Source organism: Pelecanus crispus, chromosome 11, assembly GCF_030463565.1.
Source record: "Pelecanus crispus isolate bPelCri1 chromosome 11, bPelCri1.pri, whole genome shotgun sequence".
Lineage (NCBI taxonomy): Eukaryota > Metazoa > Chordata > Aves > Pelecaniformes > Pelecanidae > Pelecanus > Pelecanus crispus.
Genome location: NC_134653.1, coordinates 14602728 through 14674816, shown reverse-complemented (window position 1 = coordinate 14674816; position 72089 = coordinate 14602728).

Below are 72089 nucleotides of genomic sequence, written 5' to 3'. Positions count from 1 at the left end.
ACAGAATTGGATTATAAGGGGTTTTTTTGGACAATGAACTGTTTAGCATCCCAGAATTCAGAAAATGAACTGGCAAGGCATTCAGTATCTTTTCTAAATGATAGTGTATGACCAAATACACTGTGTAGTGTTTTGACATATATTTTAGCATAGTTCTGTATGACACGTAATTCCCCTTTTATTGTTGCTTAAATTAAGCCATGTAATGTGTATTAAATGCATTCCTAGAAAGAAAAAAAAATTGCAAGATTTAGTAAGAATGAAAAAGTAGGGCATCCATTTCTACACTGTTACCCAATGAATTGGGAGACCTATCTATAAGAAACAGGATTAAGATACATGGTGGTAAGGCTAGGGGTTTTTTTCCATACAACATGGATAGATCATCATATTCTCATCTTGAGAAGAATGAAACTGTGATCATTTTGAGTACTGGGGAAATTCAGTCCTCTATAACTTCAGTGAATAATGTTTTCAGCAGTTAATTCTGGTCTTACATCTGATATAACCACTGTTGGAATTTGATGGGGATGTTTGATGGGAATGCAATTAAACCAAACTGATTGCTTCTGAAAATCCCAAACTTAGAAAGTCTTAGAAAATATTTAAATAAATCAGACCAAAGTAATACACTGTGTCTCTCAAAAATGAAATAGCTGTGTATAGGGAGCAAATTTCAGTTGTCCACAGTTATTGTCATTGTTTGTCTGGAATATGATAGCGTCTTGGAATCAAGCCATAGACCAGTTTTCCACTGTGCTACTGCAGTGCAAACACAGAAAAAAAGAAATAAAGAAAGAAAACCCTGTTTGAAGTAAGTGGCTGCTATTTGTGGCAAGACTTGATTTAAAGGAAAATAAAGCATAGAGAAAATTTCAAGATGAAAATAAGACCTGATGTTAATTAAATGAGTGACAATGAAAATAATCAACTTATTGTTACCCTACTGACAGGACAGAGGTTGTGTACTGTAGAAGCAGTAAGAACCAATAATGCTGAGTACAATGGAGAAATGCACATCCAAGCTGACTCTTACAAAGAAAAGAACAAAGTTGGCAACGATCAAACTGATCATGTTCCCAGTTTAATGTTTTAATAACTGTCACTGTCAGTCAGAAAGGACTGCTTCTTCAAAGATACTAAGCCTTTCTGTGAGTAGCAAGATGAATATTCATCTTGCTTAGCACAGAAAGAAAAAATAATGACTGAAGAACTTTGGAAAGACAATGTGAAGCTGATGAAAAATGCACCCGCAGTCAGCACAAGTTTTAGAACTGTAAAGCAGAATGGTGTGAGGCAAGGGAGTTGTTTATCATGTTGGAAGTAAAACTGCACAAAACCTTTGGGGTTTGCTTGATGTATACTGTACAGGACACTTGGAGGCTTTTGGAACACTCCATTAACTTTGCATCCTAAAATTTCCTTGGGAGCATATTTTCTCCTGATCACAAACTAATTTTAATCTAGTGAAGGACAACAAATGTGACCAGCATGGCCATTTAGAAAAAAACTCATGGAAAAAAACATAAAAATAAAACGCAATCATGACAGATGACTAAGCATTTCACTTGCTGAAAACCAGAAAAATTTAAGCTCCTGCAAAACAAAACAATGAAATCTCAGTCCCATTGCAAATGAGAACTTTGTGAAGCTTAATGGGAATGGGACCTCTTTCTCTGATTTTGTTGGAATGCAGTGAAGGTAGCTTGAGATTTTCTAAGGTCTACATAGGGTGCATCTGTTAACACTGGTGAAATCTGAACCCAATTAAAAAGACCATATCTACGTAATGACAAGCTCAGTACCACTGTCAACAAAGGGCATCTGGCTAGAACCAGAAGTCAGAATTATTTTTTCTTTTCTTTTATAAATTATAATTCCTCATGACCCCAAATAATGTTGTGTTCAGAGTACTTATTACAGTGATGAGTGTTTGGGGGAACAAAGTATTTCTTAGCTTAGCTGCTCACATTACTTTTTTTTTCTTCCCTGATCTAAATCCATAAGCTAAGGGTGTAGTCCTGCTCCCATACCATAAACCCCTGCATTCTGCAAGCTCTAACTATGGCAAAAATGTAGCAACAAGGCCCGCTTTCTGTGGTTTATAAAGTCTCTTAGTTTTGAGACTCATCTTTGCTTGACAGGTCCTCCTCTGCGTGTTAGAGCATCTACAGACTTCTCCACCAAATGCTTGTGACTTCCATGGGATTATTTGCAGTATAGGGCCTGGAAACTGCAAAGAAATATCTTAAAAAAGAATCCACTGTTGTTGAGCTAATTTCTTCTTCGAGGATTCCTTTTAACTGGAGAAATCCAACTGTAAGGTGGTTTATGCTGATCGGGCATGACATTTTCACTTTCTTGAATATAAAGAACCGTATTTGGTTTGTAGAAAGACCAGGAAGACCCAAAAGATAAAATTGTGCCCCACAGAAGTTTACTAGATCTAGAATTGCATTTATTTGGGATTGAATGCATTAAATTTTGTTTATCTTGTGTTAAAACCCCCACATCCTTATCCATGCAAGAGCTGTCAAAATATGCTACTGTAAAAGAAAATTTTGAAGGTGGTTAGGAATTCTACACGAAAGTCTGTTTTAAAATATTTTTAAACACACTGAGATAATTATCTTGCAGAGGAGAAAGAGTCTCAAAATCATTCTACAATTAACATATTCAGCCTTGCATATAAACGATTTACTTAAGTGTCAACCTGCAGACTAATATAGATATATTTCAGTCAAGAAGAAGGGCAGGGAGTCTTTATCACAGTGCTACGAATCTGGACCCTGAAAGAGTTTGGAAAAACAGACAGCAATTAATTTTGGCCTTCAAGGATTATCAGAAGACTTCACATAAATTAAGAGGAATGCTGTGGAAGTTAAGAAGGTAGGCAACTGTGCAGTGCTGGAATACCAATGACTGTCCTTGTTTATTATAAAATAAAAGGCTCATTTACAAGAGGGGAACAATGAATTTCTATAAGCATATGAAGCTAAGCATTTGCCATTACTCTTAATTTGCTCATCATAGAAGCAGACAAGATCTTCCTTTGTCTTTTGAAAAGAAATATTTTAATATGGACAATAACTTGTTTGTTGGTCAACAGCAAAAATGCAGTGCTCTGGTACAAAAAACACTAGCACAGCACTGCATTTTCAGGCATCTGATAATTCAGGAGGGAAAAAGGAAGAAATATACAGCTTTAAATAACATCAACTCCATTTTTCAGGAATATTCCAGAAAAATACCACTGAAATATTTTTTGTTACAATTGAATAGAGAGATCCAGACCTGAGCATACTAATATTGAGAACAAACTCTAATTTTGAGTGCATGCACAATTTGTATTGATTCTGTTATTGTCCATGTCTTCATACAAGAGAGACTTGACTCTAAGATGAACCTTAGGATAATTCTGATACTATTACTTGCCCAATTAGTGTGTTGGGAAATATATGACAAGAAGTCACAGCTGGGACAAGTATGAATTCGATCTTCTAGATTCTCTATTCCTGTTTTGTCTTGATCAGACTTACTTCAAATAGTGAAAACAGGCATTACTGCACAGAAAGAAAAATGAAAGAACTGGGTGAAGACCAATTAGGTACCCTCTGGATGTCAGTTATCTGATTTTATGTGATCTCTTAGGAGCCACTAAATTATCATCCAGATTTTGTCTTAAAATTACTATTAACAATAACATCTTTCCATTGTGGAGTTGAACTATCAGTCTAAAGAACTATTTTTTGTTTGGATTATTTATTTAAGTCTGAAGCTTATATTCTCACAACACTACATTCCCCTTGGGGTATTGTTATTTTTGCTAAATGAAGAAGAAACAACATTTCCAATAAGAACATTTCATGACAATAAAGTTCTTTCTTTATGGTGAGTTAAACTGCTAAGTGTTCATTTTATGTTCTGAACTCAACGTTACAGAGCAGCACAATTCCAAAAGTTAAGGAGCCGAGCTGTGTAGTTTTCGTACATCATGCTGCTACTAAAAATAATAAAATGTCTAAATCTTTTTCCAGTAGAGCAATGACCACCCAATTCAGCCTCCTATTACAAACACAGAACCCCATTGATTTCAGTGCTGTAAGCAAGAAGAGAACTCAGTGCTCCATTCTAGCCCTGACTGCTATAACCAGCACATTGAACAGATGCACAGGTAGAGCGGTAAAGGTGAAGGAGCCGTCAGATCTTGCTGTCATCACTCTTGGAGTCAGATTCATTCCTGCTACAATTGAAAATGCTGTCAGAAAGTTTCATATTCTTCTCTAGTGAATAAGTTCTCAGTAAAACATACACCACTGAATCCTTATAGAATTGGCCATGGGAGGGCAGGCTGGAAATTGAGCAGCTTGTAGAAACCAAAGCTCAGTCTCAGAGGAAGAGTCAGAAATAAGGCAAATACTGCCTGGAATATTCTCCCAGTTATTTCTGGCTCAATGTTTTCCTTTGTGTTTATAATTTGTTGTGGTTTTTTCTTCCATTAATTTCTCTAGCTGATTTTTGAACCCATATAAAGAATCACCAACCCAGAATTTTTACATATTCTGTAAAGTACCTCCTTTTGCTTCTCTTAAACTTGCCTTATCTTTTTGTTATTGTTGCCCCCTCCGTCTTGCAGTGGAAGAGAGATGGAGCAGCTGTTAGCTTCCTTCGTTAGCACTTTCTCTGTACTAGTTATGGTTTTATAGACTTCTATCATACCCCTTCACTGACCTCTTTTGCAAGCTCATCTGACTCTTAGTCTGTGTAGCAGTTCCTTGTGTGGAAGCTGTCAGTATTGAAATTCATTTGCCTTTCAGTGTCATGAGAACCTCCTGCATATCTTCACAGCTGGCTTTCAACTTTACTGGACAAAAAGTTTTACCTTGAAAAACTTGGTATCCTGAGAAAATTTTGTCAGCTCACTGTTCATGCCCTTCGCTAGATCAGTTTTGGACATGCTTAGTTTGGCTACCTGGGGTAATCCTCTGGTGACATACAGCAGCTGTGAAAACTGCCCCACTTTTGTCTCCTATCTTTCAACCACCTCTTTATCTGTGAGAGAACATTCCCTTGCGTCCCCTGACAGCACAGTTTCTTTAAAAGTCTTTGATGAGGGACCTTGTGAAATATCTTTTGGAAATACAAATAGACTGTATCAGCTCAAACTGCCTCACCCCCATGCTTGTTGTTTTCTTCAAAGAACTCTTAGCCAGAAGCTTTGAGTAGCAATTGCTTTGAGAGTCATGACAAAAGCTGTGTTGACTTTTCCACAAAATAGCATATTCATTCATGTATACAGTAATCCTGTTCTTTATTATAATTTATGCCCATTTGTCCAAGAAGATGGCTATTTTCTCTTTTTTTTTTTTTAATTTTACATTTTACTTTAATTTTAGTTACTGAATTTGGCATCTGTCTCAGATTACCACGAGTAATTTTTAGATGAAACAGTGCATGCAGTGAAAATAAATCCTCAGTAATCTGCACTGAATTAGAGAGACAAAAAGGAGTCATACCTGGAAAGACATAGTGGTGTATGTGTAATCAGAGGGGCCCAAAGATAGGAGCAGATTTTGAAACTTTGACTAAAACAGGGCAAGGCTTTGGCATAAACTCTTTGTGTTGCTTTTGCATATGCATGTCACATGTATAAGCCATCCTCCTCCCTCTCCTCTTCTCCTCTCTATGGGTGGGAAAGAAGTGACATAAACAATAACCTGCAAGACGTAAGTAGGACAAACTGTAATCCTTTTAAATAATGACAAAATAGAATAATTGCAGACCTGGGAGTAGACATTCGTATCCATGCAAGTGTAGCTACACTGGCTATGCAGTAGTGCCATACAGGTTACCTTTCTGCTGCATCTGCCATAGGGATCTGTAGTTGTGTAACTGCACATGTGGGTCAATGACTTTTTTTAAAGACCTTGATCTTTTCCTGCTTTATAGTAAGTGCATCAGTATAAAACCATGTGAGTCTACATCATGTTCATGCTTACTAGATATTAAGAATAAGAATAGGTGGTATTGTAAGATAAGGCAAGTAAAGAATCAATCCCAGTGACTGCACTGTGGACAGTAAGACATTGGAAATCAGAGTGGTTCTTTCTTTGGAAGGAAGATCTCAGATGCAGTAATTCTGCAACAGCAGAGTTGAGAAATACAGATATTCAGGTTTGCTAAGAACAATTTTATCTTTATAGAAACTATAGTGTGTTTTTGTCTTCATAAAAGACAGTTTTTAAAGTCATTTAATACATCCAATTAAAGTTTAGATGTGGAAATTAGCTTATCAGCATTCAAAAAGTAGAGAACTACATAAGAAGCAGGGTGATACAGAGTCTGTCCCTGAGGCTGTCTTACCTGCCTATTAAACCATTGAAATAGTGAAATTACACTTGAAGCTTCTGAAAGAGTATTTGAAACTTATGATTACAGTTATCATAGAATCATAGAATCATAGAATCGTTTAGGTTGGAAAAGACCTTTAAGATCATCCAGTCCAACTGTTAACCTAACATTACCAAGTCCATCACGAAACCAATTAAGGGTAGAGTAGCAATTTCATGTTTCCTGGGTTGGTGGCTGGATCATTTACAATGAAAGTGAAAACTAGGAATCGTTAAGGTTGGAAAGGACCTCTAAGATCATCAGTCCAATCATCAACCCAACACCACCATGCCCACTAAACCATGTCCCAGAGTGCCACGTCTACCCATTTTTTGAACTCTTCCAGGGATGGTGACTCCACCACCTGTCTGGGCAGCCTGTTCCAATGCTTCACTACCCTTTCCATGAAGAAATTTTTCCTAATATCCAATCTAAACCTCCCCTGGTGCAGCTTGAGCCCATTTCCTCTTGTCCTATCGCTAGCTATGTGGGAGAAGAGACCAACACCCACCTCACTACAACCTCCTTTCAGGTAGTTGTAGAGAGCAATAAGGTCTCCCCTCAGCCTCCTCTTCTCCAGGCTAAACAACCCCAGTTCCCTCAGCCACTCCTCATAAGACCTGTGATCTAGACCCTTCACCAGCTTCGTTACCCTTCTCTGAACATGCTCCAGCACCTCAATGTCTTTCTTGTATTGAGGAGCCTAAAACTGGACACAGTATTCCAGGTGCAGCCTCACCAGTGCTGAGTACAGGGGGACAATCACCTCCCTGCTCCTGCTGGCCACACTATTCCTGACACAAGCCAGGATGCTGTTGGCCTTCTTGGCCACCTGGGCACACTGCTGGCTCATGTTCAGCCGGCTGTCAACCAACACCCCCAGGTCCTTTTCAGCCAGGCAGCTTTCCAGCCACTCTTCCCCAAGCCTGTAGGGTTGCATGGGGATCAAAGTTGTGATCAAAGTGCAGGACCCGGCACTTGGTCTTGTTAAACCTCACATTTGGCCTCGGCCCATCGGTCCAGCCTGTCCAGATCCCTCTGCAGGGCCATCCTACCCTCAAGCAGATCGACACTCCCACCCAACTTGGTGTCATCTGCAAACTTACTGAGGGTTCACTCAATCCCCTCATCCAGATCGTTGATAAAGATATTAAACAAGACTGGCCCCAAAACAGAGCCCTGGGGAACACCGCTCATGACTGGCTGCCAACTGAACTTAACTCCATTTACCACTACTCTCTGGGCTCAGCCACCCAACCAGTTTTTTACCCAGCAAAGCGTACGCCCGTCCAAGCCATGAGCTGCCAGCTTCCCAAGGAGAATGCTATGGGAGACTGTGTCAAAGGCTTTGCTGAAGTCCAGGTAGATGACATCCTCAGCCTTTCCTTCATCCACCAGGCAGGTCACCAGGTCATAGAAGGAGATCAGGTTGGTCAAGCAGGACCTGCCTTTCACGAAACCCATGCTTGGCTGGGCCCAATCCCCTGGCTGACCTGCACATGCCTGTTGAGCTCACTCAATATGAACTGCTCCATAATCTTTCCCGACACCGAGGTCAGGCTGACAGACCTGTAGTTTCCCAGGTCCTTCTTCCGTCCCTTCTTGTAGATGGGTGTCACATTGGCAAGCGTCCAGTCATCAGGGACCTCCCCTGTTAACCAGGACTGCTGATAGATGATGGAAAGTGGCTTGGCAAGCTCCTCTGCCAGGTCCCTCAATACTCTTGGTTGGATTCCATCCAGCCCCATAGACTTGTGAGTGTCCAGGTGGCATAGCAGGTCATTAACTGCGTTCTCCTGGACTATGGGGGCTCCATTCTGCTCCCTGTCCCTGTCTTCCGGCTCAGGGGGCTGAGTACCCTGGGGATGACTGGTCTGGCTATTAAAGACAGAGGCAAAGCTTTTCTTCATCCTTGGTGACAATGTTCCCCCCCACATCCAGCAAAGAATAAGTATCACTTATAAGGATACTTATCAATAAGTATCACCAGAATGCACCATTTCCCATGGCAGCTCAGTACTCCCCACTGAAATCCCCACTCCCATTCCATCAGCCCACAGGGAGCTTTGGTCTTTCAAATCAGCCTCAGCTGATTTAGCTCCTCCTAATACAAGGTTGTTTCCCTAAATTCATTCCTCCTTCCCAAGCTTCCTGACATGCATTTCTGCAAGTGGTTCTCTAGACCCTTCAAGCCAAGCCACTGCAGTCCTAGAGCAGCCGTTTGGCAGTGAGCAGATTTAGCTCCCCTTTTGTGTTTTCCAGCTAAGAAATACCTTTTCCTTTTTCATTTTTTTGAACTGGCAAATCCTCTTGTGCTGCATAAATATCAGAGAATAAAACCTACTTTTTTTTTCTTCTGGAAGTACAAACTACAATGATGGTTTCCATGTTTAAAATGTAATCCAGCAGTTTGCACCACAGCTCCAGCTCTGTGTGTGTGTGTGTGTGTGTGTGTGTTAGCAAACATGTTGCTGTTTTTTTTCTATGGTCTTTGATAAGACTGCAGGGGTTGTTTTGCTTTCTTTTAAGCCTTAAAAACTATTTCCTAGCAAGAGATGTAACTTGAATTGGTACTTTGTCCTTCTCCCGTGCCTTTTGTGAGTGTGTGTGTTTTGGATCAATATGTTTGTAAGCCCTCACTTACACTCTTGGTCCAACTCAAACAGAAACAGAACTCCCCCACTCACATCAAAGCCAGGTGACTGAATCAGTACGGTGGTGCCTAGCAGCAGCAATGAGTGCTACGCACTGGAATTAAAAGGTTGCTCATCGTGACTACTAATGCATCAAGTTGTATCTGCCACAGCTATTCTCTGTATGATACATGCATCAGTTAAATATTCAAACCTGCCGTTTGCATCCTGATGAGAAGGCAGAGCTGTTCACAAAGTCCATCAGCATCATTCAAATCCTCCCAGAGTAGAAGGGGAATGCAGGCTGCTAAAGCATATATTTATAATACAGGGAAACTAAAATTTGTGGGAAATCTTGCATGCACAGATGCAAGGGTTGCCGCTAGGCCATTGAAAGCAGGAAACATGTGAAAATCACTAGATAATACCTCTGCTATTTCTTTGACCTTAGGAGAATTTTAAAACAGATACACTTGTAATATGTAACCTTGAGGGTTATCTGACTGTTTGTTGGTTATAGTAAGTTGTTTCTATTTCTTGTATATTCTGCAGTGACGTGGGATAACAGCAATGAATAACATCCATTAGATCAGGGGAATTTACCAAGAACCCTATCTAGGTCTTTAAAGAAAGTACTGGTTTAGAACCCATAGTGTGTATACAAAAGATTTCTGTGGTTGAAATCAGCTTTGAGTGAATTAGTTAATCATAATAGTCTGTGCACCTCTGAGGGTTACTACAACCTCCACCCATAGTGTAAGACGTATGATTACTTCTAGCTATTTGTTTGCAAGATTTAAGCTTACTATACGAGTGACTCTGGTTCTCTGTTCACTGGACCAGTACTCCCACGTATCATGGTCTCCAAGGGACATATAGGCATATGCTTCTGCTTAAACACTTGAGCAGATCTACTGAGCCCTCCAGGCTTATGCATTACCTTTGGCTTCAGGCAGCGTGGCTCAACATCTGGAGATCCCAGCAGGGATGAGTTCACTGGGATTAGCTATTTGCATAAATAGTTTGCTGAAGTGGGACCTACAGAACCAGTTGAGTCCCTTGAAGTCCATGGAATTGCCCTGGTATTGAAATGGAGCAAGAGACTACCATCTTTGGAAAGCTCTAGGAAAAATGTTTATTATGTATGATGTAGTTTTCACATCCCTAATCTAGGGATCATAATCCAGTACGGAGCCCTGAGGGACTCCACTTGTCACTGGTCTCCATGTGGACATTGAGCCATTGACCACTACCCTCTGGATGTGACCATCCAGCCAATTCCTTATCTACTGAACAGTCCACCTATCAAATCCATATCTCCCCAATTTAGAGAGAAGAATGTTGTGGGAGACCGTGTCGAAGGCTTTAGTCCAGATAGATGACATCTGTTGCTTTTCCCTTGTCCACTGATGCAGTCACTCCTTCATAGAAAGCCAGTAGGTTGGTCAGGCAGGACTTGCCCTTGGTGAATCCGTGTTGGCTCTCTCAAATCACCTCCCTGTCCTCTACGTGTTCTAGCAGAGCTTCTAGGAGGACCTGTTCCATGATCTTCTGTCACGAATCCAAGTTTGTGAATCCTGCTGATTATGTCAATTTACTATGAATGAGTGACTTTACACAGTTTGATTTAGTAACAGTTAGAATTTACTTGTAACAAATCACAGAATTTGATTACAATATTTTTAATAGCACTGAATCATCAATGATTAATAAAGTGATTAGACAAAATTGATCAAAACAGTGACTTAGTTACAGATTTGAAGATGGCAACTTTCACTCTATTACTACATGGAAGCACATAAAGGAAAATTAAATTACACTGAGTTGGAATGATTCATAAAGGGATTGCGTATATAGGGGATAAGGAGGACCCTCCCGTTGAGTCACGAGGTTTAGAATAGATCCCTTTGCTTTCTAAACTCCTTCTCAGAGAGGAATCTAGGTGCGGCTAGGTCTAATCTTCGTCTCAGACTTGGTCAACAGTTTATATGAATAGGGATAATATATATGTATATATGTATATCTAGTACATCGAAGAAGTGTATAAAGGAAATTGGGTTACGAGAGAGAGAGAGAGAGAGAGAGAGAAATCGTATGTAGGGGATAGGGGAACCCTCCCGTTGAGTCACGAGGTTCAGAATAGACCCCCTTGTTTTCTAAACTCCTTCTCAGAGAAGAGTCTAGGTGCAGCTGGGCCCACTCTTAGTCTCAGACTTGGTCAACGGTTTATGAGAGTAATGCTATAAGAATAATGCAGCACTATAAGACTCCCTTTGAAATTAAATCATACATCTACAGACTACTTAAATTGATTCACACACACGAACATGAATACATATATGAAAATGATATAATTGTTAAAAATTCCCCTCGAGTTTAGTGAAATACTCACGTCTAATGCCTTGGCATTTCTCAAAGGGCGAGGGTTGAGCCTCGAGGAGTGAAGAATTTCAGCCCAGATTTCGTTGTCGATCTTCAGCAATGGAGTTCTGGTCGCAGCAGACTTTTGGAGTCTGATAGTTTTCGCTGACTCTGAGAGGCGTTTCGCTCAGAGGGAGGTGCTGGTGCAGCCCATGGCAGTCCAGGAGAGCTCGAAGGGCCTCACTTAGGACTGCTGTTTATAGGATTGTGAGATGATTGACTTTAATCACCAGTAAATTTCCACCACAGCCACAGTTCGGATCGGTAGTTGCTGGAATTCCAGTAACAATGATACCACTCCATTTCAAGGCTGTCAGGGGTAGCTGTTTGTTCTTGCTCCCCTCGTTAGCCATAATACGAAGATTTTTATAAGGACAGGGCCACTCTCTGCTTCAGCCATGTAGGATTTTCTAGTACAATTAAGGGGCACTTAATTGACTAACTCGCTACACAAAAGCGGCGGCCTGGAATTCCTGAGATCATAAAGCCGTTGAAGAAAAAGAGGAATGGGGCTGTTGGGGGGGTGATGCACGACCACATCTTCCCAGGCACAGAGGTGAGGCTGACAGGTTGGTAGTTCCCAGGATCCTCCTTTATTCCCTTTTTAAAAATGAGCACAACGTTTCCCTTCTTCCAGTCGCCAGGGACTTCACCTGACTGCTAGGACTTTTCAAATATCATGGAGAGTGGCTTGCAAGTACATCAGCCAATTCCCTCAGGACTCTGGGATGCATCTCATGAGGTCCCATAGACTTGTGTACATTCAGGTTCCTCAGCTGGTCTCGAACGTGATCTTCCCTTACAGTGGGAGGGGCTTTACCCCCCTGGTTCCCAACTTGCGGTCCATCGACTCAGGAGGGGCAAGGAGGGAGGTTGCTGGTGAAGGCTGAGGCAGAAAAGTCATTGAGTACCTCAGCCTTCTCCTTGTCTGTTGATACTAGGTCTCCATTCTTGTTCATTGGGGGGGGTACGCTTTCTTTAACCTTCCTTTTCTGGTTGACATACCTGTAGAAGCTCTTCTTGTTATTCTTTACATCCCTTGCCAAATTCAGCTCCAGCCATGCCTTGGCCTTCCTGACCCCATCCCTACACAACCGGGCAGCTTCCCTGTGCTCTTCCCAGGACACCTGTCCCTGCTTCCACTGCCTGTGCAGTTCCCTCTTGCTCTTTAGTTTGACCAGCATGTCTTGACTCAGCCATGCTGGTCTCTTCCCTTCCTTGCCTGATTTCTTACACTTGGGGACTGAGAGCTCTTGTGCTCTGTGGAAGGTGTCCTTAAATATCTGCCAGCTCTGTTCCATTCCCCTGTCCCTGAGGACAGTTTCCCAGGGGGTCCTTCTGGCTAAATCCTTGAAGAGCTGGAAGTTTGCTTTCCTAAGATTTAGGGTCCTGACTATGCTCCTTGCTTTTCCCATATCCCTCAGGAGTGTGAACTCCACCAATGTGTTATCACTGCAGCCCAGGCTGCCTCCAGTCTTGATGTCACCGATGGGCTCACTTGCATTGGTGACCATCAGGTCCAGTATTGCATCCCCTCAGGTAGGGGTGTCTATTACCCGATTTAGGAAGTAATCCTCAATGCATTCTAGGAATCTCCCGGATTGCCTACAGCTTGCCAGTCCTCGGTGACCTTTCATGAACTTGGCTGTGTGATCCCTCCAAGGCACAAGCAAATATATACAATTTCCCTTTTGCACATGGAATAGAAGTTAGATATTGAAAGGTGTAAGAAGTGTTGATATCACTGGCTCTCAGCCTGTGTTGTTGTGAGCCTCAGCTCTGGTATCATTCCTCAACCCACTTTGGGAGTGGATATGCAGCAAATCTCTAGTGAAAGCCTTATACAATGGGCTCGGCTGCTAGGATATCATCTTAATGCTGGTCACCCTTGCATGTTTACTCCTCTGGTTTCATTTAACATCATCCAGATCATCAGTCTGACCAGGCTGGATTTAGGTTTGGTTTGTTTTCTTTTTCCTTTCCATTAATTTTTATGACAGTAGCTTTCATGCATTCTCCCCCTAGGGGAAAAAGGGAAATAAAGATTTGATGGAACTAAGGAGAGCCCATGTATGCTTTAAACAAGAAAAGACTATATCTCAGAAAGAAAATATCTTCAGTAAAAGGAGTATCATTGCCTAAGAGTACTTAAATTACACTGGTGTTCTAAGGGCCCTGTGTGTGTAACAGGCCTATGTCTGTATATTTATATGCATGTGCAGATTTTCTCTGTATAAAAAATAGGAAGCCAAACTCTAGTATTTGTATGTGTGCATCTGTTGCACGTATTTTATGCATAGCGTAGATAATATAAGACATTTATTTACACATGCAGACATAGATTTGGGCTGTAAGCCTTCTTCATCTATAGAATCATGTAATACAAAGGCAAATTAGCAGATTTATAAAATAAAATATAACAAGATTGATCTTGCAGGAAATTCCTCCAGGAAATTCCCACTGGCATGAATGAGAAGCCTAGCCTAGAGGACTTATCCAGCTCTTGGGCAGGAACTGCAGCTCACATTGACCTTGTTGTGGCACAACTACAATGCTAGCTAACTAATTTAAACACAGTCACAGGTGGGCAGTTCAGATTTAGCATCAACAAACATGGATCAGAGCACTTACAAATGTGAGAGCTCTTCCAGCAGAATTTATACTCCTCGTCTTTCCACGAGCTGAAGCTTGTGCAGGGGGTGCTATCATCTTTGCATTTATTTTTTGTGCTGGTTGCATACCTTCAAAGCACAAGTAGTTCTGTATGACAGAGGTATACATTTGTGTCATGAGCTGAAGAGTCTGATGAAACTGAAGCGATCCTCTACACAAGCAGGGAAAATTGAGGGAGCTTCTCGTAGTTTTCTGAGTTATATTTGGTTCTTTCTAATAAAAACCAAAGTTAGATGCTTGCTTCTAAAGTTAACATTTCTGTGTCTGCTTAATCTGCTCTCTCATCTTCCCTTCCTTAACATGATTGATTGCTGTCTTCTGAAAACAGCAACAGAGGTCTTTGGCAGCTTGAGATTTTGAATTGTGCTGTAGTGGCAGGAACAGTTGGCAAGGGTTTCTGAAAGGTTAATCCACTGACGATTTATGGGTTTGTGTTAGAGAGAGCAAGCAAACATTATTTGTGTTGTCATGCTATAAAACTATAATCTGACATTGATGGTTATTTTGATTTTGCTTATATTTCAATGCATGGGAATTACATAATAGCAGCTTTCCTGTGCAGATCTTAAAGTGGCTTAGAAAATACAATGAAACCCTTTCTGCCAGGGGTAAGGAGGCAGAGAGGCTCTCAAGGTCAAACAGCAAGCAGAGGGTGGAACCTGTGTGCCAGGTTTCAGCGTCCATTGCGCTGCTCTCTGATCTGATGCACACTTCCAACTTTCTGTTCCCCCTCTCCGAAGCCATTAAATATTATTTCACCTAGCCAGAACCAGGAAAAACAATTCAAATACATTTTCTTCCTTTGGTCTATATATGTTTATTAACATGGCTTCATTCAGATATCCTATTCTTAAAAGGCCTGGCATGTTTTGCAGGGTACATATTAGTTCCTTTATTTAAATCCCACATCTTCTGTTGCAGACCTCAAGCTTCAGGGAAGTGAGGGTTAAAGTCAGGAGATTTTTCAGCAGGTGATGCGATACTAAAAAACAAACAAAGAAACAAACAAGCACCTTAGTACAAGGGAATTGCTTTCCACATTATTATCACTTAAAGGAATTGTTTGCAATAGGGCATCACCAGTGCCAAGAGCATGAGAGAACATAGAATTGGACATTTAGATAAATATCAAGAATGTACAGAGTAAACATAACTTCAAAGAAATTTAAATGTCCAGGGTGTTGTGGACAATGCTAACCAATGAGCCAGGAAGCTTCTAACCATATATCACAAATATTATATTTTTAACACATTACTGAACAAAGTAGATGGGTGTTCTGCCCACAATGTGTCAGACAAAAAAGGGTTCAAAAAAATAAGTGAGAGGTCAGAGATGTCAAGGAAAAGAGAGAAAAAGAGAGAGATGGGCAGAAATTAATTTTCTTTGATAATAAAGAAGTCCCCTTCAAACTTGGTCTGAAGTCTGGGCTAGTTCTTACTTAGTTTGAACCAGTTTTCTTATCTCTAATGAGGAACATTACTTGGCCATGAGGCTAGTGGGGATGTTTTTGCAATCTGTGCTTGAAATTTAAGTTGAATAGCTTACCTCTGGGAAGAAGGAGGGCAAATACAAAACTCAGCGAACCTAATGTGACAGATAATAAAGGCAACATGCAAGGTAACAGTATTAAAATAGTAAGAAGTTTCTGGTAATTTTGTAGGAAAGCAAATGTTAAAAGTTCAGCTTCTGATCATGGCTTCCCATGTTCGGCCTGTACGGGACTAATTCACATCTGTGCAGCATAACGGTGGGGAACCTATAAGAGCACTCATTCAGATTTCAGTGCAGTTACCACCTCTTGAAAAGCAAATATCTATGAACGTAGACACACCTGTCAGAGACTGGCTTCCTTCAGTCTTCCCTGCAAGGCCACAAGGCAATACTGCATTCAGCTATATATTTTTGTCGCTGGTCACATTTCTTTCTAACTCAAACTCTCAGAACAGTGATTTTCAAATTAGCTGTGATACTAGAATACTAATATTAGTATGTTAAAGTTTAATATATGTGATCTGGAGCTGTGAATTGGATAGTATTCCAGATGTTTCACCTCTACAAGTCTAAACACTATAACATTCTACTTTCGGCTGGGAAATATTGGACACTTGCTTTACTTTTGACATAATATACTGTCTTTCATGGCAAAACAAGTCTTCTAGGTCTCATTTGTTCATCATATACTATCACTTGAATATCAGGCAGAGTACACGTTGATTTCTTCCCCCATACTTCAGAAGCAAAATGTCTATTGTCTTGTTAAAAGATGTGAAAAGGAACTGCTACAAAGGTGAAAGATGATAAGAACTATTGTATCATTGACCCTGCAAAGAAAATAGAAGACAATTTTTCTGAAAACCAGTGGGGGGCTGAGGAAGAGCTGGGCAATGAGTCCATTTCCTTCTTGGCTCCGAGAAAGAAGTTAAAATAACAATATTTGGAGAACAGTCAGTATTAGCATTTGGATATTTGACGGTTACCACAGAAATGCCATATTCTAAGCATATGGAACAATTGCAGCCTACTGGGTTGATATGTTGGCAAACATTGACTTCTTAATGGCAACTGCTGTGCAAGTGACAAAAATGCTTCTGTGCCTTCTGGTGTGAGGAAACTGTTTAAGCAACAGACTCTTGGCATGGCTCAGGGTGTCTATAGGAGCTACTCCTGCACTTGGCAGCAATGAAGGTGGCTGGGGAGCAAAAAACATCTGCCACCTGGGGTGAAAATCATGGTTTCCTCAGCAGGGAATGATATGACCTCAGCCTGTTGCGGAGTTATGGACTCCAGGTCCATAGCTCTGACTGTAATCCATATAAAACAAACACAGTAAGCGTAACCCCACACCTACCTGTTTCATTGTGCTGAGTGTGGCATCTAGTGTGTCATTGATTTACAAGTGCTAAAGTGGTGTCAATTAGCATTCCAGTGTTGAAACCATCAACTGTTACTTTATTTCTGAGACATATCTGTTCCTCAAGCTCTTTTGATCTTTGTCTTACCTTTCTGTCCAACCTGTTTGTCTCAGGAGCTTTAGATTTCATAGGACTTCTAACAACATAGTGTTTTCCTTGACTTCTGTAGGTTTATCTTCACCCTGTCCTCCCAGGGAGAGAAATGACAAGTGATATTCTCATTTTTCAGATGGAGAACAGAAGCATAGAAAGACCTAATAGTCTTGTCAAAGCTCAGGGAGAAAAACCATGGAAAAGTAGGTTGAAGTTTCACAAGCTCGTAGCTATTCCAGGATTCTAGTTTTCCTTCAGTGTTTGTCAGAAGTGCTTCCTTTCACCTTCATCTCCTTCTCACTTTCTTTACACTCAGCTGATGCTCCAGATGATATTTGCTCTGGTCCATCCAGCTATATCAAACCAAAGGTTATTGTGGATTGCAAAATGTTACTTTCCATTTTCCAGCTAACCTCAGAAAACTGTTCTAGAACCTAGATATGACTTTACATTTTTCATACCTGAAAATCATATGACCTGCACAATTCCGTCAAATAATAAAGCTGCTTATACCCTTAATTCTTAATTTATTTATATAAAAATTTGAAAGAATCTAAATGTGTAAAAGGAAAAGATGGGTATCTTTTGGAAAGTGATGGTATCTCAAGTTGATTTAATTAGTCCCAAAGGAGTCATTTCATATCTGTAAACAGAAAGGACCATGCTAGTTGTCTTAAAATAGGTTTGAATGTTCATAAAGAGTAGCTTGAACTTTCTAGTTTGATTATAAGATACACAATGCCCTCTAGTTCTTATTCATGGTAGTATCGTCACTTTAAAAGTTAAATTCTAACAAGTACAGCTATGGTAAAATCTGTAGAGTCCAATAATATTATTGGATAGCAGTTATTTAGAGGTCATTTATTTTTATTTGGTTGAAATTATTTTGAGAGGCTGGATGCATCAATTAAAAACTGGAAGCTACAGTACTCCTCCTTGAGATTTAAAACTCAGGTAGACTGAACTCTTGACCTCATTGTTTCATGCTTCTACACAGCTAAGAGATGCTTGCAACTTAAATTGAAATTGCCCTTCTACGTAATTAACTTCTGCCTGCAAAAATTTTGCACCTTTGTAGGGAAGTTCAGCAGTGTTGCTTTAATGTTATGTTGTGGTTTAATCTCAGAGAAGCAATTACTGTTGCTTGGTTACTAGTGCCATTGTTAGCTCATTTTTAAACCAAAACTCAAGCTAATAGCACATAGTTTTAGATTTAAGCCTTAATAGAAGGTGCAGGTGAGGCTTAAGTCTGATTTATGTCTTTGAACATTTTTATCTGAGTCTTGGTGTTTTTCTGTTTCTGTACAGGTACAGGAAATATTTTTCAGGGGGCTGCAGTTTGGTATTTTTTTCTGATATATTATTGTAACTTCCAGGGGATTTTTGTCAGTAGGATGAAGTGCTGATAACTACGAGGGTTCCAGAGCTGACCAGAAGCCTGATAGCTCTCAATTCAAACAAAAATGAAACTTAAAGGTTATGAAAACATAAGAAACAAAGTTCATGGAAAAGACAGCTGATAACCTTGTGAGCAGAAACTGGTGGTTTCAACATCCTGTCCTGCCAGTGGTAACTGACTCCTTTTTGGCAGACAAATGAAAGATTTCAAAATCTTAGTAATGTAGATTTCAGCAACAGGGACAGAGGATCTGCTGGGTTGGATTGGAACAAAGGAAGCATCCCATTGATTTCATTGGAAATGTTGGCTAAGAATTATATGCTAAATGCTGTAATAGTTAGTGTTAATGAAGGTAATGGTAATTTCTTGGTTTGAAGGGCCACCTTAAAAGATTCAGATTTGTTCTTGCATTAATAAGAAGGACATTGAGATAGCCAGTGTATATTTGACTCAAATGTTATTTTGTGTAGACACCTGTCCTGGTTTCAGCTGGGATAGAGTTAATTTTCTTTCTAGTAGCAGGCATGGTGCTGTGTTTTGGATTTAGGATGAGAAGAATGTTGATAACATGCTGATGTTTTTAGTTGTTGCTGAGTACTGCTTATGCTAGTCAAGGACTTTTCAGCTTCCCATGCTCTGCCAGGTGCACAAGAAAACTGGGAGGGGACACAGCCAGAACAATTGATCCAAACTGCCCAAAGGGCTATTCCATACCGTATGACGTCATGCTCAGTATAGAAACTGGGGAGGTTGGCCAGGGAGCAGTGATTGCTGCTCGGGAACTGGCTGGGTATCGGTCAGTGGGTGGTGAGCAATTGCATTGTGCATCACTTGCTTTGTATATTATTATTATTATATTGTTATTATTATCATTACTATTTTACTTTATTTCAATTATTAAACTGTTCTTATCTCAACACAGGAGTGTTTCTCACTCTTACTCCTCCGATTCTCTCCCCCATCCCATGGGAGCAGGGGGAGTGAGCGAGCGGCTGCGCGGTGCTTAGTTGCTGGCTGGGGCTAAACCACGACAACACCCTTCCTTTCAAATAGAAATATTCAGTAGTTCAAATCTTGAACTGAAACTTGATCAGTGAATAGATATACTGGGAAACTTATACTGCTGTTTTTGAGTGGAGCATGAAATTGAGGTAGACAACCACAGTTATTCTAAGCCACTCTCATTAATTCATCTTCAACACATATTTCATGTGCAGTAGTGCTCTCCCTGTTGTATACTTGTCAGTCTTCCCTTATGTAAGTGAATATGCTAACTGGGCCTTTGCTGTTTTGCTGGTTGTAAGTCTCCCTGTCTTTAGGTAGGAAACTCATGAATGCTGCAGATTTATAACTGACGTTATTCCAGTATTCTGAAATGGTAAATTATGCCTCACTTCACAACCTCTCCCCTTTCACAGAAGACAATTTTAATACAAAGGGAATAAAGTGTTTCTCACATGAATAAGGATATAATAAGACCATCAGGAAACTAAGGAAAAACACAAGCTCTGAGCATGGTGCATATGATGAACAAGGCTTGAAAAGAGAGCAAATTCAGGCTTATTGCTGAAATTGAAGATGAATGACATCTTTACCCTTACCATTGTAAAAAGAACTTTAAACTTCTCTTAAAGCTGAAATGCTAACAATGATATTTTCCCCTGCTATAGATTTTCTTTTTTTTTTTTTTTTTTTCATTTCCCAGCTGCAGTTATCAGGATATTTAAACTCTTGCATGGATTTGCAGATCCTTGCAAACAGAAAGTACTTGTGCACTTTCATTTTGCTTAATGCTTTAAGGTTATACTTTTTATTTGTTTTCTGATTCCTTCAAGGGCTGGATTTGAGAGTTTAAAGCTGTGACCCCAGTATTGTACCAGAGATATACATGCATTGCTGGTATCCATGTGATGATCAGAAGTTTCTTGCGTACAGTATTACATGTATCCAAGTGCTGCAAATTTATATTTTAGATTAAAAAGATGGGCTTATAAGACAATTTCACTGCAAACTTCTCTGCAGAAACTTTGTACATACAGTTGACTATCTTTATTGTCCAGAAATACCCTGTTTTTAAAAAGCACTGCATTGAAAATACAACAAAACCCAGAATAGTTTGGAAAATGGGAGGACATAAGATTGAGTAACTGGCCTGGAGCTCTTCTTTAGGAGGCATGCCTATCTCAGGATATGGTTTGTATTTGTCCAGAGTAATGATCGTTTTCATTAGTGTTTTTCTGTTATCCATACAAATGAGCTTTAGCTCAGGTCTGTGCAATTCAGGGAAAAAAAAAAAAAAAAAAAAAAAAGAGATCTGTTCTCATGATGGCTAAACACTCAAGAGTTATGGCTTTAAAAAGAAACTTAGATCTGCAAAAAGCAGCTGGAAAGCCTTTTAGAGAAAGTTAGCTGCAAGGGTGTTGCTCTGGCCCCATCCCCTCACCATTGGGCAGCCATTTAGAGAGCCAGCAGCATGCAGTTGCAGCACATGGTTGATACTGCAGATGCCCACCCATCCCAGTGCTGGCAATGTAAAATTTACTCCTTTTTTTGCCCCTCCCCCCCCACCAGCTGATTGATGATTTCAAGTTGGCATGTGAAGCACCCAGATGTCCAGCTCCAGGAGGAGTCTCTTCAGTAGAATCATCTCCTTGACAACTCATTTTTCTTTGTCTGTTTCTTGGCTTTGTAGCAGGGACCTGCCTGTGTGTCTGGTGCAGGGTTTGACTGCTGCAACTCTGCTTGATCCTCCTTGATGTATTTTATTTTCTCTTTAGCTTATTACAGGTGCTATTGCCTACAGTATATAGGTCTTGGGGAAGAAGGAGTGAGTTATGAATCATGTACCTGAAGAGAAGAGAAAGACTTTCTCCTTTCTATAATTAATTTTGGGTTTTTTTTAAATGTGAATATCTATAGAAGCACCTATACTGCCATGCGTGAAGTAGGTGAAAAGTGGCAAAGTAACCTTGTTATCCCTCTGTATATAAAATACAGGAGTTTTATTACACTGCAACACCAAGTACCTGCCAGTAACAGATTCATCCACGTGAGCAGAGAGTCCAGTTATACTGTCCTGCACAGGAGGACCCAGGGGTAGTGATGTGGAGTCAGGCAAATCAAAGTGGAGGTACCTCCAGATGCCTTTGCTCTCTAAGGTGGGTGCTTGGTACTTTCCAAAGCAATATAGTAGTTGCATTTTGTCTCAAAATGTTCACCTGAAGCTACTAATTGCATTTAGAGATTGTGCCATCCCATGTGCCATTTGTACTGACTGTTGACAAATTATCTCTCTCTCTAAAACAATCATTGTACTTTCCTCAGTCAGTAGCTGTGCTTTTAATCTTCATTCTTTATTACGGATGGCCAGAACATGATCTGCATAGTTATCCCTCCCATGTACTCAACTTTGTGTGACAGTCCTACCTTACTCTACCTACCTCTGGGTGAAAGCACTTTGGGTTCAATGGCATCAAAGGGATATTGCATTCATTTATGTGTTGCAGTGATAATTTGTATTTTGGTGCTAATAGGAATTTATGTAGATGTGCTTAAAATGGTAGATTCCAATGACAGTGGCAACCTTTTTAATGATAGAAAATATATTCCTTCAAAGGCACACCATTCCATATTTAAGAAAATAGGACGGCACACTGAAAGCCTAGTTGTATGCTTTCTATCCTAAGCTTAACCCTTTCATCTGTACCCAAGAAAGCCAGTTCTTTTGGGTGGGAAGGTCAGGCTGCCCTTCAGGTCATGATATGCCTCTGCCTTAGTGCCTTATTGCCTTCTTTGATCTCTCATCTTTCTCTGATGCTCTTTAGGCATCTCTTAAAGATGCACTTGGTACACTTAAGTGTCAGGATGGCCTGTTTAGACAGAAGGTAACCTAACAAGGGAGTTCTCTCATATATTATTCTTTGTCAACATAGACACTGAGAACAAGATTATTTACAAATTTGCAGTGTACAATTATGATACATCCAACCTGTGATGGATTGTGCCAGTCAGACTGGTATGCTGTGTCCTTGAGCCTGAACCATCTCCTTGCCTTGCTAATCATTTTGACTGCTTGTCTCTAAGCTGAACTGATTCGGATTCAGGTGTTTTTTGAATCAGACAGCTAAATCCTCAGAAACAGTGGAGAGCATAAAAGTCCTGTAATGTCAAAGTGATCTAGTTTCCACACTTCTAAATTTCATTGGAAATATATGTCCCATTGGTAAAGCTGCACACTAGCTCTTCTCTCTAGGCAGTCTTTTAAGCCTTCACCTTCTCTCCTTACACTCTCATGCTTTCAGTAGGACTTCAGGAGTGTGGGGTTCCTACTTAATATTTAGACTACTTATAGTATTCTTGCATCACCTACAACAGACTTACCACTTTTCGTTGCTATGCCATGATGTGTAGTTGTGTGAGTAAGCTGGTAAACACTCCTGAAGTCTCTCCTGTGCCTTCTCAGGGAGGTACCCATGCTGAAGCACAGCTCACACAGGCGTGTTGCATGTTTTCTGCTGTGCTTTGTGCAGCTATGGGGGGCACAAGGCAATTCTCTTTTGGGAAGTGCAATTCTGCGGGGACCTGAGGAGTTACACAGTCCTGTAGAAACAAATGTATTTCTCCTGGCACCAGCAGAAAGCAGATGTTAACCTGATCAATTATCGATGAGGCAGAAGGACAATATGCAAATTGTAATAGACTACAAGCAGCATCTTGTATGTGGTGAAAAATAGAAAAGGAGAGGGAGCTTTGGTATATGAAAAAGAAATAAAAACTCTACAGGCATATGAAGCTCTCTATATTTCAGCATGTATTTCTGCAAAACAGCAAATGAGCCACAATTCATGATTAAAACTGAAATGCATTTTGCTGGCTTTACTCAGCCCACTAATTGCCCATGAAAATTCAGGTCTGGTATTTGACACATTAATTACTCAAAAAACATTTACGCTAGGGTTTGAAGAAAGGAACAAAGGGAAAATGTAACGGAGAGAATAAAAAGCTGGTAAGCGAGGGGAGGAGGATTTTAAGACAAGTCTTTTGATGCATTAATCACATGATATTTTCTGGGGCCAAAAGCTGACACATTGTGGAAGGTAGCAAATGCCCTTTATCTAGACCAAAACAGAGTGAGGAATGGCAGCTACCCAGCAGGCATGGTCACTCATGCACCCACCCACACCACATGTGCTCAACTTTTTGTTAGATGTAGAGATGAAAACATCTTGGGCAGGGGGAGACCTTCAGGAAGTTTCCACTCAGCCACTGCATTTATCTAGGGATGCAAGGAATAACTGATGTCACGGAATGTTCCCACCTCTGCATGATCATTTGGTGTCCCTGACTGTTTCTTGGTAATACTGAGGTTTTTTTAATGAGATCGCTGGTATCAATGAATTGCCTACAACAGACTTATCACATCCTAACTCTTCTGAGGTCACAGACACCGGGTGGAGAAACTGGGTGGTAAATCTAAAAGAGAGGAAGAGAACATGAACGACGTGTTGGTGATTACACCTCATCACCGAACCAATGCCATTTACCTAGGAGTAAATAAGAGGTTTGGGGAAATTTGGTATTTATGAAGCCTCTGAGGAATAAAAATTATCTTTTTTTTCTCCCAGATTCTATTGATTGTTGTGTAAAGAGTATTTACATTGTGTGCCAGAAAGGAGGGAGGGAAGTTGTTTGCTGTGAGGAGAATTAAGGCATGAGTTACTATTGAAATTAGTACTCTTTATCGACTCAATCCAGTCATCTCCAATCATTACAGTTTTACAGAAATGTTAAACTACTTTAAAACTTTCATTTCCCCTTTAAAACTAAATTACTTTTGTGTTTTCTCTAGCAGTAGTGCCACCCTAAGGCAAGCAAGTTACAGTAGAGCAAACATATAAACAACAATCAAGGCATAATTACTAAATGGGAAAAACACTTTCTAATGCTGCTTCTCCCAACCCAGCTCTGTGTGTACTGTAATGGAAACTCTCTCCTGCTATTTGCAATCGAGTTCTTCAAGCAGATGTCAGATATGCTTGAGCAGTTTGGGATTGTCTGGTTCACTGATTATGCAGTTCAATCCAAAGCTCTTTTATTCTTTCTCTTAAATTAAGAAAAATCCTTTTTAGGGATAGATAGGAAACTCTGAATAAAATAATAAAACACATAAATATTCCTTCTATTATCTGTAGCTTTTACTGAAAATTGAAATCTTATTTTGGATTCCAAGATTCACTTCCCTCATTTTCCTACTATTACCTAATGTTTCTGTCTCAGTCATGAGCATTAATCTAAATTATGATATGCTTTCTATGGAATGACACAACCAAATTCATCTTGGGCAAGAAAGACTATGGTCCCCTAAACTCTGCTTTTTTAATTTTGATTCAGTTTCAGATAGCTTTTCAAAATCTGTGGTGCGTATCCCATTAGAGCACAGGTTTTGAAGTTTTTGAGACTTATTCATCACAAATCACCCTGTTCCTGTTCATCTTTTGATATTTGTCCTTAGCAAGAATTCACACTGTGCAAGTTTGGAAAAACTCAGAAAGCTACAGTAAAGGCTCACAAATCATGTGAGCTTTCAGGTACGTCTAGATACCATAAGCTTACAGAGATTCTCTCTAGACATATATTGGGTTAAACTCTTATTGCTGAATTCAAAAACTATCATTGCTATAAAACATTGAACTGCATACTTTTAGTCTCATTTATTTCTATTTTTATAGTAGCTTAAAGCCCTAACCAAACACCAGCATAACATTTGGCAAGACATTGTACAATAGCAGGGGAAAAAAATGTTCCTGTTCTCAAAGAACTTCATATTTGCATTTTAAGGGAGAAATAGAGGAGAGCAAGAAAAAAATCTAAGCTGTAAGATATGTGCAGCAGTATCAAGGCACCAGCAGGCTACAGTGGGATTTATTTTGTTTGTGTCTTTTTTTTTAGTTCTAAGAGATATTTGGAAATACTTTTAAGAGGCAAATTTGTGAATGTTTGGAAGGCAACAGAACTGGTGATAAACTTTCTTGGGTAGGAGCTGACATGTTAAGAAATAACAGATTAGATATTGGAGACAGCTACTAGCTACTAGCATCACCAATGACACCTTTCCAGACTTTGTTAGATGGAATAATGTTAATCCAGAGGTGACCTAGTTTGGCCAAATTTCCAATACCTGTACTCAATTGTAGAGGATTACATGGTTTAATAAGAGGTTAGTTTTCAGAGACTGAGTTTCCTAAGCCTACCTAAGCAGTCTGTGGGACTGGTTCTTGGTTTGTGTGTCTTGTACCAGGAATGGACTAAAGATGGAGCGGGGGTGGAGAATTGGGTTTGCTGCTCCTGCTGCCACTGCAGGATGCGAAAGAAGGGGTCAGTGACTGCTCTGTTGCAAGCCAGTGGTCCTAAACCCTGTCACAGCATGTACGATACACTGGGCTTCTCTGCTGGGGGCTCAGAATTTCCAGGGCTCTTACCTGGGAAAAATAAGCAAATTAACCATGTCTATTTTGCCACTTCATCATTCTGCTGCCCTCCACAATGGCCTGCTCTGCCTACAACAAGCACTGACCTGCCAGCTGGAAGCTGCCATGGTCAGGAGTTGTAGTGCAGGTCTGGCATCTGCAGTGCCTGTGTGGTGTCAGCTCAGTGGGTGGAGGACAGTATTCAAAACACTGGGAAAACCAGTGTTTTGTTGACTGCCTTTCCAGATGGGTCAAAAACTTTGCTGTTCTCAGCTGCCATTGCCTGTTATTCTGGATCTGGTATGCAGATGTGGGACTGGGGAAAGGGACCATTTATTTCCTGATCAATATTTTTCTGTGGATGAAAAAATAACTTCCATTTTCTGGGATTGCAATCACAGACTAAAAATTCACTTTAAAAAAATCAGCTAAACATTGTGATCAGTTGAGCCCAAAGTTTTCAAATGCTGGATTTCACCTTGTAAAGGCAGATGAAAGGAGCTGAATATCTTGGTTCTTCAGTTTGTTCTTAAATTTCCATCCCAATTGCAGTCAGATATAATCATGACACCAATACTGGTAATTTATCATTAAAGTCACAAATAACCATCTGACATTGATAGAGAAAAAGAGTGTCAGAGCCCATCAATGTGCCACGCAAGAGTCCTTATGCAAAGAGTTGGTGCAGAGGCGTTACTTGATTAGGCATTGCGGTGGAGTCACTCTGACTTGACTTTCTTGCGCTTGTAGTCAGAAGCACTTTCTGTGAGTGAGAGTAGAAATGTACACCTGGTGTGCGCTGTATCTGTGACAGGAATGCTTCAAGCAGTGCTACACAGAGAGTTTCAAAATAAATTAACACTCACAGAAATCGAGAACTGTAGAAAGGCATCAAATCCACCCAGAAATGTGAAGGTATGCTCTGTTCAGAGATCATCCTCCCAGCCTCTGTTTGTCCTTTATAGAAAGTTATTTAAAAGCCCTAACAAGACCTTTGGAAATACTTGGGCATAGCCCATGACAAAATAATTTTACCTTTTTTTACTTTTGCAACTTCCAGAAAATATTCTGGTTAAAAGTGAGCTTTATTTCACTGCTGGGAGTGAAGTGGTTGCTTCATAAGCTCTCATCTAACAGTACTTTATGCAACAAATTAAACCGAGGCATGTTCAAGGACAGTAGAGGAACCCAAGCAAATGTGCAGCTGGACATTGTGAGATGTAGAGGGAGACTGCCTATAATTTATTTTGCAGTGTAATTGCTGTCTGATAGTCTCTAAGGATCTATGTGTACTTTAATCTCTACAGAGTTATTTGAGAGCCAAACCTAATGCTGCACGTATATATGCAAATAGTTATAAACTGTAATGTTCAGGGCATTGTGTCATTCACAAAATATAATGAGGCAAATTATCCTTTTCTTATAGTGTGAGGCCAAAATTCAGCAAAGCATAGCAGCACATGCTTAACTTTCATTCTGAAGGCAATGACACTTAGATACATGCTTAAAAGCTTTGCTGAATCAGACTGGACTTAAGCATTTGCTTACACTGAGATGTGCACTGAAGAGAGTTGTTTATTTGGAACTTAAAAAAATGTTCTTTTCAGACTAATGGAAACTACAGTATTTCTTTCTGTCTGAAAAAGAAGTATTGGGGAGGGCGGGAAATCTAGTTTGTTGCTCAGGGAAGCCCATTTTACAAAACATCGAAATGGACTTTGCAACCCTATAAAGTGCCACTTTTTAGAGGTTTCAGACACAGGGAACGGCAAGCCAATCTTGGATGTAAGGAGCAGTGAGCCAGTCATTTGAGCTGCAATGATCATGAACTTGCTTTCCTTTTTGACAACAGCAGTTCTTTTTAATTAAGCTACAATTTTGTCAAAGGGCCTAAGGGACAAGCAGGACACATGGCAGCGGTGTGCTCTTGCAGCAGAGAAGGCCGACAGCATCCTGGGCTGTGTTAGCAGGAGTGTAGCCAGCAGGTCGAGAGAAGTGACCCTTCCCCTCTGTTTGGCACTAGCGAGAGTGCATCTGGAGCCGTGTGTGCTGTTGTGGGTACAAAAAAGACATTGACAAAATGGAACAAGCCCAGTGGAGGGTTACTGAGGTGGCCAGGAGCTGCAGCGCACGAGGCGCAAGGAGAGGCTGAGAGAGGCCTTTGTTCAGCCCAGAGAAGAGGAGGGTCAGGGAGCGCTTTACTGTGGTCTGCAGCTGCCTAATGGGAGGATATGGAGAAGATGGGAGCAGGCTCCTCTCAGAGGTGCCTAGTGGAAGGTCAAGAGGCAACAAGAACCTGTGTAGGTGATCAACGAGAAGTCCAGGGAGGCCGTGGCCTCTCCATCCTTGGAGATATCCCAAACTGGACTGAACACAGCCCTGAACAATCTGCTCTACCTGCACCTGCTTTGAGCAGGAGGTTGGACTGGAGACCTCCAGCAGTCCCTTCTGACCAAAATTATTCTGTGGAGAAACATTTTTTTCTAAAAAGCACCCCTATAGTCTCACATTTCTTTTATCTTCTTTAGCAATGTTAAATCTGCTTGAGTTGCACACATTTACCACAAGTCAGCATTTTCATCACTGTCTTTCTGTTTAAATGAAGTCTTCGACCTGGAGCGATTTGGTGAGAGAGGAAAAGTAATTATGCACCAAGATCTTGTCGACTGCAGATTTCCCGCTCATTTTTATGTACCTAGTCATAATCTAACTCTCATAAAATTTAAGCACTGCTGCATTGCTAGCATTTCCATTTTGCTTGGTGAATTTTTTTTTGTTAATACTGTGCTACCAATTTACTTAAAGGGAAGCCAGGGTCTCTTTTTATGGATAATATGTCTAAATTTTTTTTTTAAGATAACATATCTAAATTTTGTTTTGATACTCCCAGAAACAGTAAATTGGGTGAAAAAGTCACTGGATTTTCTTTTATTGTATTGCTCCCAAAGCAATCAGTTGGATTATTATTCATCTGCTGACTTAAAAGTAATGTCAACCCCTGAAACTCCTTGTTCAGGCAAACTGAATTATTTCTGACAAGGATTCATCTGTGCAAGTACTGTGCATTGAGCAGTCATTGAAAGAGTATGAAGATTTAGCCACTTCTTTTAACATAGGTGGGGTCATGAAAGCCCATCTCACCTGTGCACCTCAGAAATTCATGAGTAATTAAGGTAACCAGCCTTGATTTGTATTTGGAAAAGCTGAGTGCTCGTGTGTGGTACTCAGAGAAATGATCTGTAAATGAATGAATACAGCTACATTGGTATTCAGCATTATTTGCTGCCATGGAGCGAAACGAAGGAGAAAACAAAAATATGGAAATGAGAAGATGAGGTAATGTGAGAGACGTGAGAAGGATAAAATCCTTCTGAGCCGCGTAAGAGCAAGGACATTTTCTTTCTATTGTTTTCTTCCCTCTGCAATAGAACAGTCGCTATTCTCCATTGGGCTACACACATTAAAATAGCCTCAGTGAAGACCAATTCACTTTTTAATTAAAACTCATGTATATCTAAAAATTTGGAAATTTTATCAAATGCTATCTGGAAGGCTTTTTTCATGAGATTTCCAAATCAAATCTGTAAGCTAAAGAAATGGGGATGACTATACAAAATTGCTCAGCCACTTTGAACCCAGTCTCATCCTTCTTCTTCTCTTCTAATATAAGGCTGAGGCATGCTTAACAATAAATTTTCCCTCTGTATCAGATTGCCATTTTATTAATTCAGGTTTAGGACTGTATTTTTTGTGTGTTTGTACAATACTTACCACATTTAGATACCATTAAAAAGAAATCTGTTGTTGTGATATAAGCAATTTCTTTAGAACTACAGTGAAAATAGCCAGTTCTCATATAATGCCTGGCACAAGAGGTCAACATTGTTACTGCTGGTTTACAGAGCAAAGGAGGAAACTAAGTCCAACAGAGAAATGACTTGGCTGCCCACCAGACAAGTTAAGAACAAAACCTAAGGATGCGCCTATGCAGGCACATCCAAGGTTTTTCAAGTTCACTTCTAATTTTAACCACATTTGTACCTATACAGTTTGTTGAGCTGTATGTCTGTCTTCTGCCTTACAGCTTCTTACTGCTAACATCAACTTTGTTAATATACTCACTGCTAAACTCAGTCCAACTGATGGCTAATGGGGTAATAAAGAAACCTCCACTACTTTTAACTCTGCTTTCCTAGACAGTTAAAGCAACTAGCCTAGAGGACTTCATAACTTAGTTCATATAAGACACCTAGCTTCCTCCTATTTCTATATTGTTATATACATTAGATTACTTTTTATGTTGTATCCTCAGAAACCACTGGTACTTACCAGTACTCCTGTGCATCTGAGAGAGCAGCAAGGCTGGGGACTCTGCAGTCCCCCAGCAGCTGTAGCTGTGCCAGGGTTGTGGTTAATGAGCTGCATTTGTCCACCCCAACACTGAGGGCAGCTACGGAGGGAGGTTCTGAAAACCCAATAGCTTTTATATTTTGTTTAGACAGATGAGAAAAATGTGGTGCTTGTAAAGATAAAGAAGGAAACAGCAGAAAGAATCTGCAGGGTTTAGGAAAATCTCTGAAAGTTAAGCTAGAGAATCAAATTAATTTGTAAGGTTGGATGCAATGTGAGAGAGGATCAGTTGACATCATTTTTGACACCATGAGTTTGTGTCATTAGAGGAGGAGAGGGCGTCTGCATGAGTAAGCTGCTCAGGTTGTGTTCTATAAATGGAAAGCGCCAGGGTCTGGTCTCTTTTGCTGGCATACTATTTTGAGTTTTTTAGACCAGTTATGTTAACATGTGGGTGATGGGTATGACGAGTCAGTCTGGGGAACCTGTGAGTACACAAAGCTCTCAAAGTGCTCATAGTCTCAGGTTTGGTCCCAAGTGCTGTCCGTGACAAACCTCTGCCCTCCCATACGCATTCATAAATTTTCTTTCAAAGCTATTAGCTCCAAAAACAGTCAGGGATAGGAAACTTACATGCCATTTTCTTAAAAGTAAGAAAATTTCTCATGAAGGGCATAGAAAATCTATGTATTTGCCAGCCTTTTAGTCTTTCTGGGGCAGTTTCAAACTGTCCCCTTGGGACACAATTTAATAACCTAAAAATCTGTGTAAAACATTCACCTATTCCTCCAGGACAGCCTGTAACTTTTGGTGTCCTTTTCATTAAGGTGTCTGATGTATGATTATTTTACAAATGTCAAATATTTACAATGGGTCAAGTATTATTTGGGCATTTAAAAATACCTCTCCCTTCCCTTCACACTTCTTCTGCAGAAGTAAATTGCTGTGGTAGGAAAGAGGGCTGCTTAGACATAAAGGTCTCCTGGGTAGCCAAATTGTGCCAAAGCATATCCAAAATAATCACCACCATGGCATAAAGTGATAAGCTCTTTCCTTCATGCAAAACGAACTGCCTGCCATTTGGCAATTTCAAGCAATGTGACCCCCTACTATAGCTATCTTTCCTTGTTCTTTTCAGTTTTTAGTTATTAATACAGACACTTTTAGTTATCAAAGATTTGACAGGAATGAGGAATTGACCTCCTGTGATTGAAGATGCAGACAATCTCAGCTTGTTAAAATAATAAATGGGTACCTGTCAAACAGACACTCAGAGCAAATGTGGACCCTGTAGATATCTCTATTGTAGATTTTTTAAAACTCCTTCTGCTTCCTCGTATGGATATTAATTAATAATAATATTTTCTTTCATTGAGATAGATGGAACTGCTAATTACTCTTTCCCCATGAAGCTCTCACTAGTACCATTTATCCTGTAATAATTAAACATCTCAAGGCAAAAAATGGTTGGTTAGAAGTAGTTAGTAGTGATTTAAGTGCTGGTAAAGAATTGGCACATAAATTACTACAAAGAAGGATGTGGTTGTTTGTAGGTTCTATCTCTAAAGCAATCAGAAATAACAATGAAGGACCAGGAATTTTGTTGGGTACCACTCTTCATCTTCTTTGCTCTGAACAGAGCAAAAGAACTGCCTGGTGCTGGAAACACAGCACGCTATAAAACCCCCAAAGCTGTATAAACCCTTCCGAAGCCAGCGTACAGCCTCAGGAGGCAGGAGCAGGTCTCATGGGTGCAGCAGGGCTCCCTGATGCTACCATCTCAGCTGGCTCTGTACCAGCACCCAGGCGGCCCTGAGCTCAGTAACCACAGCGCAGGAGCTAAGAAAATGCAAAAGACCCCAGCTGGTCCTTGATGACATATGATGCTTTATCCACAGAGAGTCACATGAAACAGCAACACAAGCTTTTGGCATGCTTTTCTTTTCTAGACCGAGTCTCATTAAACTCCATCATCCTGAAACATCTGCTGGTACTCGCTGCATCTATTTCAGCAGTGTGTGTTGCTGTCAGTGATAGCACCAAACCAGGGGCAGCTTTTGGTACAAACATCTGATAAGTTCAGTTGTGAACTTACCACACACAATGTCTTACCCCACCAGTTTTTGTTGTGTTGTGTAACAGTGCCCAGGATACCTGTACTTCAGCCAGATTATTCTAGTTTTACTGTGGTGCAAGTAAGATCAGTAATAAGCCCTTAATACCTTTGAACTGTGGCAAATCTTCCTCCCTCAAGTGTTCAGAAACATTGGTGTTACTGGAATATAAGACTGCTTAAAAAGGAAAAATACACCTGTGTTTCCTTAGTCTGTGGTTGGGCAGAGATACTTTTATTGAGAAACATTTCTGGTGACTACCTTGCTCTATTGTAAAGATCCTAGTACTACATGAAAGAGAGGCAATAAGTCATTTTGCAAGGAAGTAAAGCAGCTCCCGAAGAAAGGAAACCTGCACTTCTCTACAGAGAGTGATTGAATATATGCATATGGTCTTCCATAATAAATTGTTAAAGAACATTAGTTTTGGACATTCAAAGCATGCTGAGTTGGTGTGGAGAGAGATAATGAAATAAGCAGGTATTAAGAAATGGCCATCAGAATCTCCACTGGAAGCAAATCTAATACTTCCAGGTATTTTTAGGGTAATTATTTTAAGCTATGGGTAAAAGTGATATTTGTTACACTGGGTCTATGTGGAGGGAAGAATATTTTCATTCATTTAATTTTTTTTTTAATTAAAAAAAAAAAAAGAACAATAGACAGTCTGGATGGTGTGTTGAATTTTCCTCGTTTCACTTTCTCCGTGCAAGAAATTGAGCACTAAATGTCATCTTCCAAAAGAAGGGCAAAAAAGGAGCAAAGGCTAGTGTCTTAGATTATTTTTTTTTTTAGTAAATATTTAGGCTTGTTTTTTTAATATAAACCTCCTGTGTTTGGATGGCATCACACAAGTATTATGAATTATCACCCTTATCCTTTTGTGCAGACGGTATCCTACTGGCATTGTTTGTAATCACTGCTCTATACAAGTCTCTGAAAGTTATATCCAACAGTCTCGAAACAGAACACATGAGCTTTCTAAAACTTTACAGCTCAGATTTAAATATCCAAAACTGATGCTTGCAATTCAGTTAGAATCCCACATCATAATGGTTTTGAAAAACAATTCCTCAAATAATAAAAAATACAGAAACTAGTTTGGGAAAGTTGTGATCTGTTGGTAAACTAATTGTCACATAATATTTGTGACTGGAGAAAGTGGTGAGTATAATTCTTTGTATTCTTTTTTTACTCTACATTACATTCTTTGGCTACTACATTCATTATTTCAAGTCTTCTGTGAAGCAGTATCCTTGGTTGGAAGCCCACAGGGAGAATTAACACATCATCATTTATGGTCCTGTTCTGAAATACCCTGCAAAGGAGAGGATCTCCATCCAGTCTGAGAGACGCAACCAATGAACAGAGCCTTTGTGGAAAGCAATTCATTTTGTAAATAACAAATGACCTTCAAGTAAAGGGCTTGAGTCACAGTGACTAAGAAGTTACCATTTCCTTTGCTTTAAAGTACTGCTCTTCCAATGAATTTCAGTGACTAATGATGTACCAGCACCCACTCCTTTAACATAAAGTAAAGTAGGTTCACGTAGATCACTTTCAGTGGCTTATGTTGAGTTTGAGGAGGCTGAGGATAGCAATTTTCCTCTCTTCAATGTTGTCATTTCCTATAAGTCCCAGCCCCTGTCTGAGTTCCAGAAGATAGAATCACAAAACAGGAAAATGATGCATACTCAGCTTTAGCAAAAACAGGCTGAATGATGCTATGATAATGAAACTTCAGCAATTTATTCATTTGTGTTCTATGTACACGAATACCTCTTAAGACAGAATAAGAAAGAAAACATTAGTGGAATTCTCTCAGGAATCAATGTGGTGGCAAAAATCAGACCATTAACTTTGAAATACTGAGAGTAGCATGTGACTTAACTTTTGTAACCCACTGAGGGCAAAGGAACTGACTCCAGTGTCAGTTCTAGCCACTAAAATGGTATCACTGTACCAGAGTCTTACTAAGATTGACAGAGATTGAGGCACAAATTTCATTTTTGTCTATGGCTAATGAAAAAACATTTACCACTTTCCAGCCACTGCAATAACTTTGGAACTAAAACTAGACTTGGAACTCACTCAGTAAGTATATCATGATCTTCAAGAAATAGCTAAAGCTCTTCATTTATCAAAGCATTTTGAAAAGTTTCCAAGACAGAAAGGTTTAAAACAGCCTTGTGAATATCACGTGTCTTGGGGAAAGAAGGAAGAAAAGTTCCAATATTCTCAGTATGTAGTTTTAGACTTGGGTTCTGTACTGAGACCCATATAGGCATATTTTGCACTAATGTACTTGCTTATAAAAGTTTTGGAAAAAAATGAATTATTTACCCTGGTTTCAAAGCAAGCTCATAGAGGCCCTGACAGTTTTGGTTAGGAATGTGGTCCTGCGTGTTGTGCTGTGGGGAGTGTTGTTCTGGGAACAGCACTAGAATTTTCTGGAGGGTGTCCTTTACAACATGTTATTCACTAGACTGGTGTTGGTAACACTCAATTAATCTATTTTATGCATCTAATCATAGGCTGTAATTATTTTAATACTCAGCCTAGCTGTACATGAAAAGAATAATAATATTTTTGCAACAGTATTGTAAATTAAATTTGCCATCAACTGCCTTAGATTGTTTGGAGTCTACATGTCAAACATAGGGGCCAATGTTTTGAACTAACCATCATGGTGACTTCATTTCTTGGAGCCCAATTGCATCTATATTAAAGTGCCTAACATGCATGGGTGCTCAAGCCACACGCTCAAGAAGGAAGTAGATTTCTTCTCCAACAGGAAGAAGTTAGGCTTCTAAATACAGTTCCTGGCTTTTGTTAGATTTACTACCATGCTTTGTTCTCTCTTTCGCCAGAGACTTCAGCCAGGCAATTTTGCTTTTTCAGCAGCTGTTCTTAGCAAACTGTATAAGGTATAAAATGTAAAGATGCATGTCGTATCCATAAGGTCAAAGAGCATATAACAAATGAATGGCACATTGTATTCCACAAGGGTAATGAAGAACCTGTACTTGCACCAGAGATGCACAGTTCATTGGTAACAATGAGGGACTCGCTGCTCAACAAAAGGATTCAGTTTGCTTTCTGACAGGGCTGCAAGGAGAACACCTTGCAGGTTGAGTGCAGCTGCATTTTTTTCTTCTTGCTGCCTTAGGTTATTATTTTTATGGACCTTGGCACTGTTCTGAAAGCTAGAACACAATGAAAATAAATATATATGGAGCAGCTGTATGTTTCCTGTTTCATCTTCAGAGAATGGATATTGTCACAGATAAGGAGGAGAATATAAATCATAAAATCATTCAAGTGTGTTGCCTTGCCAGTACCATCTCTTTGCTACTACAGTGTCTTCCATGACACTGATTCCCTTGGTCTGGAGGAAAGCAGCAATTTCTGCTTCTCACTTCATCAACTGTCTAACCAGGCAAGATTTTAAACCCTAAAACACTGTACTTGAAATTCTAGATCTGCTGAACACAATGCAGAACTGCCATAGCCTTCCCTGGACCCAAAATTTCATATTTTGAACCATAAATCTGGAGCTTCTGAATTGCTTTTTTTTTTCTTGTAGCTTTCTTGTAACATTCATTTTTAATATAATGGCTCTAAAAAGCCTCCATTGAGATCCCACTCCGTACTGACAGAAGTTGCACCATCTCTCAGTATCAAAATAGGACCTACCTGAAAGACCTTTCAGACAGGCAACACAGACTGACAAGCAGTATTAGAAAAGTAGCGCTGTTACTATTTTCAAGTTCCTGCTACTTAGTGTCTTCTCAGTGGCACAGTTTTCCAATGACTTAATCGTTAAGCCAAAACTGTCTAAGTATGGATGAAAAAGTTTCATTTGAAATTATGAGTCAACTCCTCAGCATACAGGGCATAATTTCTTTAATATCAGTGGACTAACAATTAATAAATTTAGCTGAGAACCTATATAACTTTTCATTTTATGGTGAAACTGCTCAGATACTGTTGTTTATCCCTTCATTAGCAGGTGTGTGTGGCATTACAGGGGAATGCTCTCCCTCATGGCGTTGGAACAGATGGTGCACATCAAAAGGAAGGCTGCCTGCAAAGCAGAACTTGCTCAAATGTGCATCCAGTGTTCTCATATCAAGCACTGGAAGTAAGCACTTCTGTCCCCAAAGTAAAGCTTACCACATCCCTTAAACTACCACAGGAGGATGAGTGCACAAAAAGAAATTCTGTTTGATGGCAAGAGGATCCTGTGAAGTCTTCTGCTGTTTGAAGCATCAGGTGTGGAAGTAGTCCATGTTTGCAGTGATCTACTCATCTTCTTTCTCTGTGACTCAGAGAAGAAACACTCAGAGGTGGTTCCTAAAGTAGGACTTGGAACACAGGAGATTCCCCGATATGTTAAAAGTGCTATTTAAAGTCTCACATTGCAGCACTATGATGTCTGAGTATCTTTTTTCTTTTCTTTCTTCTCTCGCAAGTATTGGTGGCCCAAGTCCTTTCTTTGTCACTAAGACCAGATGGAGTTTCTCTACTCTTGCCTTGTCTACTTAGCCAGGATCTGGCAAGGCTCATCTAAAATGCTGAGAAAATAATCAGAACCTCCAAGGTCTATTTAGCCCTTGGTTTCTCTTGCATACTGGAGCCACTGAAGTCTTTTTGCTCTGAAGCCATAACCCTTCAGAAGCTATACCTTAGGTCACTAAACCTTTTCAAAAAGTGCCACACAAAAAGAAAAAAAAAAAAAAACCTCATCTGATGAACTTATAAACTGAACTATTTCATATTGTTCTGAGGGCAGAAGTAGCAGGGCTGCTGTTACATTACTAGCTGCATTTGGCTAGTGAGCAGTTAGTGAAAAGCAAGCCATGTAGCCATTCACCTTGTTTTATGGGTGGAAATCTTGCATTGAGCTATGGAGGGTTCTGAATGCTTTCATCTTTATGTGGGTTGTTAATCTAAGGGCAAAGGTTGCATATCCTTACCTTTAGTATTGATGAAAAGAATTGACTAAAAACCAGTTGTTCTGAAGTGTTTTTAAGTGTCACCCATTTTTCATTCCACCTCTTTTTCCTGTAGAAATTCTGAAATCTATTCAGATCGTATAAAGTACAAACAAAGAGAAGCCAAGTGTTTTAGTGCAGGGACCAGCATGCCTTGCAGATGGGTTATAATAAGATGAGAGCTGTCTTTGTCAGAACTGAATCCATACTTTTCATGTACAACCTTTACAAATTGTGCCCATGTGGCAGAGTTTGAATTACTTTTTTTACAGCTTTAGAAAACAAATGCAAAAATCTTTCAAGTGCATTCAAAGTCATTACGATACTTTGCTGAACTGAATCAATTGTCGTAACCTCTGTGGGTGTGTAAAATATGAAATTACTATCACTCTCGTGGTCTTTCTGAGTTTGTAAATTAGAAGGAATTGATTATAGGTGCTTTTGGAAAGGACTCTGGTGTATTAAAAGTGTCTTGATGACAAACAACAATATATTATTTGTAAGATCTTGCTTGATGAAACTGTCTTGTCCACTAATGGCTGTTTGTCTTTGTTATTGTTCTGACTTGCCTTCTAACAAATTGATGTGTGGGCTGAGATTTATCATGTGATGACTTGAGGAAACAAGAGACTTTGCCTATTAAAGTGGTTGTAATACATGTTTTATTTGATAATTTAAGATATTTTAAAGTTAGTTAATGTCAATATTTTCCAGTTTAGTCACTCTTTCCCCAAGAGCCAATTTTTATATATAGTTGCTGTTAAATTTATTTTAAAATGAAGAAAATTGTCTGGTTTTCTGACTACCTGTTTCACTGTTCACATGTTTTATTCACTTCAGAGGTTCTATGAGTTATGTTGTAGCATTTTTCTTTATATGTTAGAACTATTTCATAGCTTGCTGCTTTCTTATCTCTTTTTTGTTCTTGTTCTCTGAACTTTAGTTAATAGCAATATGTGAACCTCAAAACATATAGAGCTTCATCTTTACTCAGATTACTATCCAAATTCAGCTAAAAGTCTGTGACAGTTTAATCATCAGTATCAAAATAGCCTCTTCCAAAGTATTTGTCTCTGTTTTCAAAAAACAATAGATCAAAGGAACGTAAAAATATGTCATATTTTGAAAAATCTTAATATATATGTAGTTGAAAACCATTCTTCAATTTCTGCTTGGTAATGTTTTAATTCTTAATCTTCAGCTTCTTATTAAGCAGAACATGTTCTGCTCAATTTTCTTAGAACTGAATTGCTGTTTGTTCGTTTTCCAGTGCAGAAATGGCATCTCACATTTTCATTTAGGCATGGCATACATGAAAAAGAGGAAGATGATAAATAAGACAGTTGAAATAATGCACGTTGACATAGTCTATAGGCCATTATGATTTGATTTAAAGGTTGCGTTTGTCTGGATTTTGAAGGGTTGGAAGCTGATAATACTTTAACTATGGCAAGAGAGGCAATACTTATAGGTGAAGACCTATGTCTCTCTCTGTCTTTCTCTGAAAACCCACTACAGGCCACCAACAAAGACACAATGTCAGCTTTGACAGGCTGGCCAATTATGGCACTTCTTTATGGGCTGTTATCCCAAATAGGTTCAAAGAAATGCCTTAGGCTATAGCTACACTGGTACAACAGAAACGTATTTTAGAAATAATTAGACAGTTAAATACATATTTTCCATGTTCTTCGTTGTGATGCAGTAGGACCTTATATGTAGCTGTGGAATTTTGATTTACATCATGTAAAAGAAAATCTTAGAAACTTCGGAGCTACACATTATATTGTTGTACTTAAATATGTCCTGCAAATCACCATAGCAGAAGATATAATACTGTCAACAGGGAAATTTTAAGTTGGACATCATGGGATTTTTCAGGGTTAGAATCAAGTTTCATGCATCACATCATTGGGAATCAGCCCTGTTGAAAATTCCCAGTAGTAACACCAATGGGTATGATGGGAAAGGTTGAGCAGCGATACGTGGAAGGGACAGAGGGAAATCTGCTCTGTGGCATATGGGAAGTTTAAGATGTGTCAGGTTGTTAAAGATGTTATTCCCACATTTTTCATTGAAGCTATTAGACGTATATGTAATGGAAATAGATGGAGAGAGAAGCATATTGTTCATCAGGTAGGTTTCCTCTGTGTTGCATCGCTTATGTGTGTGTATCAAATGACTGCATATGTGTTGTACGAAAAAAGTTACCTGTTATGCTGCTATTCAATACCCATCACATTTATTTTTTCACAGACTGAAAAATAGCAGTTAAACTGAAATGAGGGGTTAAATAAGACAGGAATATCTCAGTCTTAAAAGAGTACAGTGTATGTTTGAATTTGACAGAGAAGGGCTTAAAGACTGTTACAACAGCAACAAAGGCAGGAGCTCTTCAGAGACCTTTAACACTTCCTTAACATTGTAAGCTGACTAGGCAGTGAAAATGGTGACAGGTGGAGCTTTTACAGCTCTACTAGTATTTTTGCCAGAATTCAGACAAGCTGTAGTTCAAATGGCAGCTTGCATCCTCAGATGACAAATTATACCTGGTCAGCACAAGAATGGAAAACAAGAAAGACAACACTTTTTCTACCTCTGGGTTCTTTATGAAACTAAAATACTGCTTTCCTAGAGCTTGCTTAAAAAAAAAAAAAAAAAAAAAAAAATACTGCAACAGTGATAAATGTCCAGGCCAGTAAGTCCAACTGACCAGTTCAGAGAGGTCATCCAGGTGTTCTTGTCAAGGAACAAATAGATGATGCTTCCCTGCATGATCCTTAGTTACTCCACGCAGTGCCTCACTGAAACATTTCAGCATCTAATAGCTGTCACTCCTTTCAAAACTGTAAGCCTGTGATGTCTTTATATAGCTTCAGAAACAGTACAGCAGTTCACTGTGGCAAGCTTTATGGTTTTGACAATATATGCCCTTGCTCTTCTTTAAAACAAAAAGGGTATTGTTGAAGTCCCTGTGGCTTTATTACATACAAGTGGCAAGCTCTTTACTTTTTCAGTAATCCACATCTGTCAGCCACTGCTTAGGAGATAGCCCAGGGGTTATCTGCCCTCTGTTATTGCTTTGATTCCTTTCATTTGTTTGCTTGCCCAATTTAATAACAAGGAGAGATCCAGTTTCTTGATGATTTTGTTGGCATAACACCAAGCTCATCGGCACTTAACTCCAAGGCGGTGCTGTGGTTGCAGCTCTACGCATTGAAAGCTGCTATATTGGGTCAGCATCTTTGCCTAAGCATCCTGCTGTTTGGTTTATTCTTTGTTCTTCCTCTGTTGCTCAATAGTTGTTGTGCAGCAGCCATGTGGGCTTACTTTATCATCTCAGAGAAATGTTTGGTAAAGCAACAAGATTTCCTTTGAGTGTAATGAACCATTCTGTTATGTGAATTTTGGGGTTTTGTCTGTCTAAATGTTTTAAATATGAGGGGATACCACTGCTGTAGTTCCTTGTTGTCTACCAGCATGCAGGAAAGCTGTGACACATAAATAACAGATGCAGAAGAGAACAGAGCAGAAAATTGCCAAGTAAAGAACATTGTATAACATCTTCTCCATCTGGGGCACCCACAGGGTTTGAACCCAGAACGTGCAGTGCTGCAAGCACCGCGAAGCTGTAAGCCCTTTCTGCAGCAGCCCTCGGAGAGAGGTGCACAATAAACCCATTCTCACTTGTGCTACTTTCCTACTGGAGATGAGGAAGGAGGAGTTTCTCACTTAAGTAGCACCATGCAATAAAAATTTGGCTACTTTGTTTTCTAGTGCAGTCAAAGCAAAAGATCTCTCCAGACAATCACTTCCTGCAATTTAGCAGGGATTTTTTTTTTTTTTCCTTTCCACAGGTGCAACCATAGTAACTATTTTTTTTTAAAGTGTTGATGTATATTGAGTTGATGATGTGTGAATGTTTCCCACCTTCCTCCAGGTGCTGTTGCTCACCTTCATGAATGTTTTCAGCTTGGCTGATGCGTACCTCCTCCTTTCTTGCTGCACTGTTAAATAGCCATCACCAGGCTTCCTAATAACGAACAGCTGCTTCCCTCCGAGTATGGAGGAAGAAGGGGAGTGTGAAAAGCATTGCCCTTCCTCCCACATGGTGCAGTCCTGTCTGTAGTGCTCTACAGAGATTGTCATCTTACAGAGGGAAATTTACTCTAGTCATTGGTGCTGGGGATTTCTCTGATTCCACAAAAAATGATCTGGACAATGCTATAACTTCTGGTAATGTTTATAGACAAAAACTAGGTCACCCGCCAGTTTCGTTCCAAGAAGAGAAGCAGTCATGGGTACTGAAAAACAAATACACTTCAAACTGCCTGTTTCTTATTCAGAGAATCTGCCAGGAAGTAGCACATGAGCTTTGCTGCCCGTGCTTCCCGCGGCCCTGTTTCACAGGCAAGCGTATCCTATCAGATAACCCTCAAATCATCTCCTCATGACAGAATTGCCCTTGAGTGCTTGAGTAGGTCTCAGTGTGTGGCATAGCTTGCTATGCTAAGTGTGGGGGCGATGCTTTCATCAGGTAAAGCAGCAGGTTTCTGACACATCAGTGGGGAGCGGTTCCCACAAATCCCAGTGTCAGGTTGAATACGAGGATAACTTGGCGCTTGTATGCCAGCAGAGGTGTTAGCCTTCGTTGTCAGCTTTCAGAGTGATTTACAAAATAATTTTAAAAATTCATGAACCTTCTTCTTTATAAAGCATTGTTGTGAACTTGAATATTTTATTACACAAGGCAACCATCATTCATTTCTAGGAAAGAGTATGTGACTGCAGTTTTGAAAGTCCAGGATGCTGGGACGGTTGGTATTGGAGGAGAGGAGTTCTTGCACTGTATTTAGTGACTAATCATTTAAACAACCCTTTCATACATGGGACTTCCAAGAAAGGACTACTGCAGTTTGGTCCAGTTTTTCAGATTTCATTTCTATGTGCATACCCTGGCTGTGATATTTTTCTTTTTTTAATTACTTTTTTTTATGATTACATATTCATTCTCATAAATTAAAAGCTGCTCTAGTTGGAAATACAAGTTTTCTAGTTAACCTGTTTCACAGTCAGATGTAAGTTTTCCACATGGTTCATTGCAACTACAGCTGCCCACCCAGAGCAGAGCAGGACAACATGGATCCCACCGAGCTTTGCAGGTGAGTTCTTCCCAGTCAATACTAAGTAAACACAGCAGAACAAAAAAGCAATTAGTTCCTGTAGCAGTGAAGCCCTGTAATATGGTGTTGCCTTTGCAGGTAATAGGCCGTAAACTTTGTCCTGAGTTTGCAAGGCCTCAGGACAGAGGCATGCCAGGTCTGCCTTGTCTGAGCTCTTCTTGACCTGCCTTTGCTTTACTTGGTTTAGCTATGACAGCAATTTCTCTAACTGATCAGGTGTCTATCTCTGTTTTGTTTGTCTGTGATGGAGATCTGCACTTTTATATAGATACCAGTAACAAGCAGATGTTCTGGGTAGGATGGGATATTTATGACTCCAGCACAATGATGCAGTGTAGAGAAATACAGGCTCAGTACAACAGCAGCGACACTGAGAAGGAGGTGCAGGATGCAGCAGGGAGGAGTGCAGACACGGGAGGATAAGAGATGTGGCACGGGCTTGGGATTGGAGACACAAGAGCTGTAAAGAGTTTGCTAGTGGTCAGTTAAAAAAAATGCAAAAAGTTGTGCTTCCTCTTTACCCATAAACAAGAATTTGACTATAACATACTCTATATTGCTGTGTGATATTACAATAAGAAATAAAATGCTCGCATGCCATGTTAAGAGGTGATTGGCATGTTCTGCAAACATGGTCCTGAAACTAAAATCCAAAGCACTAAGGATAATTTAAAAATGACCGCCACATCTCCATGAGTCGTGTACATCCACACATCTGCACTGAATCAAACGTGTTCTGGTCAACTAGAGCATGAGCACAGCCCACTGACCATGATTAATCATGATAAGGACCATAGGTTGGGTTTTATTGCTTTCCCTTTTATTGAAAAAGCAACCTTTCCCCCACAATTTATTAGTTTAAAAACTGGTATTGACCTGAATTTGAGATAATACTGGTAGAATATAACTCTATGCCTCTGTGGTTAGTTGCAATGCAACCTCCAAGTTCTCCTTTCAGCATGTGAAAGTCTTATGCTTTGGGCTCTGTCTCAGCCACCCTCACTCCTCTGCAGCCTGTCTGATCTGAGCCCTCACCCTGGGGCAGCCTCCCCAGCACTGCCACCCTGGACTGATAAATACCAATAAAGCATTCACTGGACAGGATTCCCTTTCCCCCCCAGCTCCGGGGATGGGGGGCCCTGTTGTCATAGTGCTCTGAACACTTAAGCATGTTAAGCATTAGAGAATGGGATCTTGGTTGGGATTCAGGGAGCAGCACTGGATGCATCCTCTGAGTTTTACTGTTCGTGCAGGCAAGGCATTATTTTTCAAGATGGTCTGTGCCCATGTGTGTTTGTATGCGGGGGAAGGGGTTGTTTTCTGAGCTTTTGTGAACTACTTCAAGAGAGGCTCAGGTGGTGGCACAGTAGTATTGGACAATGATTAGAGTCTTCACTTAGGTTTTTTGGTAATTCAAAACTACTGAATGTGCCCTCTAGGATTTTTTTGTGATTTCTCACCTTTGCAATACTTGAGCTTCAACAACTGGCCAGAAGAGGAGAGATGCCTCTTCCCATGGCATAAGCAGTCTGACAGCGCTTTGAGATACTAAGTATTAACGTTTCATGCTTGACAGATCCTGGTCTCCTCGGTCCCCTGCTTCCTGCCATGAGGGAGGGATATGGTCTGTATTAGCATCTGATATTGTGGTGAGCAGCAAAAGCAAGTCCTTGAAGTGCTCTGATACTAACATTGGTCATGGGAGTTGACAGGTGCTGGCAGGTACACTGCCTTTTGTAATACTGAACGGGATCGTGTGGTTACGGTTAGGTAACTGAAAGCAGTCATAAATCAGCATTCCTGTTTTTTAACATGTTTTATATCCCACTGAGTTCAGCTGCTAGCCGTTGGCCCAGGCTCTCTGCCTCTGATGATAACAGCAAGCCCATTAAAACATGAGGGGTGAAGGATACCTTTTCAAATTTTTCTTTAAAAGGGACAAGGACCACTGACAGACAGTTACCTTGTAACTGTGGAGGGCGGGAGATTAGCCATAAGCTGCTACTACTCTATAAGCAGCAAATGTCCCATCAGGTGGGTGAAACAAGCAGAGAGGAAAGCATCATCCTTAATTATGGTTTTAACAGTAACAACACTTTCTTTAGAAAAGACCACAAAACAGTTTCCCTGAATGTGAAAGAGCGTAGCCAAAGCAGGGGCCTGTTGCACATATAAAGTATAAGCATATTAAGCAAGATATGATTAACCTGGACATAAGCATGCTAAAATAGTGTATCGGATGACAGTGTGTAAGTATGCCCTGATGTTGTAACACTACTAATAGAGTAAGCAGCAAATATACAAATCTAAGCAAAAATATAGAAATAATGTGTGACAGCAAAGCGGTCAATGGGGACTTGTATACTTGCACAAATGGGGGTACAGGAAAACGTGTACACAGTAAAATCTGCAAGAAAAAGGGGTATAGGACAGGCAGGAAAGATGTATGGTGAAACGAAAAGAAACATGTATGTTTCTTATACATATTTATATATGTGTGTGTGTATGTGTGTGTATACACACCACACAGAACAAGCAAGCAAGATGTCTGGTGAAACCAAAACAAGTCCTGGTCCCCCGCAAAAAATAAACAATCAGAAGCAGATGGGAGCTCCTTTTGGAGAGGTGGGCTATGAGCAGAACGACAGGAACGATAAGCAAAAGAAAGACAGGGAAGAGCTCATAAGCACCCAGGGCCACCCTGAATCCACGCTAGCTAGCTGCACTAGCCTCATGGTTGCTGTACACTCACAGCTAATTTAGAATAAGATTCTTAAGGACTAAGTGATTTCTATATGTAATGCTAATTATTCACTAAGACTAATAATTAACCATTGGCAATCTATATTGTTAGTGAATGTTAATCTAATGTTGTTCTGAAATTTGAAACTGGCCTGATCTATCAGTCTTTCAAACAATCCCAATCACATTGATCTCTTAATTGCCTGATAAGTACATGTAAACATATAATATACGTGTGTGTGTGTGTGTGTGTGTGTGTGTGTGTGTATTCAGTTGCTACAAGGGAGAGAGAAAAAAATCCCAGGACACGAGTTGCTCTAGCCTTGAAAGCCAGGTCAGAGACTCTGGGATATGGCCCATGGCAAGTTCTGTTACACAGCTAAGATAGGCAGACAGAAAAGATGCACTGCCTTAAGTGCTAACCACAGCCAGTAGCAGGGGCAGCCAAAAATCCTTGTAGTTTCTGATTCTGAATCAAAGGTTTCTTTCCATTCCTCTATTTTGCCACCAGCTGATCAGCCCCTATGCAGTTTTGCTACTAGCACTGTGATGAATGCTGCTCTGTTGTAAGAAGCGCACATCCCCTACCAAGGTCCATGGAATTGATAGCTTCTGCCTCATTAGAGACCCTATCAAAGGTCAACTTCTGTAATGGAATAAGCTTCAGCCTTCATGCCACTGATTTGTAAGTGGAGAAAGGGAGGATCATTGATGCCACAGGCACAAATTAAACAGAACTGCATTTTCAAATTGGCAGTGCCCTTTTCCTCATGGAGTTTCATACACCACAGTATAATGTATAATATATATATACTATTTTAAGAGTGTACATTATCTATCAAAAGCATTTAACATACCTCTTCAGTCCATTCCTCTGCCTCCTCTTGTTTCTGATTCATTTTTCTACCCCAGCACAGATTCTGAAACACTGAGCAGATGCAAACAGAGATCTTTTAGATAACAGCAATATTCAATCTGCCATAGAAATGTTCTCATATTTAGCATTTTCTCTCCAAAATTGCTCTCATCCTGGGCAAGTATGAACTTTTATATCTGTAACAGTTGTGTATTTTTGTTACGTTTGGAAGTACCAGCCTGGGAACAGAAGTGTACTACCATTTGAATTGGGAATTACCTACCTCAACAACCTCAATTATCCACCTCTCCCTGCAGTTTCAGCACACATTTATGTTTGGGACACCATTCGATTACCTTGTGCTGCCTAATCCCATGCAGGTTAACCTGCCTCTCAGATACGCTTGCTTAGCACAAATTTTGTTTTCAATCAAGATGTCTGTATTTATTCAAAAAGGGACAATGCATGGGTGGATTTTTTTTTTTTTTTTTTTAAGTCTCAAGAGATTTCACAAGACAGTTAAACTTGTTTGTACTTCTAGCAAAAGGCATAGCTATTGCTGACAGACCAAGGTAGTAGCACCTATGTATGTGCGTATAGACCCATGAGCTGGCAGAAGATGACTGGAGAGCACTGGGCCTGTTTAATGTGTACAGATATCCTGGCTGTTGCCCCATTGCCATGACCGCATGGGCCACAAAAATATAGCATTTCTAGGCACTGCACTTAGGAATATACACAGGACCCTTCTACTGTGTAACCATGCATCTCCAGAGGGAGTGAATGAGTCCCTTGTGTGATATGTCCCTGCATTTGCCTTCAGAAATTCCTGGCAAAGTATTTTGCAAGTGTAGAGAGGAATGCTGCTCTTTATTCAGTCACTTATTACATGAGTCTGTGGTACTGTTTGAATCACAGATTGCATACTAATGGCCTAATTCATAAACCATTGACATTTTTTATGAGTCCTTAACATTCAAAAATGAAGAATTTGTGCTCAAAAAATAATTTGCATTGCAAAATTCAATAATTTAGTTTCTCATATTCATTAATGCCTAAGCCCACACCACATAACTTATCCTGCTCTAACTACACTTCCCAGCACACTGATAAAAACAGGATACACAGTAGTTCACATAAAGTGCTGCTATTTGCAACTAACTCTTTACTGATTGATTATATTTGTACAGAGGAAAAATCCAGCTATGCGGCAAGTGTGATGAATGCACTAAGCAATGGCTGCTTTGAAGCTGCTTTCTGCTCTAATCACGGTTTCCTCCAATGGCATTAACTACCATAAAATATGAGATCATGAAGGGTAACAATATCAGAAAACAAAATCATCCTACAGACTGCTCAGTCCCACTGTATTAGGGAAGGATTCATGTTTCATTAATGAAAATTTGCTTTGCTTTTGACCTAATATCACTGGTAGCCAAAAGCAGACGAGAAGACTAATAATAATGTATAGCTCCTAAATCATCCACAAATTCCAAGTGCTGTATATCACCCCCTTTTACAGAGAGGGAAACTGAGGCATATAGAAATCAAATAGCCCAATAACTCTGGTAAGGTCAGCTAGACCTCCCTGACTCTGTCCAGTGCTCAACACAGCTCCTGTTGGATGTGTACATTCAGGGTGCTATAAGGTAATTAGTGCTATCTAAACAAGTTTTATAAGTAGTATTTTGGGTACTAAAAGCAGAATAACTATGGCACCCTAGGCCTCTGTCCTTTCAGGAGACTGCATGAGCACATCTGGAGGGGCTGCCCATTTGCAGTTGGATGGTATTGCACAGGCATTCCCAGGCAGTGTTTGTTAAAAGGGAAGTAATTTGGGGGATCTTTGCATAAGGTAATGCTCGCATGGGGAATCCAGTCTCCCAAAAAAGGATGGTTGGTTGCTGCCTGGGTGGAGATGGGAATCTCTGTTGTAAGTGTCCTTTCAGCAGTGTCTTCAGCTGGTTGAGGTGAGACTCTCCAAACTACTGTGCTGCTAAATTATTATAACTCAGCTGGCCTGCAATCCTAGGGGACTGCTCCAGCACATGTTTAATTCATTGCTATTGGTATATCTTAACTAAAGACAAAACACCTCTTAAATAGCTTAACTGCATACAAATGACTTCCCACTTACCATTTCTGCAGCAACAGTTTCTATTAACTATTTACAAATGTCTTAGTGATGCACAATTTGATCCCTTCTGCAGCAGAAATCACCGAGGGGACTCTGTGGAGGGCAGGGCCAGATTCTCCACCCACGATGTTAACTAACACATTTAGGCATTCAGACTGGGCTAAACACAGCAGGAGCTGCCTGGGGCAACTTCTGCAACTGTCCAAAATTCCCTCCCAGAGAGCTTCTGTAACAGTCATTCAAAAATTTAACTGGGATGGTTGTCAGTCACCTCCTTTCCAGCTGGCCTGTTGTCTCAAGCCAGTCCCTTATCCCATCTGTGCGGAGACTGGCTGGGTTTTCCTGGGTCACCCAGAGAATTAGTGGTACTAGTATCCTGGGTATGCACTCAAGCACAGCCCTGAAACCCAGCTACACCACAACTAGAACTAAAGTTATTTCTACTTGTATACTTATAACTGACTTATAACTTATGTCCTCTAGCTTTTGCTGCAATTGTTTCCTGTAACGTATTCAAAACTGGCTTCAGATATCCTTACACTGCACCATAGCACAAATTGTGTGCATACAGCTGCAAACCCAATTCTAGTGGATTAAAGATTGTTTTCCCTTTGCAATGACATTTCAAATAATAAACATTACACATATCTTGAGGGTTTTTCTGTTACATTTTTGTTCTGTTCTAGTCAAAAGAAAATGATAATTGACAGGATAATTCACCAGCATCCATTCCATCCCAATATAGGATCTGATCTTACTTGCATTTAACACCTTTTCCATAACACAGTAAAGAAATGGATGCTTATTCTAGAACAGTGAGCACTTTCCAGTGTCATTACCTTGTTAAAAGTGAACTTTATGCAGTCCCTTTGTTGGGTTGGCCCTGAAATTTTAGCCACAACATGGGAAGTGCAACATCAGGAATCACTTAGGCATGCCCTTGCTGAATGGTCTGCAGGATCCTGGCCTTTCGCTGTACTGTTTCTCTCTTATTTTCAGTCAGCTCTTAATGTTTCTTTGGAGTATTGGTGGCTTTTGAACTGAGTAGCTGAAGTTGCTGACAGTTAATAAAGAAGCAGCTACAATATATTTGGAGAACTTCCTGTCTGGGGTTGCTTGCTAAACAAACCTGAAGCTCAGTTCCGTAATTACGTGATGGCAAAGGCTTTGGGAACTGCTGAACCATGGATACTTCAATTTTAAAGGTCAGATGAAATGCTGATTTACTAAAAATCAAATCAATACCAAAAAAAAAAAACCCAGAAGAAAAAAGGTTAAAAAATTTGAGCTTCCACATTGCCAGCAGAAAACACACGGATTTGAGACTGGCAGATCATGTATGTGTGTAGTAAGTGGACATCACTTGTTCCTTTCTCTGCCAAAGCTAGAGCAGCACAAGACCTACAGGATACTCCTTCCCACACGGCACTCAACGTTTGCAAGGAGGCCCAAGTCGGTACCTAATGGTCAAGGGGACCAAGGCAAAAGCTGCCTTTGCAATTCTCTATATGAGGCATGTCACAATGTAGCAGGTTTCGGCTTTCTCAAATCTCCAGGCAAGTTCTTTTGTTTGTTGCTTTTCTGCCATGTAAGACAGATGGAAATGACACAGGTACAGATCTTTCAGTGATGCCTAGACAAATTTCCAAATCCTTAATCTGTTCTGGGCATGTCTTTTTAAAAATATCCTGGCAAACTAGAGAAAGCAGCCTGGAGTGCTGGCAATTCAGGCCTTGGTGGGGTTTGGTCATCTCAAGGTGTTGTTCCCATTAGGTGTTGCAGCAGGCTGGTTTGCTCCTGCAATGGAAGAGATGGGCAGACACAGGAACAGCCAGCAATCTCCCACTGTTGTATCCTCTGGACTCCCGGCTCCTGCTCAATGCTGCCATTTTCCCCATCCCTGAAAACTGCTGTCTTACTGGGACACTTTTCAGGTTTGGGGGGAATTTAGAGTCTATTTTGCATTTTGATGAAATCTAAGATTCTGTAGCATGTCTCATGAAGCAAAAGATAACTTTTAGACCCCAGTTGTGTACCCTTAATATTTTATGCACAGGCTACGGTAATTTCCTCATCTTGCAAGAGGACCTATCCATGTACAAAAAGAAGCTGAAATCTCCATAAGATTCTGTTGTGCTCAGGTCCCCCTGGGATACAATGAACTTTAGCACCTACATACAGTGTAATTGCAAAACTGTGCCTCTAGGTCCAAATCCCGCTAACCTAGTGTGTCGTGGTTGCCTGCAAGAGTAAGAGACTAGACAAAAACCCTGTCTGCTGTCAAACTTCTCATATTGCTGTTTTGATGCGGTAATACACAGCTACGCCTGTCTCACATTTCAGAATTGACATTAAAGGAAACATGCAAGTCTGGCTCCAGTGAAGCCCAAAAGATTGTAATTATTTTAATTACATAATTTTGGCAGTAATAAAGGGGGGGGAGGGGGCTGCTTGCTGGTATTTGAGCTATTTGAGAGTCTTGGATCAGTCATATTTTCCTGCTTTTCTCTCTAGCTATAAGCTTTTGAAAAAATTCACTGAGAAATGAGAACTGATTTCTGAGTGTTCCTATGATGTGCTTTTTAAAATAGTTTATTTATTTGAAATTGTAACTTTTTTATAATGAGTAAATTAATAAACCTGTTTCAATTCCAAAAAATTAGATCTTCATAAGTAGAATTGGCCAGATTTCAAATGCCACCACCACCAGTTTAACAATACAGTCCTAAAAGGTGATCATTCTGATTTTGAGCAATACTTTACAATTTATCTCTGAGGGCCAAATAATTGGGTGACATAAATGAACGTACCACAGTAGTGTTTTTCTGACCAATATATGAACTCTAATTTTTCATAGGCACATTTCAATGTGCCCTCCTCCAAGTTAGAAGCTGTAATTATGACTCTGCCTTTTATAAGACAGGCTACGTTGCCCTTAAAAATGAATAAGCCTTCCTATTATTACTACACAGCAGATGGAGTGGCACAACAGAGCTGCCTTGTGGATTGTTAAACCAAACTGTTGCTAAGAAAAAACACCACTGAAGAACCAAGATCAGTAATCATTTCAGAAAAACAGGTTCCTGTGCCCCTCCAATATATTTATGTGTTACATCCAAAACAAAGACTGACGAACATATGTATTTGTATGAAATGCCGAAGCAGCATGAGCTTAATGTTACAACTGCTTCTAAGTGAAGATTGCATTTGTAATTTAAAGTTGTTTCAAAGTAGTGAAGGGAACTAGGGAGTTGTTTGGGGCGATAGAATACAGAATATCATTACAAGCACATGCAGATCATATTTTGCTTGAACTAATTCCTCCTGCTATTTTAATATCAAACATAACCCATGCCAGTTTTACATCTCAAATATATTTGGTATTTCCAAAAATAATTAATAGTGTCAGTTTTATTAATGTGTTAAAATATGAATTAAAAACATGACAAATCAACGGGAAACAGCAGTCTGTTTTAATGAATATTTCATACTGTACATCAATAAATCATAGATCAAAGGGAATGAAGCACATTCTGCAATATTTCTTTTCTGTCAACGTGGGGTTACTAAAAGTTTTACAAGTTGTTTTGGCACTTAGTTGCACATTTGAAGTAACATTTTAGGAAGGAAATTTTTAAAGTTATGGCTTTGAATCCCAGAAGACTCTGGTGTTCAAAACGGATTGTCATGTTTTCTCTCTTTATCATTTCATTGCTTTAAAAGTCTGTGGTTGACCATGTAATTGCAGGTCTGTGGCATGCGTGCAGGTAGCTTGCTGTTCTGCCTTCCCGAACCAGGCTATTCCCAAGCTTCTCAAATGGGCACTAGCAGGAGGTGAAAATGTTCCTTGACAAAGCTTCTTGACCTCGTGTCCAGCTTTATGACTGGTTTGTTGCATATGACTTTGAGTTTTGCATATCTCTTTCTGATGTCTCTGTTTTCTCAGAGTACAGGCGGATTTGAATTTAAGGGCCCAAACATGAACGCCTGTCTTGATCAATTGTGTGTGTATATGTTTAGCCCCTACAGATCCTTTAATGATGTATGTTGTATAATCATAAAACCTTACCACCTTCTTTACAGCTGAAGCAGGAACCAGAACTGCATTCAGTGATTGATTAGCATTAGGGACAGTTAACTGGAGATGGGTATATGGCCAAGACAGCTTCCCTGGAGGAAGCTTCTCATTCAGAATCTCAGGTTTTCTCTAAGCATATAGTTAAACGCTATTTTTTAGGCTATAGAAATAACCTTCAAACCAGGAATCGAACCGACATCTGCAGCAGTGTATGCCTGAGTTTTTGTCTACATTTTAAGCAAGAAATTCCTGACTTGCCAAAGATCTCATCAGTGTATTAGAAGCAACATCTGAATTTGCCTGAGTGGACAGATTCAATTCATGAATCATACTTGAAGTTTATGCTTCTATCCATTTTAACCAATTATCTCCTTCAGCAAATGTTGGATTGACTCCACCTGAGGTACTTGGTCAGTCTCTGATCCTCTGAAACAGTTCTTGGGCCCCAGGACAATTTATTATCAGAAACACATCATGGGTGACAGTTCACAATCAAGACATATTAAATGCTGTAGAAGGGCAGGCATATAAGGGAATGCAGTAAGCTAGGGATCAGGGCTTTTTACAGATGTGTTCATGCCTTCCTATCTATGAAGCTTTGGATCAATTAGCCATCAGCAGCACGGGAAATTTTCACAAGTGAAGTTTACTGTGTCTACTTCTGCAGTGAAATCTCCTTCCAGAGTAGTCAACAAGCTTGTCTGTATGATACTTTCTAGCCAGGAGGATGGTTATACAGCCATCCTTGGATATGAAACCTGGAAAGTGGCAATAAAATGCAAACAATTTGCCATTTAAACCAGAAAAAAAAAAAAAAAAAAAAAAAAGGGAAGAAAAAAAAATGCTAGAAAGCAGAGCTCTGGCCAAATGTTCCTTGCAGCACCAAAGGGCACAGATCCTGACATCCCTGATTCTGTGGGCACCCACCTGCTTCTGCAGGTGTGTTGGTACCCATCATCCAGCCCACCTGGAAGTAGGGGTTTGCCCTAGCACTAGCCTTTTACTCTTGTTTATTCCAGAAATTCTATACCTGCAATTAGTCCTGCTGAGCCTGCTTCCAAGGTGACTTTTGGAAAAGGTACTGTTAAGCATATCCTGTTTTCTCAGGAAGGGTTGTTTAATTCTTTCTAGGAAGTTGAGATACTTGTGCTTTTGTGGACCAAGGTGTTTACTTATCAGTTTTGTGATAAAATACCTTCATTTTCAAGGGTATATTTATTTGTAAACCCCATGTTTCCAAGTGGTCACTGGGCAATCCATCAGATACACTACATAACAACAAATTTTAACATTTGACCAAACCCCATTCCTACCAATAAAAAAAATTCCCGGATGTCTGTGGGATTTGGTTCAAGTTCAGACTAGGTGAGAATTAGCTCATAGTCAGAGCTGAGTGAAATATTTGCAGCAAACCACTCTTTTCCAGTTTAACAAACTTTTGTTTTCATGAGTTGCCTGTGAGCAGGCCATGAGTTTCACATATTGAATGTAGGTTTTAGACACAGGGAAAATACAATTTAGTTGTAGCAGATATAAATCTTTCCAGGAAAGAGACAGAGGGACAGACAAACAGGCCTATGGCAGTGTCCCCGTTTATCTTATCAGAAAGGTATTGGTTACTTATGCACAGGTTTATAACGTTCCTTGCCTTGAAATTTTATCTAGAACTTGATATACTGTTCATTCATACTGCTTTGCTTAGCCCAAAGCAGTCCAAAGAGGATTAAGGCCTCCAAATTTATGACATCATTAAAATTTTATTTTTCTCACTGTAATTGAGTACTCAGGGTTCAGTTTTGTGTCTTTTTTTCTGCAATGCTAAGAACTAGAAATCTGTGGGGTCTTTCTCTTTTTTTAAATGCAGGTTGGCCTTCTCACACAACTAAATGAATCCAGTGCTGAGACTTAACAACAACAAATATAAGAATAGAAATAATTGATCAGGCTAGTAAGTTCATAGTTTTCTCATATAGAGTCAAATATTAGAAGTGAACCTCATTCTTGTTCGCAGATTCAGCTGTAAAATTATATATAAACATTGGTCGGTCTGAAAGACCCAAGGGTAAAGTTTGTCTCTTTGATCTACTGTATCTCTCAATTAAAAGAAATAACTGGCCTTTCCAAAGAAGCCAGCTAGCTGCCTTCTATCAAGTCCTCCATTTTTCATTTCCTTCTTTCTACAAGATGCAAGTATGATGTTTGTATGGTGCCATGGGATAAAAGGAGTACAGGCTGAAGTTGCCCATTCCACTGCAGTTGATAGTAACTGATCTTGCTTCATATCACTGATCCAAGTAACAAAAACCTGATTTAACTCAGAGGCGCTCAGAGACTTGGTGCCATGGCAAAAATGGAGTTTCCTAGAGAATCTGGCACAGGAAAATACTGTCCAGATTTGATGCATTTTTTGTTTTTATAGCAACATTGATGCAAATCCCCAAAGATATTGGAAATCATCTTTTTAGTAAGGTAAAATTTAGGAAGCCTGACAAATGGCAAGTAGGCCTATGAGCAGAGGAGTTTTGTAAAGAGAAGAGTAGCAGAGGCTGACACCATCAATACTGCACCTGGGGACTTCTGATGTCGACTTCAGCCATGGACTGATGCCCCCCAAACACCCTCATTAGCTAGGGAGCCAGATGAGCTGCAGAGTGGACATAAATAAGGTGTAAGAAAGCTTCAAAAAGAGACAAAACTAGATTATGTTCAGTATAAATCATGCAAAGTTTATTATGGTTCAGTGAAATGTAAGCTGATTAGAGTGAATGACACTAGCATCTCCACATATAATGACAATATCTCCTTACTAGTGGCTCATCAGGTATGGAAACACAGAAGTATCCTCCTATGGCTTCTTGTGGTCTTGGAGGCAGAGGGTTTGCCCAGCGGTTCCGACCACTCCTGTTTGAGTATCCTGATGCCCTGCATTACAGGTGGAGGTGAACAAGCTCTGCTTCTCCTCGGTGTCACCCAGCAGCCGCTGGCCCAGCTACTCTGCAGTACTTCCTCAAGCTCAGCTCAGCACCACAATGATCCCAGAGCTTCTGGCTCACTTGCCCAGAAACTGGGAGCACAGCAAAGATGGGGACAAATTTCCTAGAATTCGCCAGGTAGATATTCCCATGCAGCATACTTATCTGTGTGATACCACTAACCTCGTTTTTTTAATAGAAAAATAGAGAGGATTACACACATTCATTTAGTTAAAGATGCAAGGCTATTTACAGTAATTAGCTACTGCTAATTAAGTAGCAAGATCAGGGATAGAAATGGAGACAGAAGTCATTCCGTGTATAGCTGCTGAGTGATGTGACTTTGCTGTATTCCACTGATGTTCCACAAGAACGATAAATCCCCAGATCTCTGCAGTGGGCAAAGAGGAGTTTAAGTCTAAAAATGATTATACTAATGCCAGAAAAGGCTACAGGAGGTCTTTGAGGCCGTAGGTAATGGGGTCTGTCCTTTTTCCCTCGTCTCAGAGACCAGGTCACAGTACTGTGTTCTGCCCCATTGATTCCTCTGGGAGAGCCCCATACAACAGCTATGTTGTAACACTGAGTTCCTATGTAATCCCAGCTAGCAGGACAAAAAAACCCAACCAGAAAGGGGAAAACCTATTGGCCAGCAACACAGAAAAAGCAGCCTCAGCCTCTGAAGACAGAACTAGAATGCCAGAATGTGCAGAGATTAATCTGAAACTAATACCAATTGCTTCCCATCATGTTCAGTATATTTGACATAATTACTTTAATAACAGTCTAAAAGTGTTATATTGTTAAAGCTGCCAGATGGAAGACATGCTCTGCTGATAGCAAGCACGTCAGACAACGATATTGAAGAGATTTCTGAAAAGTTTTAATTAATCTTTCTCTCTTTTTTCCATATAATTGACATTACTTTGGGCTCATTTGTTCTGTGGAACCCAAGCATTTGGCTCCTGGTTACAGGACTTTAATGGATAAAGGTTTCCCTGAAGAGAAATAATAAAAGAGGAGGCTCTCAGCTCATGAAGCTACTGCAGGGTTACCTTAAAGAAAAGATGGTTTCCTCCACTATGTGAAGCAAAACTTCATATATCAATGTTGACATAAGATGGTGCTAAATGGGTAATTTTTTTTCAAGCGTTTATCTTCTCTGGCTGAGACCCATTATTTTATTGCGCCGGTTGGAAACCACCGCACTGCATGACACAACCATGTTTTTAATTAGTCTGAAAAGTTTTAATTGGGAAACAAAGGGAGATATCTTATAGATTATTATTGCAACCTTTAATGCCTGACTCAAGAGGCCATTAATTATCTTGATGGGGAGATGACACACCTTTCTGAACTAAGACACTCATATTTACAGCACCTTTTGCAGAATACAGTACCTGTTGACTTTCTTCCAGCCTTTATTAAGGAACTGCTGTGATAGGAATTAACTACAGTAATTCCATTACAAAACCTGCTGTCCAGTGGAATTTTTCTGGAAGATTAGATTTCTGAAAGGGAAAAAGGCCATTTAAGCTAAGCATTTCCTCAAGGCCCAAAGTAAATAACCGATGAAGAAGGTCAGAATGAATTTAGAGCTCTTAAAGGTCTGCTGTACACTTGCATGCAGTGTACAAAAAAATAAACAGTGCAGCTTTCCAGTACAGTGACTTTTATTGTTTTAAATGTTTCACATTTCAGTTTAGGGAGAGATGAGAAACACAGAGGACAGAATCTGATCAGAATGATTTTACTTAGAGGAAAAGCAGCATTTTAAGCAGACATTTCAAGGTTGAAGTGATACCGGTAGCAGTTGCTTGGGATTAACACCAGAAGAAAACACTTGTTAAACCCGTTGGGGCAGAAAGGCAGAAAGAAATCCAATGGCCTAGGGTTCAGTTCATGCCACAGTGCGTTCACCATGCATAGGGAAAGTACAGAGCACAGGGTCTGGGTATATATTCTGTCTGTCTATTTTTAACTTAGCAGTGTACTGGTACCCAGCGTCTATCTGCAGTGGGTAGCATTCATTGCCTGCTTTCATATGCTCTTTTACAACCGAGATGCTTTCATGACTTGGTCATTTTTAGTAGGTCTGTAATTGAGTCTGTACTGAGTAAACTTGTTGGGACACTTTTAACCTTACTTTATATTGTCTTACTGGAAATTCAGAAGATTACTTTAAACTGTGTTAATATAGCTTCTGTTGAGTTTTTTTCCTGGAGGTCAGCAGTAGCTACTCTTTTCCTGTGAAAGGAAATTAAAATATTCCCTAGGCTACTACAAGCTAACTAGATATTGAGTTTATTTTAAAAATACAGCCAGGTGACCTCTTTTTTTGACCAGGAGCAGGTGGACAAGTGGTGGCTAGAGCTTTGATCCCATATAAACTTGCTTCCCTACCAAGCTTCAGCTAAAGCAGCTCAGTGGGAGATGGTATTACACTCCTGCTATTGGGGCTGGAGTAATGAGGAAGGAAGGGGTTATGTCTGAGTCATGGTAACTCACAGGTGATTCACAGGGAGTTGCTCAGAGATGGAGCTAACAACACAATTTAAGTTATTGTGCTTTTTCTGTACACAACAAGAGAGGTAAAGCTAATTCAGGTAAGCTGAACATATGCTGTATCCCAACCAAGAGCGTACATATACATGTCCAGACAAAAAACTGTAGAAATGGATTCCCCTTTGTGTGTGCTCTGTCTTACTGAATGACGAGTGGGGAAACAAAGTTTTAACATGGGCTTTCATTTGGAGAAATCTTTCCACAACTACAGAAGTCGTTACACTGCATCTGCAGCAGCTACAGTCATTGGAAGCAAAGTGGCTATCAGCGGTGCTGGAATGTCGTCTACAGCAGAGCTTTTGCAAATTAAGAGTCTGATGCTGCATACTGATTGAATCCTGCAAACTGCCTCCCCCTTCACTGTCCTTTATTTCTTCTTCTCTCAAGTTGCTGTCAGTAGTAATCCCTCTTCTAATATACTGAGATGGGGAAAATCTCTCTTCAGGGTTTTTCTGGTTGTTTGTTTGCCTTTCAATTAATCTCAGTGTCGTGGTTTAATCCCAGATGGCAACTAAGCACCACACAGACGCTCACTCACTCCCCCCCAGTGGGATGGGGGAGAGAATCGGAAGAGTAAAAGTGAGAAAACTCGTGGCTTGAGATAAAGACAGTTTAATAGGCAAAGCAAAAGCCACACATGCAAGCAAAGCAAAACAAGGAATTCATTCACTACGTCCCATCGGCAGGCAGGTGTTCAGCCATCTCCAGGAAAGCAGGGCTCCATCATGCACAAACAGTTACTTGGGAAGCCAAACGCCGTCACTCTGAATGTCTCCCCCTTCCTCCTTCTTCCCCCAGTTTTATGTGCTGAGCATGACATCACATGGTCTGGGATATCCCTTGGGTCAGTTGGGGTCAGCTGTCCCAGCCGTGTCCCCTCCCAGCTTCTTGTGCACCCCCAGCCTGCTCGCTGGTGGGGTGGGGTGGGAGGCAGAAAAGGCCTTGGCTCTGTGTAAGCACTGCTCAGCAACAACTAAAACGTCAGCGTGTTATCAATGTTATTCTCATCCTAAATCCAAAACACAGCACTGTACCAGCTACTGTGAAGAAAATTAACTCTATCCCAGCTGAAACCAGGACACTCAGCTAGGGCTGTGTTCAGTTAATGACGCTGGTTTTTCTATTCACTTGTGCAAAAGTGCAGATTTGACACGTGTTATGTGCAAAGTGTGCTGAGGCTAAGATGCAGACCAAAGGAAAAATTTTTCTTCAGTAGTGGCCATTTAGGCTTGACATCAGCTCCAAAACCCTACATGTAGCTGTGTAATTGGATACTAATTTTAAAAGGCTGTTCACCTGATGGTGAAAAATACTGTTCTGTGGACAACTTCAGCAGTTTAAAAAAGTAATTACTAGCTGATTCCATCTAACAATGATGGCACGACTCAGGGACTCATGGCATCAACTGAACAGAATGCTGCTTAGTGCACTGCCATGTACAGGGCTACATATATATTATTCGTGAGGAAGAATTGGTGTATGAATTTATTGGGGGGGGTGGTTTGTTTTTTTGTTTGTTTTATTTTGATCTGTTCAGATGTGGTCTAGTTTCCCACCTGGGACATGAGCTGAATAAGCAAAGCCAGTCTGAATGACTTAAACTTCTGGGAAATTTTCTCTCTTTGAAAACAGTGGCAGCTTCACATCTTCGTGTCATTGAAAATGTGACCAGGAATAGGCCAGTTCAAGTTGTTGTACTGGGAATACTGCTGTTGTTTCAGGATTTAGTTAAATACTAGAGTTCTATAAAAAATTCTTTGGAATGAAAATAAAAGGAAGAAAATGTAACTTGTTTTTTAATAATCCTAATACTAAATTTTAATACATTCTTCAGAAATTCCATTCAATTTGTCTCATCTAATTGTTAGTTTTATTAACTGCCTCTTAAATGTTTAACTTGGGGGGGTGCAAATAAGAACAGAGCATACAATGAAGACATCAGCATGAATGGATTCACTGATTTTGTATGTGTGCCAGTGCTGTAGGAAGAAAAGTACAGCACACTGGACTACAGTAACACTGTGTAATTACTTATTAAATTACAAACATTAATCATATGCTGAACCACTTTCAATGTTACCAAGTGTTAAATATATGAATTGATGCAAAGTCAGTTCCAAAGCTTGATGTCTCCAAGATGACAGAAAAAATGCATGAAAAGATGTAGGTATCAGTCACTGAGCTTCAGCTGTGTGTGACTGAAAGACCAGATTGTCTTCTGCTTCCCCCAGCCACTGTTACTGATGCTGGAGAACTGAATCTAGACCTACGCTGTTCTGGGCAAAGAGGAAGCTGTAATCATGCAGGGACTTCTTAGGCCTGATGGGCACTGTGACAAAAATTCAAAAGCTTTGAACGTTGTGCCTTTTTGCCCCCCCTTTCTTTTCTGGGTTTTTGGTTAGGTGGTTTTTTTTTTTTGGTGGTTGTTTTGTGTTTGGAGTTTTTAAAATATATTAAGACCTTTTGCATGAACAGAGATTTTCCTTGCACTAGTATATCAGGAATTAAAAACATCACCTAAAACTCTTCTGAATATATGGGTTTTTTTCCCCTTTGTAACCAATTTCAGTTGTTGCTACAGATACATTACAGAAATAGAAATTACCATGTTTAATCACTGACGAGAGAGAGGAAAGTTTTTGAAGCAGACTCTTGCTTAGTTGTAGTAGGATGTAGTTTAGGCTTATGTCGTGGTTTAACAACAGCAACTAAGCACCATGCAGCTGCTCGCTCACTCCCCCTACCCCGATGGGATGGGGGAGAGAATCAGAGGAGTAAGAGTGAGAAAACTCCTGGGTTGAGATAAGAACAGTTTAATAATTGAAATAAAGTACAATAGTAATAATAATAATAACAATATAATAATAATAGTAATAATAACATACAAAGCAAGTGATGCACAATGCAATTGCTCACCACCCACTGACCGATACCCAGACAGTTCCTGAGCAGCAGTTGCTGCCCCCCAGCCAGCTCCCCCAGTTTCTATACTGAGCATGACATCATATGGTATGGAATAGCCCTTTGGTCAGTTTGGATCAATTATTCTGGCTGTGCCCCCTCCCAGTTTCTTGTGCACCTGGCAGAGCATGGGAAGCTGAAAAGTCCTTGACTAGCATGAGCAGTATTTAGCAACAACTAAAACATCAGTGTGTTATCAGCATTCTTCTCATCCTAAATCCAAAACACAGCACTATGCCAGCTACCAGGAAGAAAATTAACTCTATCCCAGCTGAAACCAGGACAGCTTAGAACCACATTGCTTAAAAATACCCTCACTGCTCCTTCCTACTTGCACTTGCCAAAAGTTAGTTAGTTCTTATCTAAAGACCAATGAAGCCAGTGGAAAAATTCTCCCACTGGTGTTTGACCCCAAATAAGTTTGTGGACCTGGACTTTCAGGGGACCAGAAGTAGATGAGGAAAAATTATCTGGTTTTTATTTTCTTCAGGTTTCAGAATTTAGATGCCTTTTTTGGAGTATTTGGATATAACAAGGTCCATGAGCAACTATATTTAAGCACATGAGGATCCTGCTGCCTTTGATAAGGTTCCTTGCTCAAATGAAACTAAGAGCTTTACTAGGATCAGGGAAAATGTGAATGGCTCACAAAAAAACTGCTCTGAGAAGGCAGTAGGCCTGTACAAAGCTTCAAAGCAAAATCATGATTTTATTTAAGAAGATGGTGCCTACAGTCATGGCATGAGCATTGCAGTCGAAAGAGAAAACTGTCCATTTTGGCTTTCTGTACATTTTCTCCCCTGCCCCCCCCCCCCCCCCCCAATCTTTTACATTTAGGAATGGTTATTGGTTATTTGATTATCCTCTGTGTGCTTTTCAGCAAAGACAAAACTCACCAATAGGAATTGAAAGCCTCCTGAGACTAAAATCCTGAAGAAAACATTGGGTATAGTAGAATTGATTTATACGTAGGATCATCTTAGGCACTGAATCTTATGAAGTTTATGAAATTACTGTGCAGAACTTCATAAAGAATCATGAAAGGTGAAAAAAGACCCATAAGTAACAGCCCAAACTAGTTCAATATAAAATGAAGCCTTCACCATTTTGAACGATTTAATTCCTAGCTATGATACACTAGCACTGCTTTCTCCTAATGACTGAAAGTGGACTCCAGGTTCCAACCACCTTTACCGCCAGGAGGGGCTCATGGTCCTAAGCCAGCCAGAATGGTGGGGTTTATTATGTTTGTACCTAAACTAGATTTCAAACTGGATTTTAATTGAGCATTCTCAAAGGAAGGACTCTAACAACACTCAGATTGAAGGGAAACACAGTCTAAGTTTTACCTCTATTTTTAATTAATAAAAGAAAGCCCAAAGGCAAGGTGAAACGATTTGGGACACTCAGTCAGCTTGATGCATTCTCTTAAATGTCTATGCACGTATTCATAGAATGAAATAATTTGGCTGAGATTATTAAGTGATTACTTTGTGCTCTGAATGGTGGTGAAACTCACTTATTTCCCGAGTTAGCACTGCAATATTCCTCCATTGGGCTTGTCACTAGCTTTTTTTCTCATTCCAAAAAGATGGGTAATGCAGTTATTCTGACACATTGGGATACTGACAAGCAACGTCAAATCTCATGATGGCATATAATGACTCTCATTTTCAAACAAGAAAGAGAAATGGGTGTTATTGCAAAATGTTGTTAGATTTTGTATTAAATCTTGCATAGTAACAGTATAATTATAACGTGTCATCTCTGGCTCAGTAATTTGTCAATTCAGTTCTTTTGGGGGGGGGGGCAGATGGCCTATAACATACCATATTTTTATAATTAGTTTATTCTCTGCAAACTCAGTATGTAATTACTCCCTCATTCATTACTGGTTTCTTTGAAATCTTCCTTTTCAAGAACTAATAAATCCTCCAACACAAGGGAAGCTTACATCTCTTTTTGTACTGTTCTCTATCCTCTCTAAGGAACTTATATTTTTAATACTCAACACCCTGCTTATTTCACACTCCAGATTACTTTTAAATACGTCCTCAACATCACCCTCTGTATAACACTAGGCCATCTTTCTTTTTTACCCCACTTCCATTCAAAGAATAGTGAACTTATTCTTACCTGAGAAACATGCAATATTAAGACGAGGTTTTGTTGCCAGGATGGTGTTGTGGTTTAGCCCTTCATTTTTAGGAAGACAATTAACTCTATCCCAGCCGAAACCCGGACAGATGGTTAGGTACATAAAGAAGCAGAGACTAAAATACAAAGAGCTATAGGTAGATATATGTATATGTATATGCTATGTTCCAGTGTATGATGTGTGAGCACTGTAGCTCAAGCTCACAGTGCCAGTACAGCAGGCATCTGTATAAATAAAAATTCTCAGGTGAATTTTTTTTGTTAGCATTTGAATCCCTGCTGCAGTACTTAGTTTGTTTTAAATTGTCTTAGGTAGCGACATAATCTTCTGACAATAAAGTTTCTTTCCAAATCCAGAGCCTCCTATGTAGTTGCAGGTGCTTCAAACTATCTCAACCACTCATTTGAGCCCAGCTTAAAACTCTGCTATGAGCTTTGCTGCCCAGGAACAGCCCCTTTGTTGTGGTGCTTGTCTGGGTATTGCCTGTGGCCTGATGCTGCTACTCCAACATGGTTCCCGTACTGAAAGCAGATTTTCAGTTTTCCCTCTAAATAATTGACTTTTTAAAAAAAGCACAAATAAACTACAGGGGAATTCTGGCTTTTTCTACCCCTCTTTCTTTTAGGTGAGGTTGTGTTCTGTCTATTTTCAGAATAACACTGTTATCTTAGATGTAAACCATATCATGGAGGCTGAGATTTTCAAAGCAGCTTAAAGGATTTAGAGACATTTTCCATTCAAATTAAGAATCTTTCTTTCAAAATCCTTTTGAGCGATATGTCTCAGTGGTTTTTGTAGTTGTTCTTTAACCAGTGCTTCACTTCAGTTGCTTAGAAATTCTTTGTGCTGCCGCTTAATGTCTCCCAAAAGGGGGAAGAGGAAAAGGAGTGGGAGAAGGGGAATGCTACACATTGCACTTGCTGTTTGTAGTGTCTCACTGGCTGAGCAGTACTGCTCAAAAGTGCTTTAAAAATCTTCCCTGTCCCATGCGAAGCTGACTTCAGGTGTTGTCCTGCATCAAAGCACATGGGAGAGTGAAGAAAGGTCCCAAGATTTAGGGTGGCAGCTTCATCTCCTGCTGACTAATTTAGTTACTGTCATTATCAGCTGTTTTTCTGCCTCTTTCTTTATCCCTTTCCTGCCTCAAATAGGATACTAATTCATGCCACACTGTGCTACATGGGGCTCCTTGCTGCATTGCACCTGTTGATGTTTACGTGCCAAAGCACATTACACCAACTGCAGTGGCAAGGAAGGTATGACTGCAGCCGAGTCTGCAAACAGGACAGGTTCATCGCAGATCCCCCAAAAAGCTGCAGTCAGAGCTCGCTGCCTTGCTTGGTACCAAAGAGCAGTGCTTGCAGACACTGCGACGGGAACCCCCTTAAACATGCCAAAGCCAAGGTGGGGCTGTGTATGAGTTGTTTGCAAGTCTTAGGAGCCAAAGGCATATCACTCCTTTTGATCCTTTTAAAACAATGTGTTTTCTACCCTCTCTCCTAGCCCAAGGCAAGAAATGAGGCATTACTTTTCCATATGAGCCTTGCTTTCTACTCTGCCTGTGCAATACAGGCTCCAGGAAACAGATATGTTATGGGGAACTGCCCTCTGCGCCATAACTGATGGCTGTATGGGGAATTTGTTGCAAATGTTTGATTTATGAGAGATGACTGGTGGGGAGCTGTACCCCATTAGAAATTCAGATTTTTTTAGGTCAGAGTAGCCTTACTGTATTATATCAGTGGCCTGTCCTGTTTGGTTCAGAAATGAATGCGACACCAGCCCATACTAACAGTTGAAAGAGACTCTATAGAATCATTCTGGGAAATCCTGCACACAAAAGAAAACATTTTACATTTGTTAGAAATTGTTTCTTCTATAGAGCTTTAGCCTTGAAGCACCTTAAATTAGTTGAGATATTTTTTTCCTTTTTTCTGATTTTGGCTGTTAGTGTAAGCATTAGCATTTCAATTCTATGTATCTTTTCATGTTAATTATGTAAGTGTCCAACCTTTTTTAAGATGTGTTATATATATTAAAAGCTATCACTTTTATTAATGAATGCTGCTGCAGTGCGTACCTGAGACAAGCTGAAAACTTAGTCTGAATGGTTTTGTCTTCACTTAGGATCAAAGGGTGTCTTTTATTTCCAAGGGTCGCATACCAGAAGTGACACACACCTACTGACGATATTGTGCTGGCACAGCCCACCCTTGGCAAATGGGCAGGAAAACACCACTACAAAAATAAGAATGTGAGTGTAATTTTTGTGTACATGGATTCAGTACGCAAACACACAAACCATCTGGAAGGGTTCTGTCCAAAACTGTTCATGCTAAATGGAAAGATGGTCATCAGCCAGATTAAACAGCTACCAGAGAATTATAAAATTAAAAAAGAAAGGGGGAAAAAAAAAAAAAAAAAAGAGTAGTGATGGTCCAAGTAGCACAAAGCTGGCAGGATTGAGTGCCTTTTCCAGGGCACCACCACCCAAAAACCTCCACCAATGTGTTTCACTTTTTGATATACAAAGAGTCACCACTGTAGTCTGTAATCTGGTGGTTTGTCTGGGCAGGTGGTGTTCTGCAGAAATGGCAGTATAAGCTTCTTATAGAGACTACCTTTTAGATCCTATTGAATCACAAATAACTCTTCAGGAGCTACTTTGCTACTCACTGCTTCTTGTAAAGCAGATAGGAAAGGCACCTGGTGAAATGGTCAGGCAGCATATTTGAGACAGGCGAAACTGTTTTAAATTTGCCAGAATGAGACAAGAACCTTGATAATGAAGTTATTCCCGCTTGCCTTTTGCTGGACTCAAAGTCCCCTGCCGCAGCACGAGCTCAGCCCCTGCCTGTGGCATCCCAGACACTCGTCTGAGCTTTACTGGAGCATCTGTGCTGTACCTTCACTGCCAGCCCAGGCAGTCCCCTCCAGACACAATTTTTTCCCCATAAGTAAACTTGACCACCCCTGCCGCAATTTAAAAGGATGTGCCCTTCTGTTTGGTTGCTTTGTGTATCCTGATTAGTGAATACCTACTGCACTAAATGCATGATGGCTGTAATTGTATCCAGGAGGTTGAAGAAGCTGTTGTTTTTATTATGAACCCATTATAAACCCTGCATTAAACCATCTTTTTTTTTTTTTTTGCTTTGACATTTCAGTTTCAGACCATTTCCTCCCAAACTGTAAACATGCAGCTCCATGAACAGTGCAACTAATGAAGCTTTCTTTTCAATAGATTTATATATCTCATTGGTTGGATTCCCTGGTGTCTGGGACGAAGTAAGCTCCTTCTCAAGTTTTTATTGCACTTATGATTGGCCTCTCCCCTTTCTGCCCACTATCTACACCTTCTCCTTATGTATGAACTCTTTGTGTAAAAGGTGTGTCACGCTGTAGTTTTCCCCTTAGCAAGATCTCTTTCCTCAGTGAAGTGTCCTGTACTTGCAGATCGAGTGGACTTGATTTGGTAGCCATGTGCTTCTCAAATGTGGATCAGATCAGTCAATAGGTTCAGAAGGTATTAGGAACAGATGAACAAGCACAGAAGCTGGAATAAAAATACCGCTTCTTTCCTTTCTCTTCTTTTTTTTTTCCTTAGTTCCAAATTTGTTCCATACCCCAAATCTGTGCCTCCCCGATCAAGGTTTGGTGATGTTGCACATGCAGTAGCAGTTAAAGTGCACACAAGACACCATTGCAATTGTAGTGGGAAATGTACCAGCCTTGGCCCTTCTTGGAAACTGAATTAAATTATTTATTGATAAAATCCCCTTGACAGTTAATTTGCTTCAGTATTTGGCTTCTTCAGTGCAGTGTAACATAGTGTTGGATATTGGAAGGAGAAAGAGATATAATGGAATGCACTTTCTTTCTCTAAGCTGTACATAAGAAGAGGGTTCCTTTAATTTTTTTTTTCTTTCACTATGATGAAGCTTTCTAAAAAGCTGCCAAGTTCATTGTCAGTATCTGTTATAAAAGCCTTATGAAACACAGACAACTCCTTAAGTTCCTTTCAAATTAATGCATTATTGGAAAGTTAGCTTCTTGAGTCTTTTCTAGTATTTTCAGGAAGGAAAAGCTGAAAATCAAACAGGAATTTGGGCGCTCACTTGTTCTCTGTGCTTTTAATGGTCACTGCTAACTGTGATCAACAGTGAGACAGTGGATTCAGTGAAATCTATTTCAGCAAATACCTTACAAAATACCGTATATTATTAAACAGAATTTGTTTCTTTCTGTTTAAAGTTCAGCAGATCTAGATTTTTCTCTCATCAGGTCGTTCTCTAAAAAGGACAAAGTGATTTGAGGTGTAGCAACCTCTACTAGGAGGAAATTATGGATAACCTATCTATAAAGAAAGCTTCATCTTAATTGGTATCCATTAGCACCCAATCTAAAGCTTACAGAAGTCAATAGAAAGTCTTGCATTAATTCATGTGGGCTCTGTGCCCACAGTCCACTCGTAGGCCTTTTCTAAGCAGTCTTATTTATTACTGTAGATGTTCTAGTCCACAGAAATGTTCAATCCTTTTCTGAAACCTGCTAAGCTAAATTATATCTACCTGTTCCTTACACATTGATTAAAAAACAGAGTTATAGAATGTTTCTATATTGTCTTTGATCTCTAAAATTGAACTGACAGCTTCTTGGCAATAATCACACTCATGAGATTTCTGATACTTGTAGCATTTTACCTGGATGGGAGAAACTGCAGTTTGCTTTGTTGTCCATCTCTATGCGGATTTAGCTGTGTAACTTTTAGACCAAATCTTGGAGAAAATTCTGTTGGAATTTAGCATAGATGTGTGAAAGGGGTTTTAACTTGTCTGTGTCAGTTTGTTCAACTCATTCAGAGTTGAACAAACTAACTGTTATAAAAAAAATATTGTTTTGTGATCTTCTCAATAAACCTTGACATCATACTTAGCTTTTGTAGGTGATGAGACAGGCCAAAACATGAGGGAGTTGGTATATCTGAAAATGCTACACAACTTGCAGTCTTTGCTTAGCAAAATGTCCGCATACACATAATCTTTACTCAGGTGTTATATTATCATTGGTGTGACCACTCCAAAGGGAAAGTCTGCTGTCATCTCTGATTCTTGTAAAAATGAAGTGTATGAGCTTTACAACATCATTTACTCCATCCATATTAATTAACAAATTCTCTAAGAAAAAGACTAATATTCTTACAATAGCAGTGCATTGGACTTTTGGGATTCCTTGCAACATTTCCTTGCAACCTGAAATCCATGACCAGACATTAGATCCAAAGATGGTCTTTACAGCATTTTCTGGAGTAAGCAATAATACAATACAGAGTATTGTAACCCAGAGAAGTTTTACCACCATTCCTTTGTCAACAGACTATTGCACTGACTAACAGGACCTGAAAGTTTGTCTAATGCCTTGTGCTAACAAGGTAGTGGGGAAAACACACAGGAAAGTGTGGCTAGTCCATTTCTAAAGAAATATGGATGATAGTATATGCTGCAAGAATCCCTGGTTTGAGTAAACCAAAAAGCATTCCAGAACTATGTTCCTTAAAATACATTTTGGGAGAAGAATTTGAAAAGTAGTGTGGTCTAAAAAAGGAGTAAAGGCAAGACAGATTGTCAGTTGGGGTAAACTGGCTGAGGGAAATAACAGTAGCTACCCTAATGAGCCATGGATTTTAGCTCATTGTTTTTATTAGCCTTCTTCTGAGAGTGGTTTTAAAAAAAAATGGGAAAAATCTTCTGTAGCACCTGCATGCCTCTAAGCATTGCTCACCATGTGCCTAGGCAAGAAGTCATGTCACCTCCATTCCTAACTTTTTGCTATGGGCTTTTCTTTCTTTCTTCAAGTTTAGACTGCTCTTTGTTCCCCTGGCCCCACAGCAGCAATGGCTTCTGCAAAGCCAGAGCCAGACAAAAGCTGCCATGAAGCAGAGAAGACAGCATATTGACTAATGGAGCTGCTTGCTTCTGAGGAGCTGGACTTCATCCATAATTCATAGCTGCCTTTTCCTCCATGCCTTCGTCTGCCAGTCCAAACAAGAGGCTGCAACTACCCTGCACCTCCAGTAGCGAACAGCGGTTGGTGATGCTGGCCAATTATTTGCACTGCCCCAAAGGAAGCTGGGAAAATCATCTTTGGAAGCACACAGATTTTGCTTCCTGTCACCAGAAAGGTTACTTTCTTTAGTCTCTGAAGGCTTTGGTGGATCAATTCTTTTGCATGGGAAAATAGATTAGAAACATGCCGTCAGGTACACTGTGCACAAGATAGACAGATGGAGACAGTAGTATCTATCCGCTACAGGGAATTGTCAGAGGGGCACAACTCATCGCACTGGTTCTTAGAGGGCTTAATTTGCTGCTGGTAAATAATCTATTTTTTATTACCTCACATCCCCAGATTGTCAACATTCTCAGCTTTTTGCCACAGCTAATTAGACAGGCAAAAGCCTTATAGCCTAAAGAACAAGTCTGAGCTAAGCACCTGCCAAAATATCTGACTTTTTTTAAGAACTGGAATGTCAAAGAGTGAAGGGGCTGCAGATCATCACATTTAAACGCTTTGAGCGTCAATAAGATGATTAGACCCATGAGGCAAACGTTCAGAATTTCTTTTAGACTCACCACTGAGAGAAGGCAAGATAAAACTCCGATAGATAAAAACTACTGTGCAACGGTACCAAAGCTAATTATTCTGCTGAACTCTTGGAGAAATCTTGCAGGGATGTGTTGATATCATGCTCTGTGTGGCCACTTCTGTTCAGGAAAGCAATATTTAATTCCCTATTTGAATGAAGTCTCTGTGTAAAGTATAGCTTTCGGAAAGGAATTTTTCTGGACCAAAACAAAGAATGACCTCGCTGTTAGCCAGGCATGGCAGATTTGGCAGGGAGCAGGGGCTTTTTGTTGGTTTTAATGGTGGTTTTTGTTTGTTTTCCCCATCCATTATTTAAAAATCCTATTTTCAAACAATGAATATAGGAGTTTTTCCAAAGAGCTCTGCACCAATGACAAAAGGCCCTGAGTGATGCCCCTGTATCAGGCACGTCATAATTAAGGCATGTATGCAAATAGCAGCAAAGGCATCCTTGCAGTCTGTGTATGCCCAAGGGACAGACTAGCAGTGTTAACATCTCTGTGTCTCCATGTCCCACTCTCTTGGTGTGCCTGCCCGAGGCTGGCTTTCACAGAGTATAGTGACTGCAGCCCACACTGCCTGCAGCACCTTCTGCTTTTCCCCACCGAATGAACAACTTGTTCTTCAAGACCAGGAGAAGCTATAATGTATCTATGTATCTATAAAATGAATGAGTTATACAGTATTCATATATTTGGAGGAAGAGATGATGGTAGAGATTGGAGAGTAAAAATGGCTGCCAGCTTCTCCAGACCTGAATGGTAATTCAGCTTAGTGGGACTGTCACTATTTAAATAGAGTGGTGCAATCAAGCTACTGACTACATTTGACTTTCCATGGGTAGGAGCCCTAGCACCTATTTGTGCCTTTGGAAGTCATCCCAGAAATTGCTGACTTGTGATTTCTCATCAGGGACCCTGCTCTCTCAGTTAAAGTGAATAACCTGCTTTCCCCTTATATTAACTTTTAATGCAATAACTTTTTGGACTTTCATGTTTCTGATATTGCAGAGGTGGAGATGGAATGGGGTTCAAGCAAGGAAAGTCGAACTATATCATCTGCCCACACAGAAGTATAAGCATTCACCAGATAATGCCATATACTGTTCGATGACGTTGATGTTGCTGGAAAAAACCTCTAGGACTGAAAATAGTAAGGGTAAAAAATTGGCAGACCGTGTGGTTTCTTTTCCTGATTGAATACAAGGTGATAAATTTCTTTTGGTTCCATTTATAGGCATAGTCTTGTTTTATATTGATTTACTGTTCTTAAAAGGAAAAATTCAACTCCAAATAATTTAGGGATACAACAGAACCCACTCCACTCTGTCAATGGCTTTCCAAGCAACAAAATTTAAGGTGGCTTGCTCTTGTTATCCTCAACACTGAAAATGTTCTCTCTGCTATGTAACTTAAATAATTTTATCTACAGAGATTTGATATATTCTGAAACCAGCAACACCTTGAGAAATGGATTAAACCTTCTCTCTTGTATGAAATAACTGCTTCAAGCTCAATCTCCGATGAGAGACCACCATATTGTTCACAGAGGAATCACTTACGCAGAGCTTAAGGTTATATCACCCAGACTATGCATAGGGAAGGATTTTTGAGCTTATATGTACAGATGATGTTTTATGGTAACCCTATTCTTCTTCCACTGCATAAGAGTCTTTCACACAGTATATAATTTGGATATTACTAGGCATTAAAGACTATCTAAACAGTTTGTTCCGTAGATGGACTACAAAATCTCCTACTGGGGGGGCAGGAGCAGGAGAGCAGCTAGGTGGGTGTCTGGCAATTGGCCATGGTCAACCCAGCACAAATGGGTAACTCTGTCTGCATAGTCATGATTGAGAAGAAAAGTCAAAATGCTGAAATTTTTCTTTCATTTTCCTAAGTTTAGGGTGGAATCATATTTAGTGCTTTTAGTTATTGTTGTTTACCTGAATTTTCAAAATTCAAGTTCTCTGTTTCCCCCCTTTCTATTGCAAGGAAATGAGTGAATTCTTATTATTCCTTTCTATCTGAGATATTCTGTAGTATTTTCTCTCCTAGGCAGAAATGCCAGTTAGAAAGTGGCAGAGCTCTACAGCCATGGTCTGGTTTTGCCATTTGAAGTTTATAATGCCACTGAAAAAGCTGTGAAGATTCCCAAAGCAATGATGTAAAAATGAAGGTGAGCAGTGGACAGACTAAACTAAAATTGGACATTGTATTATATGTCCATAGCAGAAAAAGGAAGTTAAAATTACAAAAATAAAAGACACTGTGGCCACTCTCAGCTTGCATTTTTCTCAGCTCTGGTTTAAAACTCTGGCTAATATCTTTCTTCATTCAA